Source organism: Apis mellifera, linkage group LG10, assembly GCF_003254395.2.
Source record: "Apis mellifera strain DH4 linkage group LG10, Amel_HAv3.1, whole genome shotgun sequence".
Taxonomy (NCBI): Eukaryota; Metazoa; Arthropoda; class Insecta; order Hymenoptera; family Apidae; genus Apis; species Apis mellifera.
Genome location: NC_037647.1, coordinates 1,655,166 through 1,727,254, shown reverse-complemented (window position 1 = coordinate 1,727,254; position 72,089 = coordinate 1,655,166). Strand labels below are relative to the sequence as shown.

The window sequence follows — 72,089 nt, the reverse complement described above, 5'->3', positions numbered from 1 at the left end:
AGAAGCGGGACAGAGGAGGAGGATACTCTTGGGATCTGAGTGATTCACCTACCAGGTCACTTCGATCTGGGAGGGGGGAATACTTTGGATGCGAAAATGTGCAAATTGCTAGGACTGATTATTCCAAGGGTGGTAAAGAGAGTTGGTAAAGAGTTGAAGCTCGATGAACGTCGGAGGAAATAGCGGGGTAATTCGGGTGAGGAGAAGGGCGGGCGAAAGGCAATTAGAGCGATGACAAATCACAAATTAATCGACGGCAATTAGCGGAGGGAGGGGGAGGGAAGGAGGAGGAAGGGAGAAGGACTACAATCGTCGTCGGTAAATTTAATTTCACAGTCCAGACTACTTGTTACGCTGCTTAACGATGTAACAAGTTCCACGGAATTAATCGGCTCGGCCGCGAGGCCTGGAAGCCAAGCGGTTCAGGAACACCAACTGTGTTCACCACTTTGACGATTTCTCACACTGGCTGAGAATGCAGCTACCTTCCGTAATTCTCGCGGAATCGATTCTCGCGAGGTCTCGTCCCTATAACGGATGACCGACCACCCTCTTCCTAACCGCGTTGCAAGATGAATGATAATCGTTTTTCACCTCTCTCCCCCTCTCAACTTTGCATCTCTCTCTCTCTCTTCCTTCTCTATCCGTCTCCTTCCGTACATCTCTGTCTTCTTCCTTTCGCTGATATTCCATGCACCCTTCGTGATATGCAACCTCCGCGACGTAATTTCTCGTCACGTCGATGCCAAGAAGCGGGGATGAATTATTCCGGCGGCTAATGGCGGACAATTGAAATACCCTTGGTTGGCCTTGGGGAAGGGAGGCGGATCCTAGAACCCTTGAAAAATTAACGTATATTCCATCCCCACGATAGAGAAAGTTTCTTTTGGGAGTGCTTAATGTTGTGATGATTTGAAATCGATAAGAGAGAGAGAGAGAGAGTTAGCCATCCGTGAGTACACGGTGAAATGAATCTCTCCCCTCTCTCACAGGCGATGGCAAAGAGCGAAAGTCGAATCGCATTATCGTCGAGCGGAAGCATCCTCGTGTGCCGGCTCTTCAAAGAGTCAACTTGCCCTCGACCGTGGCGCGCATCATGGTCGAAGGGAAGGAATAGATACGAGGAGGAGGGACTCTCACAAAGAGAAAATATATACGTGCACATATACGTACATACAGCGCGCATATACGATCGAGTATAGATCGAAGAAAGAAGAAGAAGAAGAAGAAGGGGAGGAGGAAGAGTAGAGAAGATGCGAACCGATACGCGGCGCGATGGCCGAGGCTCCGCGTTTTACTGGATCTTCCTGTCCTGCTAATCAAAGATTTATATCTTCCAGGACTAGGATGCTGCGAGGAGGCGCGCAGATGGACGATAGGGGAGGCTGATGTTCCGTTGCTACCGAGTTCCGTTCGAGCTACGGGTCGACGAGTCCCTGCCAACTCTCTGATCACGGCCGGATATCGTCTATGCAAACTATGAATAGTAGGATGAATTAATGCCACGATACAACACGCTGCTTTCATGTTAATAGCCGATGCGTCCACGCCAAGCGACCCAGGATCCGCGAGGAGGGGGAGGGAGGGGAACACTGATGGATGTTTCGCGGTTGCAACGCGAGATAAGTCGTCCCGCCATTGGCGTAACGATTTCGATGGTACCGCGATAACGAGATGGCCTCGCGAGAGCGTTCACCGGAAAGATACAGCAGGAGGAGGAGGAGGAGGAGAGGGAAGGCGATGGTGGAGAGAAACGTGGCACGAGGTCGTAAATAGAAATCCGCTCACGTTTATTTTGCACGACGGAAATATATATCGCTGTCCAACGATAGGCAGCAATTTCGAATAATTTGGACAGCTGTTATCTAGCCGATAACTTATGGATCGAAGGATATTTTACCAGGGAAACCTGTATTTCTTTACCCGCCTTTCTCCAGCTTCGACTTGGAGGAGGGGAAGGGAGAAGCCGCGTACCCAGTCGCCCGTTAGAAGATAGGCCCCGATTCGATCTTGAACTTGAATCCTCTCTTGCGTCCTCTTTCTGCGATCGTTGCTTTCAGAATTCACACTTCTATCGAGGCCGAACGGGTCCGTGCTGAGCCGCGTCCCAGACGCGGAGCATTAGCATACTTAATGGGCCTTTGTTTGGTCAAGTTGAACTACGAATGTCGCGAGCGACACGGTTCGTTAACTTGACCGAATCAAATTACGCGAATTTAACGTCCTAACGCCTCCGTGGTATTTCATCGTGGATCTATATAGGCGCGTGCACGCCGCTTGGTGGTCCTTTCTCGCTTGGAGGGGAAAGCTCCCTCTCTCTCTCTCTCTCTCTCTCTCTCTTTCTCTCTCCCTGGGTCCTGAACCTGAATCAATTCCGGCAGGACCTTTGCTCTCTTCCTCCACGCGTCCGTTCGTTAAAGCTCAACGATGCATTTAGCACGGGATGATAATTCGAGGCAAACTTGGAAACTTCCATTTACAATTTAGAAACGCTTTTGCCTTGGTAATATCACGCGACAATATTTAATTTGCATTACTTCGTGCTTCGTCACCTTTCACCGGTGGGGAGGGGGAATAGAGGGGGTGGGGAGAGGGGGAGGCCCACCGTTATTAAATCACGTTCCTGTGCTAATAGTCGAATCTCTCGAACGTGTAACCCCCTAACGAACTCGCTAACGACCAACGTTTTCCCAGCTATGGGAGAAACTTTCTGCATGTTTGAGAATCGCGTCTGTTACGGGAGGTCTAACGGAATCGCGTTTTCCCGCGAATCGATTAATTGCCGATCAATTAAATTAAGGCGAAAATGTAATTTTTCTTTTTTTCTTTTAACGAATTGAGAGAATGAACAGATAGAAATAGAGAAATGTTATTCTTAAAAGTGTAGTATTATATATTTATTATATATTGAAGCAATAGTAGACGAAGGATTTTATTTAATAATCGAGAGAAAGTTGAACATAAATCGAGTTAAGAAAAATTTAAAGATTGATTCTTTCTCTCCAAAATATTTTTTTTTTTTTGAATTTTTTCTCGATCTTTCTCTCAAATCTTCTACACTCGATCTCAACGAGTAGCTTACAGGAAAGAGGGAGGGAGAGGCGATTTAACAATCGGGATATCGACGAGGATGATCGCGCAAAGATTCTACGGATAAAAGCATCGCGATAAGGGGGGGTTCGATGGTACATAAAGCGGCAATTTGCTGCATAATTCCCGTGCTTCCGGCTAGGATTAAATCACCAATTAGTACTAATGTTACACAGAGGCCTGGTTATATAGAGGAGGAGGAGGAGGAGGAGGCAAAGCGGGATGAACGGAACCGACCGAGTGACCGATGACTCATTGTCATTAGCCGGACCGTGGCTGGAAACTGTTCGCTTTGGCAAGGGTTGACATTAACGGATCGTCGTGCGTGTAAACGAGAATCGCTCTTCGAGTCCGCGGTGTACGATTCGTCATTGTAATAATTCCTCCCGTTCCACGATCATCGTGAGATGCTTCTCCGTCGCAAGGAGAAGGATATATAGGATGGATCTCGGATGGCTTTAACGGTCCAGCCTTTGGAACCTTTCTTGTCCTCGGCTACCTTCGCTCTCCTCTCGTTTTATAGCTTCATTAGGAGCAAGGGTTCCCGTTTAATAATTCATCAAGGCCGCGACTCCTCGCGATGCTGTGGCTCCTCGATGCTCGTTCTTTGAAACGGCCCTATGTTTCTATATAATAGCGTTTTTTGGGATCTTTCGAAGGTAGAAATTTGTTTCATGAGACTATCCGCTTTTTTCTCGAGAATATTGGATCTCTGAATTAATTTCTTTTGTTTTATTAAGATCTTGTTAAAGTTGTTAGAAAATATAGAGTCAATGTTACAAGGATATATATCACTATTTTCGAATATATGATTTTAATGAAAATTTTTAATGCAGAGAGAATAATGGATTATATAGAACGATATTAAAAGTTAAAAGAAATAATTAATAATCGGTTTTAATAAGGGAAAAAGGTATTAGTTAAATTTTTTGTTATAATTAGGATGAAATAGATTTTAAAAAACAATAAACTTCGAACGAATTCTATTTCTCTTCTTCGTTGCATCTTGTAAAAGTAGATTTTGGAAATAGACGCCGGAGATTGCTCCATTCAAATTTTTGCCCCATTCTTTTGGGAGAACAATGGGCCTCGAATAAATTTGTTTCCTCTTCCCTTTTTCCAAGATCCTGAGCCGAGATAGATTTTGAAAGGACAATAAACTTCTAATGAGCGTACGAATAATCTTAGTTAAAGCAGATTTGAAAGAATCAGAAGCTGAAAGTTAATTTACTTCGCGAGATTTTTTTCGGATTACTCGTTTTTCTTTCTTCTTCTTTTTTTTTTTTTTTTTTTAAAGAAAGACAATGGCCTTTGAATAAATTGTTCCTTCATCTCAGTCAGGATCTTATTAAACTGGATTTTAGATAGAAAATACATTTAGGAGGGTATATTGCGCTGTCTTCGTTCATATTTCCGTAGAATTTTGCAGCGAGCCTGCACAATGGAAGAGTTTTCATCCCCCCAACGGTATTCTAACTACCGAGAGGTCGTACTTTTTAATCTTCCGTATGAATGGGATGGAATCGCACAGTGGCGGCAAAGGAGGGATTAAGAAAGCATGGCCCGCTTATATCGAACCGGTATTCAATGGGTACACTGATTTTAATTTAACACCCATGTCCTCGACACCGTTAAATCAAGGGAAAATAGTCCTCCCCATGCGCGGTAGTAGCCGCTTTGTTCTCCCTTATAAATAATTGTTACACACCATTGTCATCTGCATAGCCAAGACGAATTTCGCGATTGTTATGATCCGTGTTATTACGAAGCATCGTTGTCCATAAACAAGCATAATAAACCACGAGTGTTTTTGTGGAAACACTCTCCTCTCGAGATAATTACAAACTTTTCTCGGAATAGGATCGCCTCGTTTTTGGACTCGAGTTTGTTTCCTTTCCCGACCTTCTTCACGTCTTGTTGATACACGGACGGTGAAGAAGAAATATGTGTGGACTATTTATCGAATCATTACTGCGCATATTTCCAATCCAATGGAAAGGGAGGGGACCGAAGCGAGCTGAAAACGCACACGTGGCACGGACGAAGGAAGTCGTGTTTCTTCGTTCGTCGGATGCCAACGAAATAATTATTGGCTTGCGTGGCTCGATAAATATTCTCGAGAAGAAGTTTAAGAAATTGCGTTTTAATAATTGTAAAGTATTATTTGAGACGTTTACGAAGTGGATATTAATGAAAGCGTGGAACAGTTTTCGTGGTGTGTTACGAATCGTCGATTTTATTGTGCTAGTGTTGCCTTGTGATCATATATTGCGCAGTGTCTTCTACTCTCTCTTCGACGAAAGTTTTTCGCTCCTGTTTGAGATACATTCGACGTTTTAATACGAGAAACTTTTGGCTTTTTCGGCGTGGAGGTATCGAATGGATCCCGGAACTCGACGAAAGGAAGAGCAACGTATGTAAGTACGCACAAATCCAATTTCTACGAGTCGACGACGCGCTCGATGGCTCGTGAGATGAAGATACGAGGAGACGCGGAGGCTTCGATACCCACGCGTGCGTACAAGGTGTTCCGGAAGAACCGTTTAAAACGGGAATCGCGTTGTCTTCTGGAGGAGTGGAATTTTATTTCCTCATAAAATTCCTACATTACTCGGGGAAGAGAAATATCTTTGCAACCATCGTCGATATTTCCAGTCGGCGATTTTATTTAAATTTCCGAATTCGATTAAATTGAAATATGTATACGTGAAAATTTCCTCGAATATCAATCGAGCCAAGATATAGAATTTATCAGAAGAATGATCAACAATAGGAACGAAAAAAAGTTTACCTACGTTCTTGTAACAATATTTCTTGTAATCTGATATATTCTAAGAGGATTATATAAAACGATCTTTCAAAACGTTTATAAAAATTCAGAAACTCAACCACCCTGTTGAAGAAATGGACTCAACCCCTTGCGAAAAACTATCAAAGCCGTGGCGATTTCTCCACTCGGGGGAAGGGTGGAAGGGCGACAAAGAAAAGAGTTGGCCGTGGGCGATCTTTTTCATCGAGGCCCGTGGATCGTCATCCTGGATTTTGGTCTGAGGTGAGGGCGCGTTTATTGCTCGAGCATAAAGTATCAATTCTGATCCTCGTACGACGTGTTTACGGCATCCCCGGGTTAACTTTATGCCTTTCTTGCGAACTTTACGAGGCGTCTTAGCCTCGCACGAGTGCACCGAGACGGCCGCTCTATATCGCGGCACGAACGACGAAAATCGGGAAGGAAAGAGGGAGACCACCTCTCTCTCTCTCTCTCCCTCTCTCTCTATGAATATCTTCTATGAATTCTCCAATCTCTACTGGGTGTCTCACAAAGTATCGTTTCACAAAGATAGTGTAATATTTTCAAGTATTAAAAATTAAGCTTCTAATAAAACAGATCTCGAGAATTGGAATTCTCAAAATTTCTTCGCATTCGTCGACTTATTGAAATTGAAGCCTCGTAACGTAACGCCTCGTCATACCACGCGTCATACCATTCTGAGATACACTATGTATCCGCACCATACACGTCCGCGTGTGCGTGTGTCCGCGCGCGGGCGCGCGAAATCCTGACGTGATTCAGATTACGCGGTGCTGTTATGGGTCGTTCATCGCGAGACAATGGATTCGCTGGATCGAATGGAATCTGACTGGCGCGGAAGATAGATAGTATTGTCGCGCGCGATCCAAGAGAGACTTTCTACGGTTCCGCGTTTATCGCGGAATTTATTCCCGCCGGCTATTGAATTTCGCGGCCCCGAGTTTCAGGGTTGAAACCCGCGTGTGCGAACACGGAGAACACGTGGAAGGAGGGGGAGGTGGGGGGAGGCGCACAACGGCCGGGCAGCCCACGTGTCGCCACGTGGACTTTTTTCCTTTTTTTTCGTCACCCGCCCCAATCGATCGGATTTTTTAACCGGCCGTGCTCATCCTCACCTTTCCGCAAATCCAACGGGTTGGATACATCTTTCGAGAAGAAACGGCCATTTTATTACGTATTTTATTATGTACTTTTTCTCATTCACGAGTGAGATTGTAGAATAAGGGAAATTTTACAATTGTACCAATTATGTATAAGAAAAAAAATATATCCTTTTCATTCATCCCTTCTCAATTTCAAGCTTGAATTACGTTAACAGAATTAGGAATGATTTTATTCTATATACTCTTCGACAACTGTCAATATCTGTTTCTCACACCTGTGTTCATCCTTCTAGCTCGAGGGGAGGGCGGGGGTGATTAAGACCGTGATACATCGAAGAGGTCGGCTTGACGGCGGAACGCGTGTATTCCCCCCGTGGAGGAGGACAAGCGAAACGCAGGGAGGGGGCGAGAGGAGGAATCGAGAGAAGTGGCGTGTATGTACATTCAACCCTGTATCGAGTATAATTGAGTTAGTCGCGTGACACGTCGTTGGTGCTATCCCAGCCGCTTCCGCTGCCTGTTTCGAGGTGGTATCTATATACAGAGAGACGTGCTCCCTCTCCCTCTCCCCGCGTTGGGGAAGATAGAGGAGGGGGAGAGAAGGGGTGGTTGTTGCAAGCTCGGTCTGGTTCGAGTTCGGGCGCGCCCGATAAAACGCAAACATTTAATTAAAAGATAATCAACCGGATTGCCCGGTTCCCGCTAATGTTGCAGAACAGGAGATAGGACGAAACAATCGGTTCTTTATGCATATGAGTTGCATCGGCCGGCCTGGTTGGTCGGCCTCGCCCAGCCGCGCAGACCGCCTATGTGATTTAATTTTACACGAATATAAATTCGTATCGCGCCGTCCGATACCGCCACCCTCTCTCTCTCTCTCTCTCTCTTTTTCTGTCCAACCTGTACCATCCCCTTTCGAACGATCGGAGTTCGACAGGCGGCTTGTTCCATCGCGGAGAGGGAGGAGGAAGGGTGGAGAGGCGATCGTGACGCCACGTTGATGGTGGCACCAGCAGGGGTTGGGGATCGGTTGGCTGCACTGGTGGCGGATATCGTGGCTCGATTTCGTGGTCCTTCGGCCGTATTACGTGACGAGGATATTTCGAATCGTACAGGCCTTGTTGTTTTTGCCACCTGGGAAGGAATAAGTGGGTATTTTCACGATCGAAGAAGATTCTCGTTTCGAGAACAGTGTAATTTGTTTAGTAAGATTGATATAATTATAGATAATATTTATAGAATTAGTGTAACGCGTATTGATAATGAGTATTTTGTTGTCGAAGAAAATTTAAATTTATCGAAGAAGAATTATTCGTAATATATCTTGCGATCTTGATGATTTTTTTTTGTATTTTGTCATTATCTTTATTAAGATTGTATTTAGAAGTCGTTATTTGTTGAAAAGTTGTCAATAAAAATGAAATTCGAATTAATAACTTTTTTAATTAAGTATTGATAAGATTCGATATATAACTTTAACAACTGGTAAAAAATCATCGAGATCCATTATCCTTTCCCCAAATATAAAAGATTTTTAATATAAACTTTGGAATATTATACTTTACAATTATTCAAATATTCATGATATTCATCAAATAGTCCGTATAAGAGGAAAGGATAACGCGTGGCGTTATAATATAGCGAAAACAATAAAAGTAAGCAGTTTGTCATACATATATGTATCGTAAGGGGGATACTGCGATAGAGAGGGAACGATAAACGGAGAGCCAACTCTTTTCTCGGCACGACGATATGGAATAAATGGCGGGAAGAGGAACGAAAAATGCGAGGAAAGGAAAAGGAGGGAACGGGGAAAGAAGGCTCTGAAAAAGATGGAAAAGGTGAGAGACCGTTCCGGGATATTAAGCTCGCGGTCACGTACGCCATTACCGAAGCTAATGCAAAGCTGCCAGTCGTTTTATGCCATCTGTAACCGGATCTCCCTTCGACGACGGGGCGCTACTTTACCCTCTCCACCCCCTTCGACAACTGGCTTGCCGATCGATTCGACGTGGCTTCGATTAAAGACTTCCCTTTTTTTCTATTCTCCCTCTTTCTCCTCGTAGTTGATCCTCGCTCGATTCGGGAGAAAGAAAAGTGTCCTGAGATTTTTTTCCACCCTCCTTCCAAGCACCCCTTGACGCCTTTTCCTCCGATATTCGTCGAAGGTTCACGTGGAGTCAGTATTCGCCAGACGCGTTCTCACATTCAGCGTGATAAAGCCTGTGGTTTATGGATTAAATTCCTCCCCACGGGGATATACGTGTGTGTGTGTGTGTGTATCAATCGGCCAAACTTATTAATTTTCCATCCATTGTATATATATTATCCTTAAATTTTTAGCATTTTTGTAAAAAAGAAAAAAGAATATTTTAATACGATATTTTCTTACACATTTGAAGTTTCACTTTATCTTCCATTATCACAAAGTTATATTTAAAGAAAGGAAGAAAGAAGGTTGAAAAGAGTCGACGAAAACTTCAACGATTGATTTCATCCTTCAGAAGTGAAACTTCAATAAAGAAACAGTTAACTTCTTATCAACTTTATACAAAGTTACATTAAAAACTTTTCATTGATTTTCAGCGATGCTTCGATAAAAACTTTCGTGCCCGATCCATACGTCTTGTATCCAACGTCTTGCGACATCCTCGTTAATATTAATCTCGATATCGTTCGTTTTAACTCGAAGGAACGCATCTCTGATAACGAGTGGCCAAGCGAGTGTTCGAAAGAACCGTGGAAGTCAACAAAAACGATCATCGTTTCGTACCAGATTTCTGGAAGAAACGTTTCACGTGCACCCTCGGACGTGGATGAAGCAATTGACCACCTGGCACAAAGGCGACTTCGATTCCGGAGGCACGATTGTGCCCGGATCAAAGAGTGACGTTCGTCCACCCTCGTGAAAGAGGCTGGCCATTGAATACCGCGCGGTCCTCCTCGCGTACAAGCACACAGACACAGACACACACACACATACATGTATATACCCAATTGTACGCACAAAGTACGCACGAATCGAGAGAAGAATCCCGACGAATCGAGCCTAGTCGCTGAACTGTTGTTCCCAACGATCTCGGGTTACACACGCATGCGGGCCCCACGAATGGTGGGGAAACGGAAAAGGCGCACACGGGCCAGCCCGTCGATTGACGATAACGAATGCTAATGGACGGGACGAGTTAATTTACCTTTTTATTAATTGATTGGTGGCCGGCGCGAGTCGTCGGCTATGCAAGAATCTCGTCGAAAGAAAGAAGGACGGAGAACACGGTATATAGAGAGAGGAAGAGGAAGAAAAGGGGGGAGGGCTAGTTTTCGCGGAGTTTACCGCGGACAGGTCAATAAACCCCTCTTTCATCTATCGGCAGTCGAGGGGGAGAGATAGAGAGGCGCGCACAAAGAGAGGGGGAGGGGAGACGAGTTAGTTGGAGGACACGAGGAAAGGGAGGGGAGGGTCCTCTTAAAACGTCGAAATTAAATTCCACCGGCGAAGGGACCAGCGTTCGCAGGTTTTTTAACGTCCACCCCTATGTACATATATATATATATAGCGTTACTTATTTCCCACAATTCTCAGTCCGCCCTTATTTTCCTCCACCGATCCCCCATCCTCCCCCTTTTCACCCAGTTCTTTCTTCCTTTCTTCCTTCCTTTCTTTCTTTGCCTCTTAAACGAGGGGCGGTTCCGGCTACGACTTTGCTTTTTCCACTCCCTACCTCGACAAAGAAAAATATATGTGAGATCCTTTCCCTTTCGGGGAACCTCTTCCCTTCCACCTTCTCCAGCTTTCCATTAAGTGGCCGAAATATCGCGAAGCCCGCTCGAAACCTCCATATACTCCATGTGTATATATATATATATGTGTTTGTGTGTGTGTATGGCCGAAAAACCTTACATTTTCCACGAAACGTTTCCTCGAGGACGAGTTACAGTTGGCTCGGTCTTCGCTTACCGTACCGTTTGATTCGTTTTCTGTCTCGAAGGCGAAGAATCGCGGAGGAGGATAAGCCATCGAGGGAGGGATGATTCGATCGCACGAGAAAAAGGGAAGAGGATTCACGGTCCTTTGCAAAGGTAAATAGATATTGGAAATTCAATTATCGGGCCCGCCCGCTCGCCGCCTTCGTTATTTTTAATGAGCGAGTACTTAGGCGCGACGGGAAACGCGAGACGAATCCTTCCGGCTGGCTCCTGACGGACGGAATATGATCTTGGATTTCCTCAGAGCCTCTGCCTCTGCCTCGCCTTTGTACCTTGATATTTCTTATCTGGAGGATTATCGGAGGGTTCGCCGAGGAGAGAGAGTCCCTCAGACCCGAGAGAAGGTATATCCTACTTTCCTGTAAGGGAGTGCCTGTAATCCGTTTAAATTCTACGGCCCGGTTTAAGTGCTGCTTTCACGCGAGCAATTTGTCGCCACTGTTTTTTCGCCGAAGATGAAAAATCTTCTCTCTTTCTCGTAACGAACTGGGAAAGAGTGGAATTGCGAGAGGATGATTTCGTACGATTGGCAATTAGTCGTTCGAGAATTCGATTTTTTCACGGTCGAAAATAAATTTTGTCGTTTTTCTGAGAGCAAAAAAAAATATAATTCGAAATTGCAAAATAGAAAATAGGATAAGAATAATAAATATAATTAACAGTCACGTGGCGCGTCTGTATTTCGTTAAAAATAATGAATATTCTTTTGCCAATTGAATTTTATTATTCATTATCATCCTTTTTATCTGAAAAGAAATATTTTAAATTTTAAATTCATGAATCTAGACATTCAAGTTCAATTTTAATTCAAAATTAATTAACCCAAAAGACGATGACTTTTATTTTGCTTCGATAATACTCTTCTTCACTTACTTCATCGATAATCCTCCTCGTTGTTAGATCTAAGATAAAAAAGTACTCGCAATTTGTGTTGGTTTTAGAATATTTCGAAGAGTATCGTGTTGACGTAGCCGTACGAATTCGTTGGTCGCGGAATCGATCTTCGTTTCACTTCGTCGAGAAAAGGTAACGAGTGGAATAAATTTATTGTCTGTTCGACGTCGAAAGAAAAAAGAAAAAAAGGAAAGAAAGAAAGAAAGAAGGAAGGAAGGAAAGAGAGGGAAAAAGGACACGAAAGAAACGATCAGAGAGACAATAGAGGTGGAATGAATCGGCGAGTGCAATGAAGTGGCACTGACAATAAAGAGTGGTAGCCTCTAATAAACAGTCGGCGAAAGGGAATCATTATTTATTGCTTTCCATTGATAATGGGCCGCTTCGTTCCTTGATGCTATTAATTATCAACGATCGACGGTTTTACGATATTTCGCCGCCGTTTGTCAGAATATTCTTCTGCTCGGGCATGAGAACCGGATGCACCGGTTCGTTCGAGCATGAACGAAAGATCGATCATGGCTCATGCTACGTTGCTGCAGCATCTTTTTTAAGCAAAATAAGTCTTCGACTTAATTAACTTTCATTTGCTACCCGTTACGAAAAAGAAAGAAACGAAAAGAAGAAAAAGGGGAAAAAGTTGAGAAGATTTCGTTTCCCCTCCATTTTATTCATTTAACATTTTCTTCGGCCATAAACATATCCACGGTGATCAAAGGGAACCGTGTAAATCGAGGTATTTCGTCTTTTTACAACGCGTCAAAAGGCGAACATCGTCGGATTCTTGTGTCATCTATGCGCTACTTTATTGGACAAGTTACAGGACGTAGAAATTAGTTGCAAAACTTGAATCCTTCTTTCGAAACGAGTCCAAACTTAATTTAAAAAGTGCACGAAGAGATGTGAAACCTGTTTCATCGATCGTGACGAATTAACTTAGCACAAAGTCTATAAAAATGATTAAAAATTTTATTTCCAATAAAAAATCCCCCTTTCAAAATGACACACCGATCAAATAAAATTTCACTTTCGAAGTGTGTAATAGAAAATCGATAAAAGCATTAGAAACTTTATTTTCGAATTGCAACAAAGAAGAAACAAAATTCCATTACAAGAGTATCGAATAAATTTCCACTATCTGCAGGAAATGTGAAAAATTCCATTCTTTTTCAACCCTCAAAGAATCAACGTTCCAAACAAGTGTGGAAAATTCGAAAATTGCTTTCGATAGCGCGCCGATCACCCCAACGATCTCTTAGGAGCAACGTTGGAAAAGAGTTGGAAGGGTTGGTTGCCGAGAATATACGATTGCTCGAGGAAGCAAACAGGATGCGCGGATGCGTTCGAGCGTGGTAAGACCGATAGCGAGTGTACGGTCGCGTGGTGCGGCGGTTTTTCAAGAAGACTCTGCCCGTTTCACGGTCGCGCGACGCCAGACTTTGAGGCTGCCTTCGTCTGTTCTATCGGCCCATTACCAGCCTGGCACGTTGAACGTTCTCGTAAATCACCGAAGTGGCTGCTCGTATTTGCGCCCGCGATTTCTTCCCTCTTGCGGATCGGCAACGTGCCTCGTTCGATGGAACGTTTGAAAATTCGATCGAAACTTGGATAACTTGGCTGTGCACGTTTTCTTTATTCTATATTTACGGGAATTCGTGGTGAATTATCGGAAAATTGATTCGAGAAAATATCGACGACAGTTGACAGGTTGAATTAAATAAGGAATAAGTAAAAAGGTATTGATAGTTATATAATTCAAGAAGGGAAGAAAAAAAATGAAAATGTGAAGATGGAAATGCATATATCATTTTTCCTCTGTGTATATTTTAATCAGAAGCTTTTTCATTCAGAAATTGGAAATAAATCTTATAAATACATATGTATATATATAGAAACGAAGATATCTTATGAATATGGGAGTGCACACAGTCGACTTGTGTATATTTCAAATGAAATTGCAAATGAAATTGAACGGTGAATGTTTGATAGGCGGAATCGTGAAAGGTATCGTTTTTTCGTACCACTGGTTACAATGATTTGGTAGCTTCGAAGGGGAAGAAATTACACGGACACGCGAATCATACCGTTCCTCCTTCCATTTTTCTCGCTGTTCGGGGAAAACAATACGAATTTGCTCGATGATGGGTTTATGAAAGATGTATACTAATAGCATTCGAGGAATCCTCCACGTAATTCCATCATCTGATATAGATTCACCGTGTAATCAAACTGTACATACATCTCAATCATTCCTCGACTTCGTTTGTCAACACGTAATTGATATCGATTAATTTTTTGTTCCGTTTTCAAAATTCTTCTCTGATAAGCGCATAGCATAAAGAGAAGTAGCTCTCCGATAAAAATTCCATTGTAAACTGACGAGATGTGACGACGATGTGTCCTTTTTAACGCGAGGAACGTTCGTTCCGTTAGGTGGTGAATTCTCCCCCTCTGATTTCTGTTCCTCGAAACCATAGATCAGAACCTCGACTCCCCTTCCCTTCTTGTTCACAACGCAGGTATATTATCCGCTAAAAATACCGAAACCCCGAAAACGGACGTTAAGATAGCGCTGGGCGTGACCGAGTGCGAGGGCGAACCGCGCGTTTAAAGAAGGGTTACGGGCGGAGTAATGGCCCGTGCACACCGGGGTCGAGGGAGAAGACAGCGAGGAGTCTTTTTTCCCTTTCTTCTTCTTCGTTTCACCACGGTGACGATGGACTACCTACCACCGGTGGTCTAAGCCTAAGAAATGGAAAATCAATATCTTGTCGTCTCGGAATGACGCCTCTAAGAAGGGTATAACGATCTTTCCAATATTGTATAACATCTATAAGATTTGTATAACATCTTTTTTTGGAAATTGATAGAATGAAATAGAAGAAAACTTATCGTGTTACAATATATAATATGTAGAATAATTTCAAGTCGTTAAAATATATTATAAAAAAGATAAATTTGGCAAACAGTGAACGATTCTCAAAGATAGATGCGATTTTTAAAAAATATTATTACGAGTGATGAAATGTGAATATTAAATAACACGATGAGTGTTCATTTATATTTTTATTTTTATTTATTCAATTACGAAATATCTTTCTAATTCAATCTAACCAATCGTTTTCAACAGCTCTTCAAGCCTTGTTAAAAAATGTAAAACTGGACGCCATCGAGAGGAGGAGAGGGGGTCAAACGAAACATCCGGGAGAAAAGAGCATCCGGGCATCGAGCCAGAATCGTTTCCGTAATTCGATTGAGAAGGTTCCCGGTCGTGAAGCTAAGAGAGGCTCCAGCTCGATCTTAGCGTTGGAACGATATTGGTTGACTCGATAGAAAACTTCTGGTCGACTCGATTCCAATCGTTTCCGTGCGAATCAACTATTAATACCATCTTCGAGGGAGGTTACTCCTCCCCCTCTCGGAGGAGTAACTTTTCCGATAATGAGTTCTTTAGAAAATATTCTATCGGCGTCGAACGGGGCCCGCCCTCGCGCGGGAATAATTCAGAGATGTCTGGAAAAATATTTTCGCGATCCACCCCCCCCCCTCCTCCCACGAATCTCTCGCTTGCACCCTTATTATTCCTCGCGGCTTTTCTTTCGTCAAATTTTTCCCTTTACCATTTTTCCCTCCCATTTCTCCCGTTGTCACGCTACTTTGAATCTCGACGATAACAGCCAGACCTGTTTCTCGTTCCCCCTCCTCTCCCTCTCTCGGACGTAGCGGCGTCTGCGACGATTCTTTTTGTAATATTGGGGGGGGGGTGCTATCGACAGGATCTACGTCAGTGGATCCTGTAGCCTAGATGTAGGATTTTTCTTTTTCGTTTCGCAAGTAGAACAATTTTTCTTTTTTTTTTTTTTCATTATGGAAACTACGAGAATCCGGATATTTGTTGCTCCGTGGCAAGATTAAAGTCTGAGGGTGGGAGGGATTAATAATTTCTTTTCAAATTGGTGGAAATTAGATCTAGGCGCGCGGGTTTAATTCGGTTCCAAGGATGTGAAACTTGGTGGATAATGAAAAAGCGAAGTTTCTCGCTGAAATAGCTTTTCATCAAACGGACAGGAAGGGAAAGGGGAGGTAGAAAATACGCATGAAAGTTGAAAAATAATCAGGGAAATTGCCGGCTCGGTGGGAGAAATCGGGTAAATAATAGGAAGCCCGTTGAAGAAGGTAAACTCTCGCGTCTATTTGCTGAATGGAATTCGTTTAACGCGAAGGGGGTGGCGTGAAAATAAAGGCGGCGGCGAGTCTGAAGGAGGGTGAAACTTTTGTAAAAAAAAAAAAAGAAAGTCATAGTATCTTTTCTAATAACGAATGAAAATGTATTCGAAAGGAGAAGGAGGAGGGGAGGTAGGGAGGCAAACAATTCACCGAGTGGCGTTTCATCCCCTCCGCGTTTTACTTTCTGGAGGAATGTTTTCCTTTCTTTCTTTTTTTTTTTCGCGAGAATCCTGCGTCCTGTCACAAGATTAAGTAACTCGCGAAGTTAATAAGAACGATGAGTTCCACTAATAAAAATCTCTCTTCCACCCCTCCATGACTCTCCCTCTATTTATATTGCTTCAATTCTCGTTTATATCAGTTAACAATCATCATCGACGGCCATTACGATCCCGAAGAGTCTTATTGAAACTTTTTCACTGCCGAATTTTCATAGCTCGCGAAAATTCGTACCAGAATAAGAGAGAGGATAACATGTACGATGATATAAAAGAAGAAAAAGACTCGAATAAAAAGTTTCGGACAGTTTCTGTATTTCTGGGTCAGGATGGTTTCGAAACTCTTGTCTGGAATATATGCTGAAATATATATATACGTATGTACATACGTTGGATCCGAGGTAGAGGGTTAACACGGAGAAAAGAGGGTGCAGTGGAACGAGCCGAAGGGAGACGAAGAAAGGAGGATGGGACGTTTCGTGTGTGCCTTCACGGATGAGGGGAGGAGGGATAAATAGCGTTGTACGCATATCCCTGCGCGATATGCTTTCGCCTTTCTTCTCCTTCGCGGAGGCCATCATTTCCAGAGGTCTGCCCTCCCCTGTAGAACGGCGAGCGGCGCGTTGCATGCGGGCTATTCGCGGCGAAAAAAAAAAAAAAAGGAAAAGGGAGCCGCGCATTTGTGTGTCCTACATTTTTGACGGGTCGTTGGCCACTGCTTGTTGTTGTGCGCGTATACGTATTTACGCGTCCCTGTTCCTCCTTTTTTTTTTTTTTTTCATCGGCTCAGTACACGTGGGATTGACGTTGACTCGCCCCGTTCAATAGGCCGGATTTTTTCCGATTGTTCGAAATTTTTCACTCGGAAATGGATCGTTGGAAACGAATCGTCGTTACGGTTGGAATAAGATTTTTATTAATTCTAGGGAGAGAGTTAGCAGGATGCAGATTATTAATTCCCTTTACAAATGAAATGGAGAATAAACTTGTTGGATCTGTAATAATTTCGATCGTTAAAATTGATTATAAAAATGAATTATAAAAATTGTTGAGCGCGTATCGGATACGAGAATCGCAAGTTGATCCTCCGACGTGATGCGGCAAAGATCGTTAAAGGGTTGGATTATCTTGCATTATAGCGGGCCAAAGTGGTCGGCCATCCCTTTGACAGCGTTTCAGATTCGACGCAGGGAGGCAGGTGGGGCAAAACGGTCCGCGTTATAATCACGTTAAATTTAAATATTCATCGGCGCGGTGTAGCACGCGCGTTAACCATGAAGAGAACTCTCGCCCGGACGCCAATCAGCCGTTCAATGTCCCCGCGCGTGGAGTTACAGCGACACGACAATGTCGCGCAATTATGAACTAATGCCGTGGCAGGGCAGGTAGCTAATGTAAACCGCAGGTATTCCAGCCTGCCTTGTAACTTCGATAACTTCATCACCGGTTACGTGAATCCGCGCCCTCGTTGAAGCGACAAATCGGCACAATTGTCGCTTAGAATTAGCTTTTCTCGTTCAACGAATCTCCCAATGTGTTCGCAAAATTATGCATTCTCGCAAAATTTCTTCTCGCGAAATGATCGTTCGTTAAAAATTTTTCCTTCAAACCTAAGTGTCATCCTCGTTATTTTATCAAGAAAAAAATTATGAATAGTTAATTCTCTTGTACTAATAATATTTTTCTTCGCGTACAATTAAATTAAATTAAATTGTCCCTCCATCAAATTATAAAAGATGAACGATTGTTAACGGGAAGAAATCGATTCCGAACGAACCAAGACGCGATCCAACGATCCTCCAGCGTTAAATATTCACACGAATAACACGGGTCGGGTTATTACCTGTCACTCGTTATAAAATCATTTTAGATATTTCAATAACCACCTCGTGTCGAGACGCGCGAGCTCGACACCGGCGTTTCTCGCCAAGGGTGAGGCCCTCCCTCGTCGGTCTGGGCTAATGGCAATCCGCCGGACTTCAAACGCAATGTTACAGCGGCGCGTATGCAAGCGCGATAGACGCGTAATTATATTGGCGGCCGATGGACACCGCCTTTGACCGTACCGATTGCACGAGGTAAGCAGACCGCGAGAAGGAAATTAGCGGACACGATCGAGATGGCCGCTACAACCCTTGGAGCACCGAGGCTCCTTCCTGGCCAAAGTAGGCACGTCCTTGGCAAAGAGACCCCCAGCAGGATTTTCCGCTTCGTTGCTCGAATATTAACGCAACTCGTTCCCTCTATTCCGCGATGTTGCCCCAACGAAGTTGTTATTTAGGAGCCGAGTTTCGAAGTTTCCCCCTTTGAGCCTCCCTCGTTTCGAAATTGCTTCGTTCGATTCAGTTTTGTTATTATTGGAGATTTTTTAATATATTATATCTTTAACGTAGATAGTTCATTAAAAAATACATCGAGCGACTTTATTTCGGTTCTTTTAATTTATTTTTTGAAGCTAATTTTGAGGCAAATGTAAATTCGATTTGGAAATTCGTCGATCAATCGATTCGAAAAGTCGATCTAAATAATTAATGATTTCCTTCTTTCTGAAATTAGATTCAGATTTATTTAATTTCAGTCTGGAAGAGAGGTAATTGTAAATGTTTTCTTTCGTGAGATTTCTTGGAAAAGAAGAGAGAGAGAGAGAAAGGTTAAATACGAGAGAGCGTGATCAAGAGATCCCATCCAATTTTCGAGTCACGCGACCGGTTAAAGGAAGCTCGGGGAAGCTCGATCGCGAGGACACTTCCGTATTAACCTCCAAGTCCCTTTTATCCTGACGTTGCAACGTGGCAGAAACAATTTTCTAAAATTTATGCACCCCGTTGTTCCCTCGTTCTGTTTCTTCACGATGCAGTCTCGCCCCCGTAATATTTTCACGGAGGCAGAAATAAAACGACCAACCGTCGAGAAAGATAGAGAGAGAGAGAGAGAAAGGAAAAAAGAAGGAAGAAATAAACAGAGAAGCAGGAAGTGAAAGATATAAAAAAGAAAAAAAAATAAGGGAGAGAGAGAGAGAGAGAGAAGAGAGACGAAGTAAGAGGTAGGAAAAATACCGAGAGAGCGGATGGGGAGCGCGGTTGTCACAGAGACGTCCTCCGTTTTCCCTGACGTTGTCGTTGGCTTTAACGTGTCCGTGCAGGGAAACGTGTCTCTCTGATATTGCAGCCAGAAATTGACAGAGGGGGGGACAAACCATGTTAATGTCGATAAACACGGGACGGCCGTCGATTTTCCCCACTGCCTCCCTCCACCTCCCTCTTTTCATGCGTCACTCCTTTCACCTTTGCCCTTTAATGACACGCCAACCGAAAGATACGGGCATGGAAAAGTGACACGTTGCAATTAGAATTTTCGATTCGATCCCGAAAGTCGCGAATTTGCATGGCACAAGCAATCCCCAATCCCTGCGGCACGACTTTTTACCGGTCCTTGTTTTATAAACCGCCCTCTTTTTTTAAACGTTGTCGCCCTATCGAGTCCACCCCCTCCTCGAGGATAAATCGATATATTTAACGCCGACATTTGTTGCAGGTCCCCGTTGAAACCCTGCGTGGAATTTCTCTCGTGTTGCGCCGGGTTCATCAAAACTTGAACATTGGTAACCACCCACGATGCAATATTGTGGCTGCTAGCCCAGCTCGAGTGCTACCATGTTCCGCATAATTCACAGTTGCAGAACGAGTTTCAAAGCCTACTTTTTCTTTCTTTTCTTTTTATTCCTCCGTGCGGAGAGTGGAGGGGGTATCTCGAACAGCTTCGAACAAGTTTTGAAAAATTAACATTAACCCTTCAAAATAATAAGTGAAAGTAGTTATTTCATCCCAAAATTGTCAAAGGATCATCAATTCTAAATAGAATACGATAATTCTCACTAACAATTCAATGTATTTTTCTGTTCGCAGGATCGAAGGAAAAGACTGAAGCTTTTGAAACTTCGTCCAGCATCGCGAAAAAATAAGCGGTGCGAACACGTGCAACGATTAATCAGGGCCAGGGCCCGAAGAGGTTGTTGCCGTCACAGCCAGATGACGGCCTGTGGCGACATTATACCGTGTTTTATACGGTCTCGCGTTACGGGTTTGCGGTGGGCTCGATGCACACCTCGATTCGGCCGCGATTCCGTTTTCGAGGTTTCACCCCGCGGCCAGACGTTTCGCAGATCCTCGAACTATTAACGCGTTACCAGCTGTTCGCCATATGTCCATATGAATGTGAAATTCGGGTTATCGGGGTGTGTACATCGAAACTCTTGTATGGGACACCTCGCATGGATTGATAAAAGAGAAGAGATGGGATCTCTCGTGATCATGGACGCACGGTTGCGTAATTTGTAATCGAATTCAAGGGGGAAGATGAGGATTAGAGTTTATTACGTGATCATTACACGAGGAGGTATTTATTTACCGAGTTTGCTTATCGATTGACGAACGAATCCGTATCCTATTTCATTCTGCATAGTCTCTTGTTAACAAAATTCTTTCGAGGATTCGAACAAGAGGACGAAAGGAATCTTCCCTTTATCCCGAAATCGTCCAGTTTTCCAATGGCGCGAGAAACAAGAGAGCACGTCTCAGGTGTGCCTGGGCTCACCTGTCGTCCGGAAAGAAGCTCGGTTTCCACGGGAGAAAGGGACGAGAAGAGAAGGAGAAGAATGGTCGATATCGCGTTACGGGAGATATATAACAACGGTACAATGGAGCTTTCCGTCCGAGATCTGGCCGGCCTTTTATTAGAGAGCCCTATCGGCCCTACCGTGTGACCCTTCGCCAAGTCCATCCCCGGTGCAGAACGGAGCCGACCTATTTTTCCTCTCCTCCTTTCCCTCTCCCCATTCATTACCTCCCTTCTTGAAACACGAGCTTTCTCGAGGAAACCTCCCTCTCCTTCTCCTTTTCTTCTCTTCTCGAGATGCGCACGCGATGTCGCTCGAATCGGCCGCCGATATAATCCTATCACAGCCTGTGAAATCCGCGATCCTTGGGAAGATCGAGTTGGGAGGTTACGATTTATCGATTCGCTGACAGAATAGATATATTTCATCGTCTCGTGGCGCTCCACCAAGTTTCCTCCTCGTCTAACTTGTACCCCTCTTCTCCTCCATCCATCCCCGTGGGTGCATTAGCGCGTACGTAGACGCGGTAAATAATGCACGGGTAAACGGTAAATCGTCTGTTAACGTATTATCGGTGGAAACGATCCCGGGTAATGTTCCAGCCGGGGGAATAGTGTGAATAGCTGCAAGGATGGCATCGATTCGACTCGTTACACGATCCGCTTCAACTCCTCTCTCTCTCTCTCTTTCTCTTGCGGTGGAGAGCTTTGCGCGATGATTTGTTGGCCGAACACCCGTAACTCTATGTATATGTATATATGTACGTATTCTAAGTTCCATCGTGGCTCGAAACTTTCGGAGAGACCGGGCTCCGTTGAAGAGGAACTCGATCTTGGAGTTAGGTTGAATAGGAGAAGGAATCACGTCGGCTGCGCGTGAAACGCGTCTCAAAGAAGAAGAAGAAGAAGAAGAAGGGAATTCTCGTTGGAGAGGCATCGAGAGAAGAAAGGGATACTTTTTTTTCTTTTAAATTTCACAAAAGGCGCGCCTATGACGCTTACAATAGCAATACCGGTGTGTGTCCCCTGTGAAATGGGAAACGGACGACAAACGTCGACGATGTCATTCCAATACTTCTCTTCCTCCTCTCTCCCCCCCCTTTCCTTTTCTCTCTTTTCGAATTTCATTACGCGGTTCTCTATAGTATAGGCGCGAGACGCATCCAGAATCTCGTAGCTTCGTAGATTTATTTTTTTTCCCGAAGAATCGAGAGAATCGTGTTATATATCCCTCGCACACACGCGAGGAGGAAATTCTGCAAAGGAGGCAGTCGCCATTTGCAAATACAATGGATAGAAGGGGGATAAATGGAGGGGAGGGGGGTGATGTGGATGAACGGTGAGGCTCGAACGGTGTCTTTTCAACAACGAGGCAGACATGAATTTTGAGTGGTCTCATTATCGGATCGTCTGGCATCCAGCTACCGTCAAGAATTCATAGGACTCGTCGTAATCGCGCTGCCTCCGAACAAAAGGGGCGATCGAGGGGCGAGAGAGGGATGGAAGGCGATGGCTCGTTGCAACTGGTATCGATGGAACGGGAGGAGAGGTGGGGAGGAGGAAATCTGGTTCAACGTCCCGATGATGCTTTTATCAGGAGCTGACAATCGCCATGGATGGCACAAAGGCACAGTCGTAAAATTCCAATTAACGAAAAGTGATCCTGAAAATCGAACTGGATCCAGTAGTTGTAATCGGGGCTCGAGTTTTTCATTCCTTTCTTTTTTTTCTTCTCTATATTTATTTATTTATTTATTCCGCGAAGGAGATGAAAGTATTCCACTTTAGTTATTCAAAAAAAAAAAAGAAAGACGTGAAAAATTCAGGAAAATAGAATACGTAAAATATTCATAAACTCTTTACCTGTATGATAGAAAGAAAGAATAGGCTGATGCATATGAAATTTCAAAAATGTGCATACATTATACATTTACAAAATGTATATTCCATTCCTCCTTATGATAGATAATTTTTCCAAAGAGAAAGAAATAAAGAAATATTCGAAGATTTCTTTTTTTACGATACGCAGAAAGTATGGAATAACGAATCTCTAATTAATCTCTAATTAATTACAAAATTTAAATATTGGTGTAATATATTCAAAAGTCTGATGAAATTTCGATTGATCCTCGGGGAAAGGTATAGATTAAAAAAAAAGAGGAAACCCTTTTTTTCTGTCGGAATCCACGATACGCGAAAAACAAAATTAACAAGATTCCCTGAAGTGAAATATTACGCTGGATGGAAGAGCGAATGTATAAGTCACGGATTGATTTTGCACCAGCTATAATCGCGTTATTAAGGATCGAGCGCATCGTTCGTGCATCATAAAATCCGAATATATGTTTCGAATGGGCGTACCATACTCGGACGGATTCGCCCGGGAAATACGTATATTCCAGGAGATCTCGCGGGCAGATATTTTGTATAGAATTTCAGAACGATGCGTCGCGCGAGAAAAATAGATTTTCACCGTGATATACGAGGCGATCGGGTTGGGAGGGGGCGGGTTTCGATTTTCTTTCGCTTCGAGCATTTGTTCGTTTTCCCGGAATCACTATTCTGAATTTCTGATTCGTACGATAGACGTTTCCGTATATGGAAGCTCGATATCCTGTGTTTCTTTACGAGTTGCTCCTTGTTTTTAAACCTCGAAGAAAATCCGAAACCATGGATGGACAAATTTTTTATTTCTATTCCTTCCTCGATATTCGGAGGAAAGATTTTTAAATCGATTCCATTCCAAATTCTTTTTCGCGATTTTTCAAATCCTGTCTAATCTTTGTCCATTTTTGTTCCTTTTTGTTATTATTTCTTATATATATATATATGAATTTATAAACAAATAGATAGTTCTTTATTGGTTTTTGATGTGGGCTACGTTTGTAAATCTGCAATAACGTTCTTTCGATTTCTTTTGAAATCTACAATAGAAAAAAGAGAGAGAACTGTGCCCTTTCACAACGTAACTTCGTTCCATCCTTAACACGAATACTCGAGGAAAAAAACCTCGAGACGACAGAAGAGTTCCGCTCGTCATTTCCCAGAGAATCCGCATAGCGAAGAGTTGTGAAGGGATCTCTCTTTGTAAATCGGCAACCCGCAATTTGACGGGAACAATTTATGGAGATTGAAGTCGCGTTTCATTTATACATCCGCGTTTCGAATAATCATCTCGTCGATCGACTCGCTTTACTCGAAAGGAGAGGGAGAGGGGGGGAGGCAGGAAGGATAGACGTTGAAAGCTAACGAGCAACCAATCGAGTCGATGCTCGACGAGTGAATTTATTAACATCCACGAAATCGTTGCTTGAGGATCGAAAGAGGCAGGAACGATTACACGATCCTGTTGTTTTCTCATCTCTGAAGTGAAAGCGAACCCCAAGTATTAAGCCAGCCAGTATTCTCTGTAATTATCGGCCCGAAGGTTTTGTTTGCGAGTCGTTAAACCGACATGTTTGGGAACCAGATCGTGGAAAATAGAAGATCGAAAGGGAAGTAATGAGAAATAAGGAAAACGAGTGGGTTGGGAGGGATTGAAAGGAAGTCTGGAATCTGCAAGGAAAAAAACTTGGAATCGATTTCGACTCGAGAGGCAGGCTTTGTGAAGCTCGCGTTGTTTCCACATCCTTCCCTTTGAGGAAACGATCGACTAACGCGAAAATTCTGTTTCGATGAATGCAGGGAAACTCGAAGAATGAAAACATTTCGTTGGGATATTCTCAGAGATATTAATTGTAGAAATGTGCGAGCAATTTGTAAAGCGATATTGAAAGGAAACAATTTTTGAAATTTTTAGATTCTGCGTTGAAGAAATTTTTACGTAAAGGAATACTTTTCAAAATATAATGTTCCATTAATTGGAACTCAAGTTTCATACATGTGTGCAAAGAATCATTTCTCAATTTCAAAGAAAATCATAACAATTTGAAAGACTCTCATTCGAAGAGAGTTCGATCTAATCACAGGGATGCAAAAATATTTTTAAAATCGGCAAAAATCTATGATAAATTAGTAAAGGAATACTTTTCAAAAGAAAATAATGTTCCATTAATTGGCACTCAAGTTTCATACATGTGTGCAAAGAATCATTTCTCAATTTCAAAGAAAATCATAACAATTTGAAAGACTCTCATTCGAAGAGAGTTCGATCTAATCACAGGGATGCAAAAATATTTTTAAAATCGGCAAAAATCTATGATAAATAAGTAACGATAGATGGTTCCCTCGTCGAGCTTTTCGGTCATCGTTCGATTTCCCGAAGGAAGTCGGGGGCAGGATCTCTGATGGAAGTCGATGGCTCGTGAAATTCGAACACGGACGGAGGCAACGGGTCAGTAGAAATTAATGTCTCGAGTCGGGCGTATTCGCACGTGTTTGCTTTAGTTACTGGACCCGTAGAACGAGCCGAGTTCAACATTCGACTGACTCGTGGTGGCGGCTTCCTGCAACCCAACTTCTTCCAGTGGGCCGCAAAACGACCCCTTTAAAAACACCCCGGCAGATAATCGTGCGTGAAATTGACTCGCCAACAGTCTGCCGCCGTTCGAGGATCCGTTGTGTTCTTAATCGGGCGCGATCTCCAGAAGAGGAAGGAAAACGAAGATTTCTCAGCATTGGATCGTCTTGCGCACAAAAGATGAACGGGTCATGACCTGGCTCGCTAGCTCGCTTAATCGAAATCGATGGCCGATTTGTTGAAAGTTTGGGCAAAGCCTGAGCGTTTTATCCGAGTGTTTTCAATGGAATTGTTCCATTTTCTTATATATCTTCCAATATGAAACTTTGAAGAAGTTTCATTCGCTCGATTACAAAGTGATTTGATCAAATAATACGAAATGATAATAATCTAAACTGATGAATTATGAATCAGAAATTAAAATTTTGGATTAATTAATTGTTCCATTTTTTTATATATCTTTCAATATGAAACTTTGAAGAAGTTTCATTCGCTCGATTACAAAGCGACTTAATCAAATAATACGAAATGATAATAATAATAATCTAAACTGATGAATGATGAATCAGAAATTAAAATTTTGTGTCAATTAATTTGTATTAAACTAAGAGTAATAGCCTTGACTATTAAAAATCATCAAAGTGAAGAAGGAAAAATAAAGACAGTACTAAAAGAATTAAAAAGAATTACCAGCAAAAGAGAAGAACATGGAAAGATTTGATTAAGAAGATTCTCAAAAGAGGGTTATAAATTTCAATAACATCTTTGCACGGGGTTTAACTCGAACTATAAACTTGTCAATTCGCAGTAGCGCACGTACACCATCGACTCCTCGACCCGGGACACAAAAGAGCGGCGGTGGTCCTTCCTGGCCAGACTCGTTGGACGGTTTAATCGAGATCGATGGCTCGTGCGATTTAGTACTCGTGGGGAGTCTCGCGCGCAAATAAACCATCGAACGTTTACAATGTACGTGGAGGAGGGTTGGAAAGACGAGAGAAAGGACGGTGGCAGGCTGGCAATCAGGAGGGCAGGCAGGCCGCCGACGGCGGCGGCGTCGGCGTCGGCAGCCGCTTGTCACTCGCTTTAACCGTGTGTCAGTCGATATCATCGCGCGGAGTGGAAATCTCTGCTATTGACAACCGTATGAATATAAATTTAATAAATAATGCCCGGCCGCCTATCGGCTGGGTCGGTTTCGATTTTGCAATGTTGACCATTGGAGATGTTATTAAAAAAGCTCTCTCAAAGATGGAAAGTGTTCCCTTTTTCGAAGAAGCTTCGAGGGATGGGTTAGGCACATTAGGTGAATTAAAAAAGAACGTCTACTCGCATCATTGGAGAGTATGGTGATATAATTGTACATTAAAATGAATTTTAAAGATTAATTAGAAATGACAACAATAAAAAAAACATTTGTATCTAATATTAACGCGACTTGTATTTTACCAAAACTGTTTCAAAAAAACAACTCTCCGTCTCTTCTGACATTCAACTTGTATCCCTGGTTCATCAAGAATCAGCCAATTTCGTAATGGCTTCCTTGATAACATTAGAAGTAATGTGTTCGCGTGTTAATAAAAATATTTGAAATTGGTCCGTTCAAGATTACACAGCAATTTGAAATTTTACGTTGGCGTTGAATGGTTGATAGAGATTTTAAGGAAAGGAAATACGCTCACTCGTTCACCCTGAGAACACGGAGAACATTCTGTTCTCGATCCTGGCGACGACAAGACGCGCAACAGCGCAACAGAGATACGAGAACGTTTATCGTTCCGATCGAACGATATAATTGCACGTTAGCCGATACGAGAATTAAAGTTTACGACGTTGATCGGGAATCAAGGGGCAATTAATATTGCTTTCATGAGAGCAATTTTCCCTTGGTCTCCCCGTCGATTGAACGTTAAGTTTTCATTTTTCCACGGAAGGAAAACGTACGAAAGGGGGCCGTGTTTCGTGAAGCAGGTTAGGCCGCTCGACGAAATCGATGAATATGTAGATGGATCTTTTCTTCCCTTCCCAAGAGTTGGAACCGGATAATCGTACAAAGAACGACTCTCGCGTACACACGTGCAACCTGGAGAAAAAAATCCTTTGCATTTTTAACGTTTTCCACGACTCTTCTCCGTGGTTACAGTTTCTGCTTCCGGGGAGTTTCCTACGTTGGATGAAAGAAGTTTCTTCTTCCTCCTCTTCTTCTTCTTCTTCTTCCAGGTTCTACAGTTTTTGCTCGTCTTCCGATCTTCGCAAGGCCGTTCCATCGTGAATTATATGAGAGAGCGAGCGCCTTTTGGAGGCGCGTTCTGTTTACATCGGATGCGGAAAACGTTTACCCGGGCTGTATGCGTTTGAAGGGCTGTATGCGTTAAAGTCCGATGAATATGTAAATTCTATTGTCTTCCTCCTAGCCTCCGGCCTTCTTCTTCGCCTATCCGATGCGTTCGAATTGGAACATTGACGGTAAACTTTGAAAATGTTGTTGCACGACATCGACGAAGAAGAATCTGAAATTGTCAAGAAACATTCTCTCGTTAATATTTATTATCCGAATATAATTTATATTTACGTATTATAACTCTCACAATAAAACACGTATATAATATCAATCGAAACGAAATCAAATATCAAGTATATGAAGAGGAAAGATACAGATTTCAATCCCAAAATCTATCATCCGGGAGCACTCGAAGCTTAATTCAATCCAATCTTCTCCATAATGATCATCATCAAGGATCTGCTTTAAGATCAACTCAATTTCCGAAACAATAGTCTCGATCCTGCGACTCATCACCATTCCAAACAACGATAATCAGAAGGCCCGCCTGTGATCTCTTCCCGCTCGAAGGGAAAACAGGTGGCTTGTACAAAGCCGCGCGAGCAGACGGTTGTGGGAGGGGGACAGGCGAGACAACGCGTGCCACGTTCCTGGCAAACTTTCATCCCCTGTAGGGACGCGCGTGAACGGTCGTGCGTGAAAGGGTTACGTCTCGCATCGTACCGATGCTTGTACCGTCACCGACTCTTCGATACTCTCCCTCTCTCCTCCTCCCCCGAAGAGAAAATGAGATCTCGCCTCTCGAATACAACGGAGATATACAAAGAGCCAAGCCAAGCCAAGCTTCCTCCCGTTTGGGAGGCAGAGGTAAATAAACGCGAGAGGGCGACGGCATTGTCGCCATTTAATAGGAAAGGATTTGCTCGGCCGAGCGTGCGGTCTGAAATTGAAATTCGATTCGTCGGGTGTTTGCCGCGATTGTCATCCCTTTTCCGCGGAAAGGGAAGAGCCAAACTACTTGGCTCTGTTTGGCCTGACTGGCCAACCCGCGAAATTCCTAACGAGCGTGCGCGCGTGCTGCGCCGGTTGAAGACTTCGCGCCACCACATCCTCCCCCTCCCCCTCCCTCGATCGTTTGCAAAAGTTTGCGGGGGAGGGTAAGAGAATCGTGGAAGTTACGGGACAGCCGGAACGAGACAGGCCGAATTTCAGGAGCCACGACAGAATAACGAGCTGCGGAGGAATTCCTAATGAGCGCGCGGCCAGACGAGGCGGTAATTCGGTTGCGCGAGTCGAATCGCCGAATCTGTTGTTTCCGGGGAGGGGAGGAGAGAGGACGAAAGTTCGTGCGGCTTCCGGTAATTATGTCGCCGTTGACGAGCCGCTTTTTCACGCGGGCGTACAAGTTTCTCTGTTCCCGGGGTTTGCGTCCTGTTTAATTAATGTCTGTTGGATTTTCGTTGGATTCTCTTTCTCTCCTTTTTTTTTCTTTCTTTCTTTCTTTTTTTTCTTTTTTTCTGTTTTGTTTTTGATCCGTGTTGAAGAGAGTTTCTCAGTTTTGGTGGAGGGTCTCTCGGTTTTCATAGGATAGTTGGCAACTGTTGGGTGTTTGCGAATAAGGGGATTTAAATTATTGTAGAGACACGCGTGTTTGCTGAAGGAGGAGATTTTTTTACGATAATTGTTAATTATTTGGATATTTCGAGATATCTCGAGAGAATTTAAATAATTTCAGAGGGGGAGGAGGATTTCTTTTAATGGATTTTTGGAAGATCGTTAATTATTGGATTTTTCGAATTGGATTTCCGTTTACTTGAGTTTGTAGATTTGTAACTTTTATCCCAAGCAGTTTCTTTCAAGCTTGCAAATTGCCTCTTTGATCGTGAACCTCGTTGACTAACACTTGGCTCAATTTTTTCGTTAAAGGGAACGCTTTTGCTCGCGTTAGTAGATTTAAACTGTTTTTCGACACGCCGTTTACTCTTGCCATAGATTAGATCTACGAGATTTTTTTACGTAAACCTATTAACTTCTCTCCTTTAAATTCCCTCTCGCAAGAAAATACAAAACAAGTATCTCATAAATATAAAACATTCTCGAAACTACGTACGGTCACAGATAATCTCGTGTAAAAAATTCTACCATCGTTGGACTAAGGAGAAAATAGAAAGAGCCCAATGTTAAATATTTAAGGAAAGAATGGCTCTCTCCTCGCTTTTTATATCAACGACCGTTTCGATATCGATTTTAATTTGTAATACGAGTGCCACGGAAATATCCGCCAACTTATTCCAAAGATAAAGTACACGACCTGGAAAAAAAAAGGGGGGGAGGGAAAAATACACAGGCGGCACACACGGGTTGATTAATCCAGAGGAGCCCCGTACGTACAGGTGATTATGAGAAAGGGGGTGGTGGTAACTCGTTACACGAGTTTTCCGTTGGCCAGACCGTGCCGTTTCCGTTTCAAAGGGGTTTATGCGTCTCCCGCGCGACTCGCAATTAGTCCGACATTCAGGCGAGGATAGCATGCACGTGTTCGATAATGGCTGGTTGGATCTAGGCGCGCCGCCGCGGCCCGCGTATAGACTTTCCCATGCATAAAGACAAACCGTGCGCGCAGGGCGGCCTTGTCACGTTCAGATGTAAATCAGACTCCGCGACTACTACCCGTGAGCGGAACACGCGTCACGGGGAGCCGTGGTGCACGTCAGGAACACACGAGCGTTCCCCGGCCGCACCTGGCCCGCCGTAATGCGGCCATAGGTGTGTGTACACGCGCCATTGAATAAATACACTTATATACGCGCCTGAGTTATCGCCTCCTCCACCCCCTCCTCCTTCCATCTGTCGAAATATCGACATCCGTCGCGAATCTATCGCGAATTTCGAAATTTAATTTTCGCATACACGTGAAATATATGCACTCTCGAGTATCGATTCTCGGAAATATTGATCTTTCGTGTACGAAAATAAGAGGGAAGAGATTTACGTATTTTTAAGGTTTGGAACAATCATCTTTTTCTATCGCATCGTGGTAATTTAAAAAAAGGTGACTCGTTGTGGTGGCTCGTTTAAAATTAAATTCCATCGATTCTATTGTTGAGATATAAATTTCATCAAGCGTTTTCTCGATCTGTAGGTAACTCTTCAAACCGTCTCGAGGTCCCTTTTGTTGCCTCGATCCCCCTAATACGTAACAATGTTTGCTCGGGAGAAGTCGGATAAAATCCCAACGCATACACACGGCCAAGTGCACGGTACAAAGGATTCGCTTGTGGATAGAAAAAAGGAACGACCTCCTCCTTTGGGGAGGGAGGGGCGCAGCTGAACATTTTTATTTCGACGGGTGAGGAATTAACGTGGTATAAATATCTTTTCTCGCCTTGGGTATCATAGCAAGAATCTTGTTTGCCCATCCTATAAAATCGACCGTCTCTTCGATGGTTCTCGAAGGAGAGAGAAGAGAGGGGGCCAATAATGGACAACGGAGGCGCGAAAGAGTTTGTTTGTCGAAATAAAAAGTTCCTTCGGCACGGAACAGGAGAAGATCTGTGGCGGAGGGAATCGTCCCGCGACAGTTGTACAACAACGGGCGTAAATCTTTCTCGAGCATTTTTTTTACGCTCGCCAAGTCTGGAAGGGGATTATTCGGTGCACGCGTGAGGAGGCAGCGCAACCCTCTTGAAACACCATGCTCTACATCCCCCGCTCTTTCATTATCTCCGGGAAAGAAACGAGGACCCCTCGGATCTAGACCACCGCCGCAGATGTGCCTCGAAATTAGACGACCTCGTCAAATCGGAAACACCAGACGCGTTCTTCGCTCGAGATAACAAACTGAATTAATATTTGACCAGGGATGGACCAATTTTGTCCCGTTTTTCTCTAAATTTCTTATTTACGTTATTATCTTGGCTGAAGTTTAATAAATTTATATAGAATTTAATATTTAAATGAAATATCAAGATGTTTCGTCGATAATCGTGGTGTATCATTAAAAAGAAAGAAAAAATTGAAAGAAAACTCGTGCGTGTACCAATTTTCGAGTGAAATACAGCTGTATTTGATGGATGGCCCAAAGAATGGAAGGATATTCAAATGCACGAGGAAGAGGAAGCGAGGAGATTGAAGAGCATTAAAGGAATAAGATTTCGAAAGTTTTCGTTAAAATTTCTTCGATGAAGTGGCGAGGGAAAAAATTCTTCAGGCGCAGGCGGGCCGCTTATTTTTCCGTGCTCGCATGCCGGCAGTCGTTGAAGAGACACAGAGCGTAATTCCAAGTTTCTCTCACGGGCTAACGACACTTAGGTAATTGCACTTAAATTACATCGGTTTTAGCAGCGGCAGTCACGAACGAGGGTGGAAACGAACGTAACTCGCGGAGCTCTTGCTCCACCACCGATGGAATAGTCCAACTTTTCCGCCGGTTTCGCCTTCGTTTTTCCCAGCTACGCGTTCGACCGACGATTTTTTCTCCTTTTTCTTTTTTTTTTTTCCCCTCTCCGTTTTCCTTCTTTTTCACGCACGTCCAACTTTTACAACCGACCATCCACCTTGGCCATCGCGGTTCCACCAGCGAGAAGCCTCGCTTTTACAAACTGCTGCCGCTTTTCGATGCGGGGGGGAAAGTTTCGCGAGAGCTAGTCCCTAGTTTTCGTTCGTACATTATTGAACATTAAATATTTCGACGGTAACTGGTGAACGTTTTACGATACGGCTCGGTTGCTACCGGTTTTTTGTTATTAAATTCCTCGTCAGGGAAAATTTTTGCTCGAATTTTTGTTCCTGCTTACCCAGCTCGTGTAACGAGCTCGTAATTTTCCACGATGGTTTTACACCACGTTTCCCCTTTTATTTTATGTACAACAGCTTCAGTTTTTTTGGAGTATTCCCCAATTATTTACAGCGATTCGTTCGTAATCAAAGATCAATTATGCAAACTATTTTTTTACTCCTCGTCGTCCTTTTTCCTCTTCGTATAAATTAGAATCCAATCAATCTAGAATCCAATTAATCCAATTTAATAGATCTCTTTCGAATTGATCTCTCTTCATTCGAGTTTGAATGTTTTAAGATATCAAACGGGTCCTTCGAATTCTCCCTGTGCGAAGAAAAGCGTCGTCGCAACAAAATCACAAAATGGAAGGATATTGCACGCGTGCTAAGAATCTTCCCTCCCCTCCCCCGGAAAATACTGTCGCGTGCCGTCGTAAAGAAACTTGAAAATCCACGTCGTTGGTCCGACGACGCGAGGAAAGGGGAGGAGAGGGGTACAGGTTATCCCTGAAAATCCGCGGAATAGAGTTGGGCTGTAAGCCGATCGGCCACCCCGTAGCCCGTAACCTTAACGGAAAATCGAAGCTGCTTACCATAAAGTCACCCTAAAATCCCTCGAATCCCGCGCGCCTTTTCCTCGCCTTCACGACGGAGGATTGAAAAAGGACGCTGGGGATCGCCACGTTTTTTTTTTTTTTTTTCCTTTTTCGGCCACTTTTCGGCCGGCAAGATAACTTGAGGGGGGGAAAAATATCGTGACCAGACTACAGACTACGGGTGGACGGGTCACTTTCTCAGGTGAACCGTCGTTTTTCGATAATCGTTCGGGAGATACGAGAATGATTTACTCAAAGAATTTTGCAAGGAGGAGAGATTTGGATTAATTAATCGTGATTAAACGTTAAATGATTGCAATTATTATTTATTCGATCAAAGAGAACACGTGCACGATTTTTGAATATATTTGTTGTTAAAAGGAAATCTTTTTTGTATAGTAAATGAGTCGATTGTACACGTCGAAGACGTTTGTTATTACCATTGATATTTATTTCCTTTGTTATCGTTGAGGGCTTAGGCATTCTTACGAATTCCTGATCCTTCTACGAATTTATAAGAAATACGAGATTAGATAGTAAATAGAGAGATTTTCGCGTAGAGATACGATGTAAACAGCCGTTCAATGCCAGTCTTATTCGACGCGTACGCTGTTACGGACTACGTAGATTACAACAGGCAGGCTAAACTCGTGAGTAATAATAATTTAATAATAATAATTTATATAGTAATAATAATTTTATTTAGTAATAATAATTTTTTGGAAATATCGAGAATTAAACACGCGAATCGATAGATTGATTCTTTACATTTTTTTATTATCGAGAAAATAACGTAGGATTTGTTACACCTTCTTCGGAGAAAAATATAATTCGATGCGACATTTCTTTCTCTCCGAAAATATAAACGTGAGGAACGCATTTCATACGCGATATTAAAATCAAAAAATAAATCTTAAAAGTTTGTAGCGTACGAGATTTTTAAATTTCCCCTCAGAGATATGATTTTCGCCAGAATTTTTCAAACGATCGAATCGAATCTTTCCAAATTTTTCTAAATTACTTTGAAACTGTTCCTAATCTCTCGTTAATTTCTCAAATCCCAAGATTCTTATCCGATATCCATACATTTGTTACACTTTCTTCTGAGAAAAATATAATTCGACGCGACATTTCTTTCTTTCCGAAAATATAAACGTAAGGAACGCATTTCATACGCGATATTAAAATCAAAAAATAAATCTTAAAAGTTTGTAGCGTACGAGATTTTTAAATTTCCCCTCAGAGATGTGATTTTCGCCAGAATTTTTCAAACGATCGAATCGAATCTTTCCAAATCTTTCTAAATTACTTTGAAACTGTTCCTAATCCCTCGTTAACTTCTCAAATCCCAAGATTCTTATCCTATATCCATACATGTTGTGTCGTAACGTTCCTAATTAGAACGGATTCGAACGATTCCACGAACGCGTTAGCTTTAGCTCACACGCGTCACCGAGCCGAGAGTCGGTTTTTTAACGCGAGTTTTCGGTCGGATGCTCGAAATATCTCGCATTGTTTGGACAACACTCGGTCGAGGAACGGTTTACGTAAATATCTTTCCCCTCTCTGGAGGGGGGGGAGATGAGACGATCCATCGCCCGCGCCGTCGTCAATCCGTCGTCGTCGCTAGGCTAAGATGCAATTATTCCGTTAAATACGCATCCCGAGATCAATTTGAACCGGCCGAAACGATGCCGTTCCTTCCTCCGACGAGGGGATCCTCCCTGGTGAAGGAGGGAAGGGGAGGGGGAGAGGAATAGGAAATTCAAGGCGACGAGGACAAACACGGGCGCTGACATTGTGTAAACATGCTGTGACTACCCTCGTCCACGAGACGTCGGGGCTGTGACATCGGCGGAACACGGCTTACCGAGAAACTGGATATTCCGTCTTAAGGTTGGAATTAAATACATCGGGATTGTCAAGACATCAGGGAGGTGGATGGAGGTGATTTTCTTGAGGAAAGCCCTCTCGCAGTCTCCAGACACGATGCTCCAAAGGTCATTGGCAGGCCCAAGTCTCTTTCTTGGATGGCAGTGTCGGACAGTGTTGGCATTTATTCGTGAGAAAGGAATTTCTCGGGTTATCATATTTCAACCCGATGATATATTTGGATAGTTCTGTGAGACGATACAAATATTGTGACTACAAGCTACTTTTTTCTTTTTTCTTTTCAGAACGCCTCACAAAAATGAATCGATTCGAATATTCGTAGAATTGTGCGCAACAAAAATTCAATGTTAAAAAAGAGACACTATATATTTTTTGACTCGTAAATTGTTTTAAGAGAAGAGAAGAAATTGTGAGAAATATTCGAATTTATATAAATTCTTATACAAAGTCCATCCACGACGATCCATTTGATGATAACGTTAAAGTGTTGGACAGGAGGGAGGGGTGAAGGGTAGGGCATTGTTACGAATAATCCGGTTTAGAAGCTTCTCCTTCTCGGCGATTGTGAGACGCAAGGTAGATGACACGTGGAACGACAGTGACGTTCAATTTCGTGGAGCGATCTACCTCGAAATGACCCCGTGCCACTCGGAGCGTGAAACAGGCTAAAGCGGGGTAGAGATATTGGCCGTGCTTCGGTACTAAAAGGGGTTGCTTCCTGTATCACGATTTGTTACTCGGCCATGGACCTCGCAGGAAATGAGGATTGCCTTCCCCCTCCTCCGATATTGAGACGGTTCCCGACACCCTCCTCCTCTCCTTCTTGAAACGAAAACGCGCCCCCGGGCTCGCCAATTTTCCAAATGGCGCCGCAACGCCACGTTCCTCAGAACACGTTTCTCGCGCTAATAGAAGAAACATCGATGGAAGAATATTCGCCCGCGAAGAGAAAAGAGATTTATTCAAAAGGAGGGAATAGATAGAACGAGGGAGGGATTTTTATCATCGTTCATCCTCGCGGAGGAGAAAATGAATTTCTTGTTTCGCTGTGGAATTTACCGCGTCGATCGGTTGAAGAAGAAAAATTCCCGCGGCACGGGACGAAGAGAGAAGAAGATTTTCTCTTCATTTCTGCTCACGTCAATTTCAATCTTTCTCTCTGAGGTGTTATGAGCCGCATCAATCTTTATTTCTTCGGCTGCTTCGAGCACACTGAGACTCCTTCTCGGAAGCAACTTGGTGGTTGAAAATAAATTTTCCTCGTATCAAGAGAATAATACAGATATATATATATATATACTATCATTTATTCGCGTATTTAATTTATTTATCTATCCCAATGAGTGATATTTATTCGCGTGAAATTATTCTAAAAACTGAATTAGATTACTTACATTAGATACAATTTTTTATTATTGAAACAGAGAAAGTAACAATCCAAATCTTTCTCTATATTTTTATCTCTCGATGGAATAAAGTGTAGATATTAAAAAAAAGGATAGAAAAGAGTATCTTTTACTAAAAAATTTAATTTGAAAGAATTATTCATCTACCACGTCGATCCAATTCCAATTGAAGAAGACAGGAAAAGAAGAATGTTTTATTTTCATGAGAGGGATCGAATGGAACGAAATCAAAAAGAAATAAAATCCAAAAATTAAAGAACAACACACCTTCTCCAATTCTTCTTCGATCTCTCTGCGATCGATAGCGATTATCAAGCCTCCTTTAAACAAGACTCCAAGATGATAGACTGATCGTTCTTCCAACGAATAACCACCCTCCCTCCCCTCCTCCCGGAGATCTTAAATCAGTCGTTCATCTCTGACGCGTCCGCGAAATTGAACGTCGGGGCGCGCTCGTTGCTCGTCGCCAGGACACACGGTGGAGGAAGGAATAACCGTACGGTGTAAGTAACGTGCCTCGCCTCCGGAGTACGTAAATCTCGGCGTTGGTACCGGAACTCGCTTAGAGGCAGATTTAGTACGAGGCGTCGACTCCGCCTAGAAACCGCGGAGGTTCGGAGGAGTTAAATGGTTTATGCAAGACCGAACGAAGCGGTAATGAAGTTCTCTCTCCCGGTACAGAGAGACCCGTGTACAAGGATAATCTACGGTGGTCCCGATTTATCGTCCGTTTATAATGCGTTTAACCCATCCCCTTTTAAGGAGTGGATCCGAGGCTTCCGCGGTTCTACGCATTTTTTAATTCGTGGATTTTTTAATTCGTAGAGAAGAGGGGGGAGAAAAGACGTCGAAGGGAACTTTACATCGTATAAGTACGAAGGAATATTAATCTTTACGTTCGCAAAAGAGAGGAAATATTTCTTTATCTCTCTGTTAAAATCAGGATAATCGAAGCGAACGTGGTCCAGAGATTTATACATTTTTAAAAAGGATTCGTGATTCCCTGAGTAACTTTCCACCTTTGGAAATCCCAATAAATCTCTCTTAGCCTCTGCCGGCACGTATTTCGGCCCCGAGGACGGGGGCCGCCTGATCGAAAATCGATCCTCCCCGACCCATTAATCAGAACGTATAACGCGAAAGCGAGAGTGCCAATATATATCGGTTCGTGGAAAACGTTCGTGGGGGACGTAACCGAAATGGTGTGGCCACGTGCGCCACACGATAACAGAGAATAAAATTGTCGTCAAGATCGTTTCTTCGAGGAAGTGTCCTTGGAGTGGAAGAAGAAAGCGTGCCACACAAGACGTGCTCCTCGCACGTGTTTTCAACCAGAAGGAAGGAAATAAAGGGAGCGGAGAGGAGAGGAATGATGAGGGGAAAAAAGAAGGGGAAAAAGAGGAAAAGAGGGCAAAAGGGAAGAAAAATACGTAACGGGATGTCCGTTTGTTAGTCGATGTTGTTTGCTCTTTGCTCCGACAGCCGTTGAAAGCTTTTTACACCGTTTTACTCGCGAGGTATTCGGTGGAATCTCGTGGCCGTGGTTCCAGCTCGCATCTCCCTTAATTACTCCCTGCTTCTTCTTATTCAACGCGGATGCAATCCCCATTTTTTCGGTCGAAAAGCTTTGTAGAATATTTTCCTCTTCCTTTCCTTTCCTTTTTCCTTTTTCTTTAAGAAAGAAAGAACGTTCGAAATAATAATAATAATAATACCATCAATTAGAAAAGTTTCCATCGTCCAATAATCGTCTCCTGGCTCTGCGCGTTGGTTTTAATTAGCCAGAAAAGTTTGAGGGAGATACGATCGAAATACCAGTTAACCGCCTCGGTCAGATCCGTTCGACTAAAGAAGAAGGGAAAAAAGAGAAGAAGAAGAGAAGGAACGAGACCAATAATAAACAAGTGTTTCCACGCGACATTTTTCGGTTTCAATTAAAGTGTTTCAAACGCGTTTTTTCTTTTTCTTTTTTTTGCTTTCGTTAGCATTGAAGGCTAGCACCACCATCGTTCGTAGAAAAGGGAGAGCACGAGGTGATATTCGAAGAGAGATGGAGGAGTTACCATTAATTGGCCGAAATCGACGACACACAGTTTTCCACGGTTGGCCGGTTATCGGCAAAGAGGAGTAGAAACGCGAATTCGCGAGCGCGTGTAATTGGCGGCGAGATTTTAGCGAGATGGATGGAAGGGAAATAGCAAGCGGAATATATAGCAAGATGAAACGTCTCGCCCAGAGCGAGCTGGATCTATCGTATAATTGGAACTCAAAGGGTATCGCCGGTTAAATAAGCAAGCATAAAGCGAGCATAGAGATGGCAATGGTACCGGTACATGTGCCTCGTCGTGATCGCGTAACCCGTTCGAATCGAGTCGAATCGATCGCTTCATCGATCAACCAATGTCTCGTTTGCTCGTCGATTCGTCGATAGAAACGTTGAACGGTCAATAGTTCCTCGGCCCCCGTGTAACATTCGACGTGCGAACGTCCGAATGGCAAATCGACGTTGGCCTCGACGTCGCTCTTGTTGACGTCGAGGATCTCCTCTGTCTTGGAGCGTGTCACTGGATTCCGGTTTAGAGGAATCGATGGATCTTCGGTTGGATCTGATCTACGCTCGATCGAGGGACTTTGCTTCTTAGCTTTGCTTGAACCGCGTACACGAATTCGTGAGAAACATGGAATAATCTCGACAATTTCCACGTCTTCGAATAGGTATTCGAATAGGTTGGCGACCGCCTTTGAACGGTTGTGAAGTTTCTCTCCTCGATTCGAGCATCTCTTTGGAGACGGTTTGGCCTCGTTTGACAATGGTCATCGTCAATGGTGGAGGAAGCGAATTCGTGGAATGTTATCTCGGATCACGAAATGCGCGAAATTGTACCATCGTCATCGTGGAAGACAAGATTGGCGCATTCGAATCGGTAACGGATGGAAACGGTGGCCCGTGACCGGTAATAGAAATGGGGATTCGTGGTAAAGGGGGAGCGGAGGCCGACTCAAAGCGTACAGAATGCAAAATAAACAGAGCGGTCTCCCGTCTTCACAGGAGGCACGCGCAAACATATCGATGATTGATTAACACACAGTCCCCCGATTCCACCGCCCCTCCCTTCGGTTATTGGCACTGGCCGACTCCTTGCATATGCAATTGCTCCCGGTGTAAGCGTATCATGTTAATTGTGTTTGCCTCGACCTCTTCCAAGTCACGATGCCACTGTTGATTGAGGCTGAAAATCGTATTACGTGAAACACACTTTTGTATTTTCTACTTTTTCTTGATATTGATAAGAAGATTGAATTTTTCCATGAAAATATACTCGTGACTGTCTCATATTAATTAATATTCTCTTATTTTCAGAAATTCGATCTTTTTTCTTCGATTCGAGTTGAGCGCGTAACCATTTCATTTCAACGATCGATCTTGAGAAGAACATGATCCGAATATTGCTTTTTCATTCGGTTTCCTTGTTCGTTTCACACAAATACGGGTCGATCTTTTATTCGTTTTCCAACGGGAACGTTGAATAGAAACGAATCGAAACTAATCTTGGCGGGAATAAAGAAACAGGGAGGAAAGGAATCTGGTGGTTGAAACAATAAGTCGACATCGTTTTCCTCTGCATCGGTCACGAGGAATCTCGCGCAACGATCCGATTAAAACTCGGCCGTATAAACTTGAGAACTTTCGATTCGCGATTGTTCCAAGAGGGAGAGACACAAAAGGGCTTTTTGTTGATTGAAGAGTCTGGCCCTTCTCGTGGCTTCCGTCAGTTCTGCTCGAAAGTCGACTTCTCAAAGGACTCTAATGAATAGAAGCATTTACTATTCTTCCCCGCACAGATGTAATTATAAAACCATTCTTTTGTTTCAGCCTCCATTGACGAAGGAGGAACGTCCGTTCGTTGGAACCTGGGCCCTCTCTATTGTAACCCCCCCCTTTCTCACCCCTCTCGACGTTTTCCTAGACACACTCCGATTTAAATCATGCCTCATGCATGATCCTTCAATCCGCGCAAGATCCACTGTTGTATGCATACTGCGTTTTTTTCTGAAATTTTTTTTCTGTCCGTTCGAAAATAATCAAACGAAGAGACGAGATAAATCGAAATGAATTTTTTATAAATTTTATTCCTATTCTATTTATATAAAATTATCGGTGCGCAAAGAAAAATTAAACGAATCAATTTTCTATTTATTTCGTATCGTCTCGTATGCAGAAACAGAAACGGATCGAACAATTACATCACTTCGAGAGAAATTTATCCACTTTTTCACGTGTTTTCCATATTTATAATAAAAAAAAGAAAAAGTAGCAAATTCGAGCAAAGTTAACGTAAGCAGAGAGCTCGCCTCGTTCAACGAGATTCCCGGAATCAAAAAGTTCAATCTATTTCCCTCGGCAAAGTTCTCGGGCAAAGTCAAAGGGCGGCCACGATCCCTTCAGTCAAAGAATTACACATAGTGGTTTCGGTGCGCGAAACAGTTACCGTAATAAGTTCCCTCTAACGCTCTCGCCACAATTAGAAATTCCTTTCTTTTCCAAGAGTTTCGTTCTCGCGCGCTCCCTCAAAGCGGGCCACCACCAGCCGAACGGTTGTCGGTTCCAAAGGAAAAGCCTTCATCATTTACGATCGGGCCTTTACGCGTTTCCAGCGACACGTGTTTCCGGTTCGCGAATGTTAAAACTCTTCTCTTTTTCCCTTTTTTCCCTTTTTTTTTTTTTCGCCTCGAAACCGCGATTCGTACCTTGATCACGGATATGTGGAACTTGGCATTTTGCCGATGGCCGGGATCAAAGAACGCGTATGAATATGTCCCAGGAGCGGAGCGGTCGATTTTTATGGGCCTGTTGTTTATTTGGCCACGACATCGACTGCATAAAACCACGCTAATGGAGCGTGGTTTTATCATGGGGGACGGGGGCGAGCGAATTAAACATTGACTGTCGATGAGAGGGGGTAATTAAAAATTATTGTTACACCGTGCATCGTAAATCAGACAATTTTCCAACGTGCCTCGAATTTTTGTAACCAAGGGAAGATATATGTTGCAACTTGATTTAAAGAACGAATAATAATAATTCATCGAATAAATCTATAGTCTTCTTCCAACTTGATATCAAACATCGTGATTATCGTGTTTTAGTAAACGACGAGTGTCACGAGCCTCCATTTCGCAAAGAGGAATTTGTTTGTATCGATGGCCGAACTTTGGTAAAACTCGCCAAGAATGTATACCAGGAATCTTGTCGTTGCCTGAACGCGTTGATCCGGCCATTGTTTCCAAGAAACGAGCGTTTGGTGGCTTGATTGCGCGCTCGAAAACGTGGTCGTTTCCCACGTCGTAGTGGTGGAGAGGAGAGGGGAGGAAAATGAAGGTAAGGCCGTCGTTCCAACGGTGGCCCATCGTTTGGACGTCGGGAATAACGTCGTCCCCAACGTTTGTCCCTTTATTAAAGCGACGAGGCTTTGAAACGTGATCAAACGTGACCGTGAGCCTGCCGGAGGAGGGCGAAAACCGAAAAGGAGAAGGGACGTGACGTGTGACGAAGATCAACGAGGATACCGTGTCGTCGACGATCAACGAGGCGCGATTCGTGGTCGCGATTTATCGAGAACTCCTTGTGCGTGTGTGTGCGTGTATCCGCGGCAATTAATTCGCGCGTAATTGACGGGGCAATTAGCGGCGCCACGCATGGGCGTATTCTTGGTGTTTGTCGCTCGGTTGAGTTAGAGATTTGGATAGTTAACGGGCTGAATTTAGAACTGGTACTGGCGGTTTAATCCACTCCTTTTTTCCTATTTCTCTCCTCTTTTTTTTCGATGGAAATTGTTCTTGACTTAATCGCGCTATTGCTATTGCCGGCCACCTAGGAATATAAATTAATTAATTTAGTGTAGCAGAATGTAGAATCTGGTTCTTGTCGTCTATAATTTTTGTTTTCCACATAAGTATTTTCTGATCATTCGAATCAAAAAGGATAGATTCTAAATTCAATCGAAATATCTCTTTATTCCTATTTTATATAATTTATTAACTAATCTTTATAAAAACAAAATCTTGGTATGCTTCGTTGGAAAACAAGAATGTTAAGAAATAAGCTTCGCTTAAAACTTGAAAAATAGTTGGAAAATTAATTATTTCGAGCAAAATCATTCATTTTAATTCGTTCTTTCACCAGGTCGATCGAGAAGATCGAAAATCGTGGTGGATGAAAGTATCGAGACGAAGTATTTCGTTCCAGATCGGGGCACGTTGCCCCGATAAAACGGGAGAGGAGAAGGAGGGGGAGGAGGAGGAAAAAGCGTGGTTACGAGATTCCCGACCGATTGAAACCGCGCTCGTAGTAGGTCGCCGCGACCGGTTCACCGAGCCGTGACGGAAAATTAGTTAAGTGGGCATTATTAATGAGTTTTGTCGGCCCACTGAAAGCTACAGATTGTACGACACGCGTATTAACGAGTCGGCGCCAAACGCTTTTTACGTAACACGAGACACCACATCGTGCACGTAGCGCGGCTATCGAGCGCTATTACCGATCTCCACGCCGCTTTCCCGCGCAGAAACCTATAGAAACGTGTAGAACTCGTGCTCCTTTCCTGCTTTTATTATACCCCCTCCCTCCCCTCTCCTCTCTCCCTCAAAAACCTGGTATCTGTCAATACAAAATGTCGCAATGTCTTTACCGGTAAATTAGCGTCCAGAGAGAAGTGGACGTGCTTGGGACATGCTTGGATTGCGGCGATCGATCGATCGATCGATCGATCGATGGAGGAATTTTCAGATGAAATTTTCCGCCAAGTGAAAATTAAACGGAGAAGGGAAGGAAAGAATTTTTTCTTTAATCGTTCGTTTTGTCTTTAAATTCGTGGATTTTTATTTTCGACGGAGAGAGAGAGCAAGCATTATCCGGAGGAGAAAAATAAAGTCCGTAAAGATGGCGCGCGATAACGCGGGAAGAAAGTTTAAGACAGTTACGAGTTGCGTGTAAGTGAAGGAAACGCTAATGTCGTTACTCGCTTTTAACGGGCTTCTTAACCGGCCTCCTCTTCGAACACCGCGAAATTCAATATTCGCCGAGATTAACAGCAGAATCCCCCCCCCCCCCTCCTCCTTTTCACGAATGTTTGAGAGAAACGCGCGTACGGATCGAATCGAATTTCTTTCCATCCAGGAAGTAATCGAGACGAACGAAACGGCGCGATTTCTGTCGTCGATCAACCAGAGGATCTTGTTTTACGCGGAGAGCGTTCCATTCCGCTCGTCGATCGGGAGAGCGAGGAGGTCATGAAAATTAATCTGCTACGAGGAGAAATCGCGAAGCCGCGTTAAAAAGCTTGGTTTACGGGCGAGAAGGAGGATTCACGAGGCGCTCGATTCCGCCTTGGGCGGCCATGCTTAATTAACCCTTTTTATAAATATCTTTGCAGGCCATCCCTAATTTCTCCTCGCGGAGGAAGAAAACGGGTAAACCACCGAGCTTTTCCTCTCGAGCTTCGTTACTTCTTTTTCCCTCCCCGTCTTCTTCTCGTCCACTCGTCTCCTTTTCTTCGGTCAAACTCGTTTACACACCTTTCTGGAAATAAGGGAAAAATGGAAAGAGGAAACGCGATGCGTTCGAGATGAAAGGAAAAGCGCGAGAGAAGTAATTTGGCTCGAGGAAGGGAAAGGTGTCGAGTGGAAGAATAACAATCTCCGTTTCTTTTTATCTCTTTCCTTTCGTGTTAATCGCATCTCGTTATCAAGATTACGGAAACGGAGAAGGGGTGGCCAATATACGTCAGCCTCGAGCTGGTAATGTGGATTATCCGTGGCGATCGATCAGCCCCCTTTAATAGGTTGCTCAGAGAGGCAAGGGGTGGTGAGATAATGCAAAATTGATGAGTCCCCGATGAGCGAGTGTTTGTAATCCGGAGAAATATATTGAAATTGCCGACGACGAGCCGGCAGGACCGACCGTTTGAAAATGATTCGTCCGGGCTCCGCAATAATTCCGGATGATTTGCTCGCTTGGAGGAGGATACGCTTCTCCACCCCCGCGAATTCCACCAGTGTCTCCTCTCTGTGCAACGTGTAAACGCTCAGTGGCCACGGCTCCCGCGACTACTCGTATTCGATCGTTCCTCCTCGTTTGTCCATATCTCGTTAATCCGCGTCGTTCGTTAGCGTGGGCCGAATAATAAAGGATCCGTGGAGGACAGAGGAGGCACGCATATTTGCGCCCCTCGCGCCTCGAATCTGCATAATTAACGAATTTTTTTCTTCTCCTTCCTCCTTCTCCTCTTCTTTTTTCTCTCCACCCTACGCAATTGCAATTCCTCCAACAGGAGAACCTGTTTATCTCGGTGAAATGTTGCCGAGACGTGCTCGTGATTCCTTCGCCGCGTTTTCCTTTCTTCTTTCTTCGAGGCTCTCTCTTTTTATTTTTCCTTCGTATTTCTTCGCGCGTGTAAACTATGAAGCAAACGGATGAAACTGGCAGGAAGAACTGTAGGATATCCAGGAATTGGAATCGATTGGTCAATGATCGCGATTCGTTATGAAGAGCTCGTAGTCGTTTCAGAAAAATATGGTGTTAGGATCGGTTAGGATAGGTAGAACGGTCTTCTTTATATACATTTGGGAAATTTCTAAATATTTGGCGAAATTTTCGTGTTCGTTAATTTTGATTATCGGGAAAATATTCTTTGTCATCGTATCGAATCTCGCTTTCATGCATAACGCTTTAATCGATACTTTCACGATGAAGCGATAAGCGGTAGCCACTTTTCTCAGCCTACAAATTACACTTTTCAATGTTATCATGTTCCAGAGACGTATAAGGCCAGATTATAGAGTTTCTTTCGCGGTATCCTCGATACATTATCACCGAGCACGTGCCATAATTACGAATGTTGAGTACACTCACTGTTGTGTTACAATACCCTATTTGATGCGTATTCAAATGGGAAGCCCGTTTCATTTGCAAGAGAATTACTCGTTACGAAAATTGTGGACCTTTAGTTTAGGCGAAAAAGCGGGGAAACCATGGTGCAAAAACCCGGCAATTACACTTGAATTAAGAAGATGGCAGCTTCTTTTCGATTCTCATATCTCTTCTCGTCGAGAATTTCGATAATCGAAATTCACGTATCCGTCTGGGAATTCGGATGTTAACCAGTCGGTGAATATTAATTCCAAGGGATGAAATATCTCTAAAGATCTTTGAAGAGGAGAGGAGCGAAATAAAGAAGAAGACTTGAAAATGGATGTATGTTCCCCCTCCCCTCCAAGCTTCTTCCTCGATGCACTTCTTCGTGGAAATTCTTAAGATCATCCAGCCGAAGGGGAGGAGGGGTATTTCCGGGATCGAAGGGAAGGGAGAAGCCTGGAACCCGGAGCAGGGTCGAGTTATTAACGATTATCGAGGTCTTCCGTTCCCTCCCTCCTTCTCATTCAATCCCCTTATCACCTTGCGATATATTAGCCAGAAACTCTCGTGCTCTCGATATTGAAATGCGGCTCTCGCGTTTCGGTGGAAAGGGGGGAGGGGGAGGAAAATGCATCGCGTCTCTAACGCACACGCGTAACAAGGATCGCGAATTCGATTTCGTTAATGGTCCCCACGGCCGTACATACACGCGATCCGCTGTTACAACACGCCGGCCTGGCGTGTCGTAATTTTTAATGAGCTGATCGACCGGCTTAGAGAGGACCACCGGCATGCAAATGTCCTCCCTGTCCATTCGAGGTTTCACGATGATCGTAACGCGGATTCACCATGATCGAGTCGATTAAAATCCCGAGTCGATAAACTCGCGTGATAAACTACGCCACCATTTTTCCCAAGCGGTCGTCCCGATAAAAAAAGAAAAAAAAAAAAATGGATCATTGTCCTCCCCGCTAGAATGATGCGACTCTCTCTTCCTATTTTTCCATCCCTTGTTTTTTCTCCTCTCCTCTCCTTCTCTGGGGTACCAGAGAGGAAAGGGGGGATGGAGATTTTCAGAATCAATTTCCTGGGGAACAAAGCGGACGGGGATGCGGGTTATATTGGGTGAATATTGCGATTTCGATTTATCGGCCTCGTCCTTTTTCCGGTCTTTTAAAAACTCTTTCTTTTCACTCGCTATCGGACGCTTTTTTTTTTTTTTTATCAGATATTTCTGCGTGTAACTGAAAATCCCCTGTTCCCTCCCCCGCCATCTCTGATCGATCACATACGATGATAACGCGCCAGTCGAAATATCATCGTGCGCGGGGGAGGATCGTTCGATTCGAAGGGCTGTTATGTATCCGTTTACGAGGCAATAAAGGCTGCGTGTCTCTCTCGTGTTTAGAGAGGAACAGCTCGCGCGCGAAAAGTCAGGACAAGTCTTCTCGCTTGTCGCCTCTTATTTATTGCGAGTCTTACTTAGAGGGACGAGGAGAGGGTTTGGCCCATCTCCACCTTGAACTTTCATAAGCTCAGGCCGCGCATACGTAATCAGCCGGCAGAAAGAAGCTTGTGTAGCTGCGGATAAAGAGGCCTTGGGTGGGTGGATTGGTTGAGAGGATGGAAGGGGAGAGGAGGAAAAAGAATGCAGTCGGTTCGGAGGCCCTGCATAACTCGTCGACCGCGGTCCTCCACTCTTTTGTTTCGCCTTGTTGATCCCCTCTCCTCTTTTCTCCTCGGATGCTCTCTTCCTCCTCTTCCTCTTTCTCGGCTAATACGATTGGAGAGGGCGTCTCTCGAGAGTATCGGCGCGCGTTGAAAGGAACCGTTTCGAGACGCGTGGATCTTGAATGCAAGGCTTTGACGAATTTCGCATCTCACAATCAAAGGGATTCGTGGTTCGAACGATTTCCACGACTTATCGATTCGCTTGGATCGTTAGGATGAAGCAATACTTGAATCGGATTTTAAATACGTAGATGAGAGTGGCCATCATGCATGGACCATCAGTGGAGAGAAAGCAAGAATATCGAATCAATTTTAATCGCGTGCAAAGACGAGAATGACGGAGGGAGGTATGGAAGAGAGATAATAGGAAGGTGAAAGGCACGGAGTGGTAGGCTCGAAATTGCATTATGTATGCGGCGCCAAGTACATTCGGCAATTACTCGTATTAATAGAATCAATCTCGTCGCGCATGCCGGGATGACGTTTATTAGTGACACGTGTTTGCAACAGAAGCAGCTTTACGCGACCCGTTATCCGCCGCGAGACTCGGTTGAATAGAATCGCGCGCCACGGGAGACCGACTACCTGTTGTTGTCGTCGTTGTTCCCAGTAATGATTTTTGCGTTTGCAGCTTGCCGATTTTCACGCCCAATGGAATACACGGGAATATCGAGGGATGCGTGGTTTTGATGCAGGGGGGGGAGGGGAAACGATAAATGGGAATCGGACGTTTCGCATTGCAGGTTTAGCGTGATTCGTCTTGAAAAGGGGAGAGGAATCGTAATTGCAAATTTTGCGACGATGATTCATTCCATGTTCGTACGAATTTTCAAACGAAATATAAATATAAATGTTAAAGGAACTTTAAGACTAATTTTGGTAGCAGAGAAATCTCGAGATTGTGTCAGCAAAATTTAAAAATGTTTCTGGTTGCCAAGATATTCGATTTTAGCCACTGGTGCTAAGTGAGACCAGTTCTTACGTTCTTAGATTGATCAAGCTATCGTTCAAGCTATTAACAATAATTAAGTAAAAGTGCGTGATATAATAATCAAAAAGAATCTTGAAAGAAAAACCCAAAAGAAATTATCGTTCGACTGCACAAGGATAGAAAATGATACAGCGAGACAACAAAAATTGTAGACAGAAGTAAATCTAAACTACATTACGTGATAAAAAAAAATGAGAAACTACAGCGAAAAATCTGCACCTACATTTTCAAATATAACACGATATAACGTTTGACGAAGACGTTCATTACGAGTCTTACGAAGTAAGAAGAGAGAAAGAAGTATATATCGCGCGTGATCCAATTTCCTCATTTGCATATCTCAGCGAGTCGTATTATTACGTTTATCTACAGTCACCCTCGATCTAAGAACGGGAATACGCTTAATAAAACTTAAACTCGCTTCAATTATCCCCGTATATGTACACACAACGTCGCAAAGTTTCGAAAGTCAGTTTCGAGTCGAGTTCCCTCAACGTTCGATCAATTTTAGAAGCCACCATCTTCCCTCCTTTCTGCGTCCATTGTTCCTCCACCCTACACCCCTTTCCCTCCTCTCCCCGTTTCATCACGCGGAGGCAAACAACGCGTTGATTGCGCAAAAGCTTCGAAATAATGCGAATCGGGGGTGAAGGGGTGGAGATTCGTCGATAACGAATCGGCGGATCCGCGACGCTTTCCACGATTCGTTCCCGCGTCACGGGGTAAACATTTAAATTCATTACGTTTCGAAATCAGGCGGAATGATTCATCGCGGACGTGGGCAACGTTGGCCGCCGACGGTCACGTAGCGTAAGCTGCGCGAGAAGGACGAAGAAGCGTTTATTGGAGCGGGACGTTAAAAGCTAACCGGGTTCTCGCGCGCTTTTCAATGGTGGCAATCAAACAAAAACCGTCGGCTCCAACTTATAATTAATTAAATACAAACACGCGGACGATGGCGTACTTACTTATTTGCATGCGGGATTACCGACCTCCTATCCTCCCTTCGCCGAGGATAATTGTCTTCGGCGTCACCGTCCAACTGGATGGATTTATTTTTATCCCAATTAAAGTAATTAATGCGGTCGATCCTTCTCGAAACGAGTTAACGAAACTTGTGTTATACAGGTATAAATATACTCTTTCTTTCGTTTCGTTTCGTTTTGGGTAGATTCGTAGATTCGTAGATCGAGCGTTGACGATTTTGTCAAGAATTTAACGAGATAGTTAATAACGAATCGTTATTTTGGTTTCGGTTTCGATTTCTTTTGCTTTCTTTTTAACGAAGTAGGACGGGATAGGAATTGTGGAGGGATTGTTTGGAAACGGAGACGGATTAGAAACAATGAGTTATAAGTAGGATAACGTGCGGAACACGCCTATTTGTTACGAGCTATATACTTAAAGCTATGTTGAAATATACTCACGTGACAGACTTACATTCTGTGAAAATGCAACTTGGACGTTATAATGGAGGAGAATGAGAGGTCTTGTTCAACAATATTCGTTTTTTTTTACTCGATTTATCTTTTCCGTAATTGCAGACTCCTTATGTATCTTCCAATTTTTCTTCCTCTTCTTTCTCTCTTGGCTTTCCCTTTTCCAATAATGAAAGGTTATCGTAATTCTTTTCTCGAGTAATACTAAATTCTAATACTATGTTTCTCGAAGAATGTTGTATGATGTACCAGGTATGCAATAAATATCACGGACGCGACGTGTGAAATAATTTAAAACGACCAGTTTAGTTTCTCAACTTGTGTTCGAAACTCATTCCGCGAGACTGTTAACAATTTTATCGGTAAACTCACATCTTCGAATCCCGGTGTTTAGAACGAACGCTCTTCCCCTTCCACCGGTGAAATCGTTCACTGGATCGTCTGGAAAAGAGGGAATAAAAGAGCGTAATTAAAGGCTTTCACGGGTCAGTCGTGATTGATGAAAGAAGTCGCGAAAGATGTCGCCGATTTTTCCAAGCCAAGCGCTCGTCGACCGGACTCGTCCGTAATCTCGTCTCGCTAGCGAGATTGTTTGAACGAAAAACACCGTTTTTCGCCGTTGTCGCCTCCAATCCATCATCATTATCATCCCCCCAACAGCCACCGTGCGAGATATTATCGCGATCTACTCTCGGCTTCCTCCGGCAACGCTTGTTCCGATTTCCCGCCGATAAAGTGAATGACAGTAAAACTGGTAAGGCTTGGAGGAAAGAGAGAGAGGAACGATTTAACGCCGTTCTTGTCTCACAAGTTTATTCGAAATTTCATCCAATCGATAAATTCTGACAAGCGATAATACCCTTCCTTTCCCTAAAACGTATATTTAAATGCACTCTCTTTTTTCGATCGAGCGTGAGATTTGTGATCGTTTTCGAAATCAATTAGATTTTTTGCTTATCAGATTAAAGATTTAGATTAAGTTCGATCGAATTTGTAATCGAATGGTACCATCCAACGAGAACGTCTCGCGTTCCTTCGATTTTCCACCGTTTAAGTTCCGTAAATGTAATCGGTCGGTTTTCGAGGATTAGTATTCAGACGAGGCGACCCTCCCCGTATATCACGGCGTGCGTTTCGCCTGTGTTTTCAGCGGGCAGGAACGTGGGAAAAGAGAAGGCACGGAGATTACAACGGGCGTAAAAGCATGATGTAAAGCTCGTACAGGTGTCTCCTCGCTCCCCATTGGCCGGCAGCCTCTTGTTTCCCGATCTTTCCCGAGTGTTCGCGCGGAATATGAATCGCGCTCTATCTTGAACAACAAGGAGCAATGCTTTTGTGTAATGAAACTTTGACGAAGAGAAATGCGGTTTAAATTATTGCCACGGTAAGATAGGGAATCGGATCTTATTTAACACGTGAAACCGTCATTAATCAAACGGAAACGGAAATTATTTCCTCCATTGTTGGAGAACTATGTTACTATATACTATACTTCTTCGATCTTTTAACGATTTTTTAATTCCATTATCACAGTTCGAATTATTTAAATAATTCAATTCGAGAAAATTTGAAGAAACGAAGATATCGAATGAGCATCACTTGGAATCAGATGGACAATCTTTTTCTTTTTCAACGAACGATAAATTACTCGGCGCGATTTATTATTCCATTTGTGTTATCCGTTCGATTCGAACGCGTGTGACCTCGCCATTTTGATCGGCAGGAAATAGGAAATCGGCGGCGAATGCGATACACGGCTGGAATCGGCGATCGCCGGTTACGATAACGATGTCGTTAGAGGGAGCGGCAGCCACCGATACGGCTGGCCGGCCGATAAAAGCGCGGCTAGACGTGGCGCCAACGAAACGTTTCGTCCCCGTAATTGTTAATTAGCGCTAGGTGTCGCGGTGGATCGTCTCTTTGCTCTATCGCGTCACGTGAAACGCGCGCGAGGACGAGTTTTAAATAGCTGCGATGACCGCACGCGACTGCAGTGCTATGCAGTTTGGTGGCTGGTTGCCTCGACCTCACAGTGTCGTTTCACGGCCATCAACCAGGATTTTAACCTTAGAGATGGCGATATTAATGGGAATTACAGCCGGTCGTAAAACTATCCTCGAACGTTATATCGAGGAGATTCGTGTGATTCGATAATTTAATTAAAGCTTTGATGATATGAATCATACATGAGATGATGGAAATCAATCTTTAAAATTTTTTGAAATATTCGAATATAATCTTACGTATCCGGGAATATTTTTTATAATAGAAATGAAAATTAAAGTTTCAACGAGGGTAAAGCAGGATTGAAGATTCGAATTGTTGTTCGATTATTTTTAGTTCAGCTTCACTTTTGATGCTTTGCAGATTTCTGCAAATTGGACCGTTGGCGGCCAATCTAATTAATTAAACAGATCTCGTTCTCGTAAAAAAAAAAAAAAAAAAAAAAAAAAGAAACAGACGTTCTAAAAAATGATTACAGTGCCCGCCAACAATGGAACGAATGGAAACACATTTTTAAATCTTTAATTAAAATCCGCTAATTAAAACCTGCCTCTGATTCACGATACAACAAAGGCGACAAGGCAGAAATTGCGGTGTACACGCACGCACGCACACCGTAACAGGTGATTACGCGACTGTCCGAAAAGCAAGGAACACCGGCCATAAACGGAGAAAAATAATTAGCAATAAAGTTCCGCTAGACACTCGTTATCCCACTCCGGGATAACGCCTATACCTAAATACACACTGTGCATAAACGATACTCGCGCCATTCATAGCAAATTTTAAGAATCGCTAGATTCACGAGATCTCCCTCGAACAACTCGATTTTTCGACTTTTCTGATCGCTGATCGTTCTCGAGTGGTTAATTCGTTGTTAATTCGCGCGCAAACGATACGTATCGTAAACGTTAAATAATAAATCGGGCTTAGCAATGCCCGAAAATTCGATTCCCTCGATAATGCAGCGTCGAAACGCAGCTCCCTTTCCGCGAAATTCGGCTGGGCGAACGATTATTTTTTGGGCCGATAAATCAAATCGCGTTTGGCGATTTAATGTAAATATTCTGTGGTCTTGTTACCGGTCTTGTTGGCGATATACTTTGTTGGAAGATAAATAAAGCGAGATGGAAGGAAAGGGGAGGGGAAAAAAAAAGAAAGAAAGGGGGGGAAAAAAAGGGAGAAGGAAACGAGAGAACGTCGGCTTCGGTTGATGAAATATATCGTTTCGCTTATTACCGTTTAATTATTGGATGTACTAATAATAATGGTGATTTACAATCTGCTTGAAGCGTTACAGCGTTTACGAGCCATTAGTTGGAAAGATTTACGGATGGAACGGTTGCTTCCTCATCCTACCATCGATTGCTTGTTTTAAATGAGTTTGCTTCGATTTATCTTGATTAATTACGGGAATATACGAGTATACGGGAGGCGAGTATCCTCTCGAAACGTTCATAAAGCTTTCAATTATTTGCTTAACGATATACGTGGCGAACGATTTCTATTTTGCTCGTGTTTCGAGGTTGACAGTTCTCGCGATGATCGTGCAACTGTGTTTTTCAATTCTGAGATGATTAAACTTCGATCCTTGTCAGTTTCTTGTTTCATCATCGATTGCTCGATTCTTCGTAAAATTATTGTTAAAAGAATCTGTACAGTTACAAGTTATATCACGTTACAATTTGTCAATTTATTAATTTATTAACGATTGACAAATTATCAAGGAATTAAATTAAATTGAAAGAAAAGAAGAACAAATTGTTGGAATATATAGGTACGAATTTTGTTAATTTATTACGAAAGAATAAATGGAAGGACAAACTGTGTGTATCGATCAATTAAAACGTCATTAATCGATGGATGAAAAGGAAACCAGAAGTTAAATCATCGTATTTACGTGTAAGAAAAATAACAAATTTATAGCCGTAAGCTGATCCGTGCCAAATATTACCAATATTCCGGTTGCTCAAACACACGTTTCAAACTTTCATCCCGTAAAATTATTCAATTATTATCAATCCGTTCCCTCCGGAGAACCTTGGATACGCGTAAACTCGCATTCCGTACACGTAAGCTTGACCAATTTTACGATCCTCGATATATACCCGGCCGAGACTACTCGTTAACCACGTACGAAACGCGATTTTTCAGGCTGAATCACCATTCCGTGCACCGGAGCCATCAACGTATTCTCATTTGCTCCGTGGCAACTTTCTCGAAACCGTTAAAACCCGGGGCCCCCTGTTATTGCACAAACTTTTATTCATATCGCGCGTATATAACACCGAGGCTCGTTATTATTGAGATAACTTTCCACTCCTCCGTCCGACGATTACATCCGTAAACAGTACGCCAGTTAAAACTGAACTGGCCGTGGCAATATCGACGTCCAGAGAGGCGGCGACGGTTGACCGGCAAAAACGTTATTGAAATTCGCGTTTAATACCCCCCCTTCCCCCACCTTGGCCGCTAAATTACCGTTTCTCCCCCCTCCTCGGCCGCGTAAAACGTTGAGAGAGAGAAAGAAAAAGAGAGAGAAGGAATAAAAATCTCATTTCCGTCCATGTTTTCTGCGTTTTCGCACTTGTCGAGGCCCCCCTCTTTCGATTGTAAACCGACGAGACGAAATTAAAGCTCGACGACTCGGCATTCGTGCAACGTCTCGTCCCGAACAGGGGATCGTGTGGAAGATTTTTACGAGATTAAGGATCTGTCGAAAGGGTTGAAAGGAGACTGAGAGACTTGATAAGGTTTTTTCTTTCTTTCGTGTCGTGTGACGATGGAATTCTTCTTCTCAACTTGAAAATGTGAAACGATTTTAAGGATAACGAGGAACATTGGGTATTGGGATTAATAAGATACTCATACTCTAGTGAAAGAGAATAAATTAAAAAGAAAAATTGATCTAAGTTTTCACATCGAGAGATATTGAAAGAAATTAAGAAAAACTCGAAGACAAATTAAGTAATGGTGATGAAAAAATATGTTTGCGCTTAGAAAAATCATATGATTTTCGATATATAAAAAGAAATTAGGAAATTTATTTATATTCATCTATTTTCATTAAACATTGAAATGAGAGAAATTAAGAAAAACTCGAAGACAAATTAAGTAATGGTGATGAAAAAATATGTTTGCACTTGGAAAAATCATATGATTTTCTATATATAAAAAGAAATTAGGAAATTTATTAATAATAATCTATTTTCATTAAACATTAGAATGAGAGAAATTAAAAAAAACTCGAAGACAAATTAAGTAATGGTGATAGAAAATGTTTGCACTTAGAAAAATCATATGATTTTCGATATATAAAAAGAAATTAGGAAATTTATTTATATCCGTTTATTTTCATTAAACATTAAAATCCGTATTTATTTTACAAAATTGAGGGAAAAGGAGGGAAAACACGCTAAAAAACACGGGATGATTATCGACGAATGGATGCTCGTGGACACGTTGGAGTGTGACACCCGGCGTGAGTTGAAAAGCGTCGGCTCCCGGCAAAATTCGAAATTAATCGGATCGAAAGAACGGGCCACTCGATTTTCTATTCTATCATTTACATATGAGGCGAGGTTGCTTGAAGCCGACTGCAAACACGAGCCTCATTTAGAGTGGTCACTTTCGAAAGCACTCAGCCGACGACCCTCGAAACCGCATCGGGAGCCGGGAACTCCCGTTGAATTGAGTCCTGATATAAACGTTATCGATTGAAAACTGGACGGCTGGTTAGCAGGCAGTACATTTTGTTCGGTGTAATTGTTAATTCGTTGCATCACCCCTCCCTCTCTCTCCCCCGTCCCTCGATCGCTGATCGAGCATTTTTGAAAATCATCATCAGCCCACCGTGCCCCATACCCATACACCAACCGATTGATCGATGAACTGCTAACGCCACGTTTCAATTTCATTTCAGGCGACAGTCAGCCTGTAATGACGTCCCCATTTTCTTTTTCCCGTTTCGCCCACCGATGAAAATTTAATATTTGACTCGATTAATCGATTATCCGGTTATTAAACTATCCATTAATTATCAATAACCGAGGCCTTGGCCATGATGTACTCGATTCAAAATCATTTAATCATTCCATCTTTAAACGCGTAACATTTATGATGCGATGATTTATTGCGCGTATTATGAATTTTAAATGTTTTAAATTCGGGGAATAGGATTTTTATTAATCGACTCGATAAACTGTTCGAGTAAATCGAGAGGATTGTTGGATGATATAAAAATAACTGAAAATGCAATTTTTTCTATAAATTGCTCTCTTTTATATTTTGGCGAATATTCGAAGAAGATTCCAAGGAAATACACGTGAAAGGAAAATTTTTAAAAATTGTCATCGAAAATTATTTTTACTAACGCATATTATATTGAGAGTGAAGATATATATATTCATAGCAAATAAAAAATAATCTAGAATAGATAGAGGCTCTAAATCTAATCTGAAACCGAGGTGAATCGAGATCCTTTTGTGTTTTGTAAATTCACAAACGAGGAGGATCGCAATCGCAAAAAAAAATACAAAATTACGTATCCTTTATTATTTGCACAGGTCTTTTCTAATGCCAATAAATATTTTTCATTTCGTTTCTTTCATATTTCCTCGTCGTGTTTCAACACGGCATTCATTCACGCAAGGAGGAAACGTTCTTTTTGCATTACACCTTATCATCGTAAATTAAAATTCTTACCAAGTCGCCGTTTATTCTCGGGACGAGTCGTTGAAAGCGGCTCGATGCAAACGAGCGATCGTGTTCCAGCAACACGGCCGATTCGTTCGCTCGTGTTCGAGGCATAGGATTCAACGGGGCTCGAGTAATCAGCGAAACACTTCGTATTCTTCCTGCTTCTAATATTCTCGGGACGTGCACCGACTCCTCTCTTAGGGGACCACCGGCCTCGTCGCTGGTACCGGTTCTCCATCGGGTTATTACGAGCCAGCCTCCCGCTAACCAACGTACGTTTTGTCGGCACGAAAATTCTTCGATCCGTCGTGTGAACACGTCCACCTATCGAACGGTGCGATACGCAGTCACGCGACTGGAATCGAGTCGTTTCGTGTTGAAAATGAAAGTGGAGGAAAGAATCTTAGAATTCAATGAGTCGCGTCAAATCGATTCAATCTATACGGTCTTTTACATTCTGTTGTATTAATCTGTTCGCGAAGAATGGTTGAGATCAGAGAAGAATTGGTTGTTATGCTCGAATTAATGAAATGATTTTAAATTAAAGAGATTTAATCGTCACGACAGAAAAGAAAGTTCTGGATTTTTGAGATTGATATAGAAATGATAGTAGATAGAATAAATAGTAGATCTTCATGATTACTTTTAATTAGAAAAATGAATCTTCAATTTTTCTTATTAAAGTAATCTTCTACAGGTGCGGAATCTTCACGGAATTTTATCTTTCATGGGTATTATTCTTGCAAGCAATGCAACTTGTCAGGTTGTACTTCAACGTCTACGAAGAACATTCTTCGTATCCTTGAAAGCGATACAAGTTAAACATAACTTGTTGTCCAACAAGCGAAGAGACATTTTTTTAAAAAATATCGCTTGAAACAACTGTTAATCAAACTACAATTTTATCCGATTCAAAAATCTTGATCAAAAAAATTTTTTTTCGGTTCTATCCTCGAATAAAAAAAAGCGATAAAAATTCCAGAGCGTTTCATATCTTCGAAAGATTGCATGCAGCGCGCTTTCGTTTGTGCTTCTCGTTTTGCCTGTCGTTTTTCATTCACCTTCGATATTCCAGATCCATCAAATCTAAAGCAAACAAAGGCTTTAAAATCTCGATCGAGGACGAAATGGCCAATCGAAATAGCCACGGATGGCGCGTTTACAAGTTCGTAGTAGTAGCGGAGACAGAGGCTCTCGAGAGGCGCAAAACGAAAGCCGGAAGTGTAACAGCAAACACTATGGAACACGGGACAATGGGCGCATAGCCGTATAGCCACGGCTCGTTCAATTGACGTGGATCCTTAACATCGTTTTGCAGATCGACGACGATGAAGCGCTCGCGGAAAACGTCCACTCGATACCTGGCCAACGTTGAGCGGCCTCTAAACGCCTCTGCTGAATTGTGAACATTCAATTTCCGACGGATTTCTATTTACTCTCTCGTTCCCCGTGTGTGTTGTTTGACACGTTGAGCAGTCAGCCACGAGATCGTGCGCCTGCCGAGCATTGTAGTATTTCGCCTGGACTCGAGGAATTAAGTCGTTCCTCGTTGCCCATTTATGACCGTTCGAACGTTTTCTATTCAAACAACCGGGCGAGAGAGAGAACCGCCGTCCTTTTTTTATCTTTTTTATCTTTTTTATCCAAACATTTTTTTTTTTTCGATCTTTCTTCTTTTTTCTTTCTTCATCCTCTCGTGACGCTTCTCGCCTCTTCGGCCTCTTACCATTGGTCGGTAATCTATAAGCTTATATATAGCCGGCAGCAAAATTTTCTCCGTTCCGTGGGCGGTCTCTTGGACATTTTTCGATTTTTGACACTCAGTACATAAATCAATCTGCGAAAGATTTCCTGTTCCAATTTCGAAAGAATAATGATCTTTGTTAATAGAAAGCTGTGGACAGGTTGGATGGGATGAATGTCCCTCAAGCTGGATCTTTTTTTCTTTCTTTTTATTTCAAGAACTCTATTTTGAAGAAGTCTCTGAATGCTAGTATATTAAAAAGTTTATTAGAATTTTAAAGGATTCGAAAGTTTCGAAAAATTCGTCCGCGTTAAATGATATCCAGTCACTTTTTGCTCGCTTCGTGAGGAAGGATTTGTTTGTAAAACTGTCCGTGAAACGGTTTAACAGCTTATTCATGAAACACATTCATAAAGGACTTTTCAACATATTCCCGAACGATTGGCCTCGAATAACATAATAGGCCTTTCAACGCTTTAATCCGTTATCTACGTTTTCGAGCCACCATTCGAACTCTGGAACTAGATCGAGATCCAAGCATTCGACGAATGCGATCGTGTGGGTAGTTTTCAAGTGGCGCACTTCCACTTTTCAACTGTCTGTAATTGCCGATATCGGGCCGATATCGTACGTCATTCCTAATGGATCGTACTTTCACCGTTCCCTGCCACGCTTACCTTAATTACCCTCGTATTTTATTTGCACAATTATCGCGACAAGATTTCATATTAGCCCCTATCACGATGTTATTTGGATCGGATTGAATTCCGATCAATGATCGAACGCCTTACATATATACAGCAACAACTCTTCCCTCTTCTCTGTATAAAGGAAAGAGAGAGAACAGAAATCTTATTCTCGGAAAATATCATCCCTTATTGAAATAACAACGAAACATTTCTGTCTCCGAATTTTCCCGCCCAAAGGGAGAATTGTTCGACGTTTGTTGCAACGAATCAAAGGGCAAAGATTATTTACCTCGACGATTTTATCGTCGAGCTCGTCGAGTCCAATTTTCAAAGCGGATTTCTATTTACCTCGGTTCCTGCCACTCTTCTTGGCCGGCCATTCAGATCCATTGTGTCCAACCGGCCTTTTCATCGCTGGTGGACATCGTTCGGCCTCTCTAGCTGGGTCGCCTAGCGTCTGGCCGCCATAAATCGCGCGCGACGAGCGGCCAGGAATGTCGCGACGTCGTCGGCTCGCCGCGGGAGAGAAAATCGCCTTTTGTCCCGGGCCACGTTAATAATTACTCATGCAAACGAGCCGTACGAGAGGGACGAGGGCCATTCACTCGACCTTCGCGCCGGAAGTTCCGCCGCTCCTCCCGCCCCCATCCCCTCCCCCTCCTCCGCCGTTTGTCGCGACCCTTTCGCGGATTTCCAGCTTGGGAATATCTTTGGGGGAGGGGGGAGGGGGGCATCGATATTTTGAACACGGCACGCGTCCCGAGATGGCGGAGTTGGATACGGTTGGACGCGTTTGACTGGCGGATCGGTTGATTTCACACGTTTTTGTGGCGGATAAGAATGGCCGCCATTATTCCTATTGAAATTTCAAAGGGAGTTGAAAAGCTTTAGAAGAGTTTCCACGGGTGTTAACGATATTTTTTTGAAATTGGATAAGGATAGGATCGTTAAGCGCGAGGGAATTGGAGAAGGAAACGTGATTTAATGTGTTTTGATTGCCTCTATAATTGGGCAAAGGCAAATTGACCTTTTGTTTTTTTTTTTTCTTTTTGTATAGTGAATTGATTTTTGGAAATTCGTGATCCTATTTTTATTGATACATTTATTCTATTTTTTAAATGGGAAAATTTTTTCTGATTATTCACTTTGTAAAAATATGAAAGATTAATAAAAAAGAATAGAAATGAATAAAAGTGAAGTTAAAAAATAAAAGAGATAAGTAGTAAAACAAAGAATAGATCTGAAGATATCTAGATTTAGATTCTTGGCACTTTGGTCTTTTTTTATAGAATATTTTTTTTTTTGGCAGAGTAACTTGAAAAATGTTTCTTCTGCACAATGGGAATTTTATCTTTGATTTTTATCGCGATCATCCGTGGGTTATATGCAGCCAACGTGTTGTTTCAGTTTCATCTTATTTTGTTGTTTTTTGGACGTCTGATAGTTTGGGATGTTGGGATGATAGGGATGGAGGGTGGAGATAGTGTAGCAGATAGCCTGACATCTTGGAAAACGAATGAGGGTTATACTATGTATACTGAGTGAAGAAATTTGAATATACAAAAAACTATAAAATATATAAAATAAAATTTAAAAATGAAACATAAAATATCAGAATGTCAAAAAAACTTTATATTATTTGGAATAATAAAATAAGAAAACAAAATATTAGTTTGATATTAAACTTTGTAAAAATTATTATATAAATAGTATAAGTAGAAAAGTATAATTTCTTCGAGATATTAATCAAAATGGACAAAAAGATATTAAAAATAAAGCGGTAAATAATTAAGTAATAAGTAAGATGGGGAAAATTAAAAATTTAAACAAAAAACACGCTTTTATAAATAAAAAGATTAAATGTATATGTGAATGAATTGTTCAGAAATGATAAAAATAATAATAAGATATAAAAAAAATAAGGCATGAAATTGAAAACAAAGCAATGCGTAAATGTGTAAGAATACAAGTAATTGAAGATGATAAAAAGATTCAAATTACAAAAGATAATGAATACTTTGAAAACCAATGAAAATTATAGGCTCGAGGATTGAATCTCGAGCTATTAAAAATAGTAACAAGCAAAGGAAAAATAATAATATATCGATTCAAATAAATTTTTTATCGATTATTTTAAGAACGGAGCAAAAGAAATAAGATTAAAAAGTATTCATCAACAATTTAAATTCCATATCTTCCATATCCTTTGTCAAGATACTTAAGAATCTAATCTAATATTTTTATTAAAAATACACTTTTATTAAGAATAAAAATGAAAAGATAACATTAATTCTTTTCACAATAGCAGGTGTTTTACGACACCTAATATTCCTTCCTGACCTATTTCCAACACTTTTCACCCTCTCTCGAGTCCCCTTGTTACTCTCATTACCATCTTTATAGAACGATCTCATCAATTCCTACGAACCACTCCAAACATCAATTACTACATAATTTCCTTAAAGAGCATCATTTTCTTTTTTTTTTTTCCCCCATTTATCCTATTTTATCCCTTTTTAAAGAGATATTTTTCCAATAATTATTGGAACAATGAATAGGAAAATAATTCTTATTACAAGATTATCGTAACATTTTTGATATTATCGACAGAAAAATCTTTTTTTGAACGCGGAATTTTATTTTATTAGAGATAACACTTCAAAAATTTCAAAAATTTCAAAATTCATGTCTATATTTATCCACGATATATTAAATACTATCGATATTCGTTCAAAAGGATCTGTCTCTGTTAAAATACGAGCAAATTCGAAAACAAAATTGCTCAAAGCAAATCGCGCGGGGAAGAGTGGCTTGTTAACATCGCTATTCCTTAAAATTCCACACCGGTGTACAGATAATGCTTACTGTGTATACCGGATGATCGGCCTGTAGCTGACACAATACGCGAGCTCGTTTGCCCAACTGTGCACTCCTCCTTACCTCTTTGCCCGTTGTGACGCACGCTAATTAGAATAAACAGGTTGCCGACAGCGGCCCCTCACGTACCATATCGAGCGCTCGATTGAGCATTGCGATGCTATCGTCTCGACAACGAGGGCCCTGTTGCATCCGCGATCTCGTAAACTCGTTCCTCCTCGCCATGGGACGGGAGGAGGGGGAGGGGAGGCGCTTGGAGGACACGTGCTTGGGAGGAAGTTGGATCGTACACGAGAACGATTCGAGATTCAAAGATGAACACGCGATTCCACGGTTACGGCGTGATAAGTTTTACGGTATGTTATTCGAGATAAGTCGTTCGTGTAATGATCGCGTTGTTAGGGGCGTGGGGAATAAATCGTCGGCTTTTTCAGTTTCGAGTAGGGATGGCTCGTTCCAAAAATCTTCGAAATCGGAAAAAACAAGATGAAGAGCGACGAAAACAGTAAGAAAATTTGTACATCATTGATCAATTAATTTGAGTTTGAATAATTCAACTTGTTAAAATTTTAATCCATAAATAAATAGAATATTCGGGAAAGAATAATCGAGATGTCATAAAATTTGTTTTTTTTTTTAGTTTTCAAAGAAAAAGATTAATAATATTGGCAACGAAATTGAGAATCGGGAAATATTCAAGGAATTTATATTTTTTTTCGCGATAGGACAATTATATTTATCCTCCAGCAGGTGAAGAAAATATCGTACAGAAGAATGGAATCTGGACTTATCTTAAATTAATTTTGTTAATTAAGGATCGCGTGTATCTTTTGTTGAATGAAATAAAATTTACTCCGTTTCCCTCCGAATATAGACTTATTCTTCCATGTGAAACATTCCGTGCGATGACACAGCTGGAATAAAAAGATCACCATTATCATCATCATCATCATCATCATCATCATCATCATTGCGCGGACCAATCTCGAAAGGAATTTCACGTCCCTTAATCCACGCCGCGGCGGGAACGAGGTTGCCCCGTTTTACGGCAACTTTCCTCGTTTTTTTCTCCTCTCCCTTGCTCTGTCACCGATCGCTCGTGAATTATGTATCACCGGCGGGGAGCAGATTATCGAGGCGACGACAAATGATTATATACGGGTCGATAAATTTGTTGGATCGATCGCTCGAAATTTCGAGCCGAGATCCTTGGAATCGCCGCCCGTGGAAGTAAAAATACTAGCCTTTTTTTCATTTCTCCATTTTTTTTTCTTCTTTTTTTTTTTTTTTCCTTCTTCCAGACGTCCCGCCACGGATTTTTATCCGCCGGCCCGATTCTCGCCGCTAAGTTACGCGCGTATTATGCGCTTGATAAGGGTTGCAAAGGAACGGGTGGAATAATAACGATGCGGGTTTTATTGTTCTCGCCGGTCAGAGGCGAAACATGGCGCGTAAAATTTCGACGAGACGCGAAAACCACACCGACAATTCGCATAACGCGGCTGTTCCGCGTGTAAATGCTGTCCTGTCGAGGGAAAATGGCGGACATTGGATGCCTCGTGAAAGGGAACTTTTCGTCGTGTTGAGAATTCGAGCAAGGGGGAAAAAGTGTAAAGTGATTTTGTTCTTTCGTTTTTTTTTTTTTTTGACGAAAATACAAGCCGTAACCTTGCGGTTACTTGTTTTACATTTGGCGTTTCAAGTTCGGAATCGACTCGAATTGTTTCTTTACGGTAAATTATTGCAACTGGTCTTTCTCCGTATCGACTTTATCGCATCGGAAATAACGATTTGACGTGTATAGAAAAATTTATGGAGAATATATTTTCAACAATTATTGAACTCGAGGGAGATATGTATGTTAGAATCTTTAAAGGTACGTGTATGCCTTGATTTATTTCTGTATAAAAGAAAAGAAATAATAATAATATTGCAAGAAAATGAAATATTAAGATGAATATATTCACCGAAAAAAAAGAAACATTCTCTTTAGAGAATAGGTTATGATTAAAAATAACGTAGATTAATGATGTATAGATTTGTTTCCCAACTTTTGTTGCTAAAATGCTTGATTCGAATTAAAAATAAAGAGAAGAAATAAACGAATGAAATACATCGAAAAATTATTTCGCAACGATTATTATATTCTTCTCACAGCGAGAGAGTATACGTAGAAAAATACACGGATCTTGTGGTATGCAAAAGGTTAAAATAGAAATAAATTCCGCAGTTCGATTGCACGGAATTGCACAAGTTTTCAAATCATCGTTGCTTGTCTTCCTCGGGCTAAGAAATCGAACAAGAAACAGTTTCAAGAAATCCGAAGGAGTGTACATCGATACATCGTAAACATTTGATAATTTCTACTCGTTTTCATTACGGCCGGTACGTTCGTGTACGCACGTGGTTCTTAATGTTTCCCAACCATAGGGAAGATATTTCATCGAGAGAAGGTCGTAAAAATTAGAATTTCAATGAGGAGCTGGGGAAAACGCGTGGCAATAAACGAACGAGGTTAACGATGTTAATACGACGGTAGAGGAGGAATCATTGGAATCATTGGAAGGAACGGTGAAGGAGAAGAGACGTTCCTGGACGTGGCAGGAAACTTGACGGACAAAGGGGGTAAAAGTGGCGAGATTATCGCTGCGATCAATGGCGACTCGCGTTGCAAAGGCGAAGAATCGACGCCTCGCGTCCCGATTAAGCGCCTACACGTCCGTCAATGGAGGACCAATTAATTTTCCTTCCGCTCTCTTTTTTCTTCTCCTTTGCTCCTCCCCCCTCGCTCCTCTCCTTCTTCCCTTTAATTACGTTGTATCCAGGAGAAGGAGTGACCGAGCAACTGTCTACGGTGAAAAGGGTAGGCGTCCTGGTTGGATATTAAGGATTAACTGTCGAACCATCGGCCAAACCTCCCTCGATTTTTCCTCTTTTATCACCTCTGGACGGTTCTATCCGTGCCCTCCCGTGGAGAATACGTTCTATAGTCTAACTCATGGCGATGGCAGGGTGTGAAGAGTTATTAAGCTTTTTCTTTTTTTTATTTTCCTCGCGAGAGAAAATAATCGCGAGCGTGATGGTTCAATTATCGAAGTTTTTGTTAATCGAGTTTAACGAGCAAAGGATTCTGTAAGAAGAATCTCCGAGGAGAATTGAATTTTTACAATTTTAATAGAGATGAAATTTGAAACGGTAAAAACTCGACACTCGTTCAATTTCTTTTCTCCCTTTTTCACAAGTATACTAAGATCGAAATTAAAATCGAAGACGTGGCGATCTAATCGCCATTGGAGGACAATCCAGACATCAGATTAACGAAAAGACGAAGGAAACGAGAGATTTCTTCTTGGTGGACGCGTTTGCACAATGAATGGCAATCCTCTTTTCCATAGATCGGAATCGGAAATACGGAGAATATTCAGTTGCGCGCATCTTGGATGACTGGAGAAAAGTCAGCTCGCTCCTCTCGAATCGCTTCAACGATAAAATTTCACGCCTACACGCGTTCGCCCCGTTACGATTTTTCGATCGTAGAAGCAAACGCCGACGATTGGAAACGGAGAGAGCAACGGAGGGATTAATTTATGCCTTGCATACCTTGCTTGCTGGCTTTCATAGAAAGCAAGGTGGATTAATATTTACAGCTACTCGGAGGTTATCATTTTCCCACAACGATTCGACGTCCACCGTCTCTCATCATCCGCTAATGAATAAAATATCCCTCTTGCCCAACCTTCCCTGTTATCTTCCCTCATTTGACCGAAAACACCCATTTCTATGTACGTTCTCACCTCTCGATCATCTCGATCCCGTTCCAACCTCTAAACTCGTCCTCGAAATTAACCGGCCGCGAGATCCGAGAGACGATTCGACGATGCATAATTCATAGGATGATGCGAGAAGAAAGTCTAAGTACGCACCTATATATATATATATATATATCCCTACCCTCGTTATCCGTGAGAGCTCGACTGTTAACGATGCAATAGACACATCGTGTCGGATCAGGTTGGATTGGTCACGAAACAACACACCGGTTCCAACGAACCGGCTCGCCGAAATCGGTTTCGCCGCACTTTTAGACGTCAAGCCTGAAGAATTCTATCTAAGATCTGTTGTGACAGTTGAGCGATACCGTAATAAGTTTTATCGGATCTGAATCGGGTTGCGGAGCGAGCGGGTTTCATCCCGGAGGAAACGGTAGCCATTGCGACCCGAAGGCGAGGAGGTGGGCCCCCCCTCTGATCAAATTATAAGCGTACACCTGGCCTTCCAGCGCGCGCTCATTTGCATACGATTTGAACGGAGACCCTCCTCCCCTCCCTCCTTTGTACGTTCGTCTCTCTCTCTCTTGAACACTCGCCTATACAGTAAGCCGCAAAAGCGTGTCGTGCAGCGTTTTGTTTTTTTCGATCTGGGCGCACTAATTGGGATTTAAGTGGCGTAACGAGTTCTGGAAGATTGTAGCGGAGGATACGAGGAATGATTATCGCGCCCGTGGATCCTTGGATCACGTTAATTTTGATCGAATTATTTTTCACAATTTTTATTCTCGAGATATTCGTATTCGTACAATTCGATTTTCTTCAAATCTTTATTTTTTTTTTTTTAATTTCGCATAAATTTAAACTAGTTTCGAGATTTTATAAAATCCTTTTACGAGGAAATTTCGATTCGTATTATGTACAACGAAAGATAAAGGAATCTTAGAATTTTGAACGTTATTGTACCAAGTCCTCCCCCTCGAGCCCATACCAAAAAGGAACCAGCAAACTACTACAATTACTTATTTCAAACAATCACACATTGTCCCTTGTATTCGAACCACGCTACTAACAACCTATTATGCTCACTCTTTCTTTCTCTCTCTCTCTCTCTCCACCCCCATCGACTGCGCCACTCGTCTGCTCCGTTCTCGTTTCTCCTCCAAGAGTACAACCGTGCACAGGTATTATAAATATTCCAAAGCACCATCGAATCACCACGCGTCCACCACTCCGTGAACCACGGTGAAATTGAAAAGTATTTCATCGAGCGATCCTCGTCCATCCAGCAGATGACCGACGCTCGAGGCGCCCCCTCACCCTCCGTGAAATGTGTTTTAGCCGGCAGCTGTGTGCGTTGCTCGGTCTGCCGATAGAAATGTATGGCATTTTTATGCAAATCTTCCGCCGTCTTCCGGCTGAGGCTGCCTCTTTCCACCCAGCTCGATCGGTCGAAGTTCGGCTCCAACATCGACCTGCCTTTGTTTTATCTGCCTTGCTAATATTTGTTCTATCTTATATAAATATATATATACATACGGGTAATTTGAATATCGAGCAAGTTTTACTATTCGAATTGGATTCTTGTTAAGAGACGCGTTAATTTGTTCTCGTTGGGGAAAGAGAGAATGAGAGAGGGAGGATAATTATTCGGTTCGAATTATCGGAGGAGGCTACATTACGAGGGTAAATAGCGGACTGATAATAAATTGCTGGCTGAAGTAACTACGATTGACTGGAAGATCGTAAATCGCCGTGAAATTCCTCGAATGGAATTCCAAGTTGGTTGGATCGTAACAGCGCCGTTACGAAATTAATCGACCCGAAGAAGTAATCTTTAATAAGCGATATTAAAGCGAATCGGATTAATGCGTCTCCCGATGCGATTTATATTTTATCGCTCGAGATAATAATATTTATATAACGCTTAATATAGCGGCTCTAATTTAACGATAACTCGTATCACTTTTCCATCAAGCAGCACTTTGTTGTATAATATCTCCTTGTGTACTCTTCAGAATTACTTCCCATTCTGTGTTATATTTATTCACGAAAAATATTCGCAATATTCGTTTCTTTCTTTCCTTTTTCTCGAAACAAACGTTTCGAGTCACTTGAAGATTCGTCGCCTTCCTCGATCGAATCAACAATGTTCAACGCGGTCCTCTTTGAAATTCTCCCTACGAGGGCTAAGTAGTTTTGTCTACGCCTCAGACTTTAGCCTCTAGTCTGGAGGATGAACAGAGAGAGAGACGCCGAAACCTTGTGGAGCGGAATAAATTCGCGGGAAGACGGATGCGGCTGGCAGGTCGAACGGGAACGAAACGAAGGTGTCACTCTCGCGATCCGCGTTTTCCCTACGTGCCGCAATAAATCCACCGTGTACACACGCGTGCTCCTGATCCCATTCCATTCTAGGACGGCGTGGCGTTCTGGTGGTGGTGTTGGTGAGGCAGGGCGAGAAAATAAATTAAAGTCCGCCGGCCTTTTAAAATAGCTTCGTGCGCTTTGGTCCTCCCCTCCCTCGTCGTTGAATATGCAAATATATGTTGATTCGAGAGATTTTTAGGCGCATGACATAATGATGATGACGAGGATAGAATATTAAGGGATCTACCCGTTCGAGAGTCTCCCTCCACCCTATAATTTCTGAGCCGAGCCTTCCCTCTTAAAGATCCACATTCTCACGAGAGGAGAGGATCTTTAAAAGGCGGACCACTGGTCATTACGTACAATTTCGTTTCGTGGACTAATCGCTTGGTAGAATTCGAGTCTTGGGATATTTTCCCAAGAACGATATTTAGCGAGGATTTTTGTGCACCGCGGTCTAATTATCTTTGAAATTTTCAATCGTATTTTTTATATTTTACATTCTTTTCTTTACAGGCAGGGCAAGAGGAGGAGGATAATTTGGTATTAATTTATTATCAAGTTGATATCATTTCGTTGCGGCTATTTTTATTTTTTCGGTCGAATGGATCAGAAAAATGTATTCGAAATTTCGTGTATTATCGAATTATCGAATTATCTATTCGAGCGCGCAATTAGTTTCAATGGAGTCGATTAATTCGTACATATAAAATAAAAGGTTATAAACATTCTTTATTCTTTTTCGATGAAAACGTTGAAAAATTCGAAAATCAGATCTAACTTAATTTTTCCTTTCGAAAGGGAGTAATAAACAACTTCGATTTCATAAACTTCTTTCGAGAAGTGGTAGGAGAAGTACAACAGTATCACGTTCTTTAAAAGTCTGCATAGCCGCTTAAATCAATCACGATAAATATACCACGCCTTTGCCGCTTGGAAAGAAAATTCAGTCTGACTTTATAAACTGCATTGTTCCGCGAATTATTTCCCTCTCTCTGACAAGCTTCAAGCTAACGCAACGTATTTACACGCCATTTGAGCATTGCGAAACTTGTTGTCCATAGTTCGACGTGTAGGGCGATCGGCAGAAAGATTCTTGCCGCAGATACATCGTTATGTCCAACGGTATGACGTATCGCTGCTCGCGAAATAAATTTTCGTCCAACGGTGTTAGACAATTCGGGGAGATAAATCGCGGCCTGCGCCGCGGAATAGTTAAACACCGAGGCCGAGGCACATTCGAGCACGATCGCCATAAATCGCGATCGTCGCTCGCAAGGGCGTTACACCGAACGTTAATTATCAGCACGGACGATTGAATTGACACGATAAAAACTAGCTGCCCGTTTTGGGCCCCGGGGGCTGACAGGGGAAGGATCTTGAAGTGTGGTCCCTCTTAACTAATTGTACACACTTGTTATTAAGTCTGTGAGAAATATTTTTTTTAACCTCTTCCTTTTTTCATTTAATCGAACGACGTCTACTTTTTGGCTGATTTATTTCCATTTATTTTAAAGAAAATTAAATATATACAATTTGAAGTTAGTTGTCGATTTCTTTGCGATTTTTACGACGCGTAGAATTATTTTGAATTAATAATATCGGAAGGAATGGTTGAATGATATAGAAATGTGAAGAAGATATAAAATAAAAAGATTGATAAATGAAATTCCTGTTTTAATCTGTTTCGATGGTGTAACAGATTTAATATATTACGTTTCTTTCAATCTTTTTAATCATAATTACGTTATTTACAATTATCTTCAGAATTGTTATAAATTTTTCAGTTACGAAGGGAATAAATTTGAGGGAATATCAGAGGGAAAATATTATTCTCTTCTCGTTATTTCTATAAGAGAGTCTGTATAAGATATATTCTTTTTATTTTGCAGAAGAAAGTATGCATGGGCAAGAAGGAGCGGAGTACACGTGTTTCAAAGGACATGAGGGATGCGCCTAGATACCTGGGTTGATATTTAATAAAACCAAAGCGGTGGCCAAGACAAAGGGATACTTGGTCTGAAAATACGAGGAGCCAACGTAGGCAATAAGGTATCTTAATATCAACATACGTACTGACTCAAACATATATATTTCAGGAAAAGACGTTCCTCTTCGGTCCTAACTCGAGCAGCTCGATTAGATCCCTTTGTTTCATATGCGAATTTTACGTGTATTAAAATACATTTAGAGAAGAGACGAACATGAAAGGTATATAATCGAAAGATGGTCTCGATTCATCATTCTAGAAAATTTTACTTCTAATAGAAGTAAGTGAAGAGATTTTAATCTATCTTTTTCTATCTCTCTTTAAATATTCCATTCCCAAATTTAGATAATATCTACGTCATATATATTATTTATTATTATTTTTATTATTCAGGAAGATGACGATATACGAAAGCACACGTAACTTATGAAATATATATCGCATCTATTTTTATTTTTAGTTTCAATTAATAAAACATTTTGAACGAAAAATTTAAAAAAGAGAATTAAAGGAGATATCTCACCTTGGTTGAATTGATCCATGACGATTAATTAACTCAATCCAAATCAGCTCATCTCCCGTAATAACATTACGTTTCTAGAAATGGTAGGCAAGCAGTCTCGTGCGCTTTATATCATCCCGATAAATTCAAGCTCTACGTTCATATTGAATTTCGATTTTTATACGCATCCTTAAACACTTCCATTACTTTGGCCAATAGCGCATCGGGCCGGTAGTCGCCGGTATGCGAGGTTTATGCATATTCGAACGGTGCACTCTGCATATAAATGCGATCTCTCCGCGTCCGAAAGACGCGTTCAAGAGAACGAGACGGGGGAATCGTTGGACCTGTACGAGGGACGAGGATGGAAAATGGAGGAGGAGGGGGGGAAAAAGAGTGGCGTCACGTCCATCGAGACATTTTTCGCGCTGCCACCACCGAACCTTAACATCCTCCTCTTTCTCTATCTCTTCCCATTTTGCGCTCTCCCCGTATATTTATACACGTATTTATATACGAGGTGAGTCATTTAACAGCGCGCTACCTGAATTTATTCGTTAAACTGTTACTCGTTGTATATAAAATTATATAAAATCAAAGATTTTTGTATAAATTTCGTCATCAAGACGAAGATTACTGATATTATTTCCACCAAATTACTGTAACGCAACGTGCTGAAGATTTCGAAATCATCACTCGCGTATCCCCGAACGAAAAAGGACCATCGATAATTACATCGTGCACTACCTGAACTTTCGTCCATCCCAATCATTACCAATCACTCACGCAATTAATTTTCACAACAATCTTTATCCATAATTTAGAGCGAGTTCGAATGGGTTCGCGCTTAAACGGCTCACCCCGTATATAGAGACGTGGCTCTGGTACGTGCATACACGCGCGTCTCTCGCCCCCGACGAAACGGTTCCAAGGATTATAAAGCTCGCGAAATATTTTCGGGCCACGGCCGTCATAACTCAGCCACGCGGCCGGTCGTTTTATTCCCCGCTGGGATCCTCCTCCGCTGCTGGCGAAGCAGAACCACCGGCTTCCGTTCGCACAATGGACCGTTCGCGAGATATGGATGCACATTTGTCGCGCGTTTATGCTTAGCTCGACGTGTCTATTAGCGGCGGCCCTTTCCATCGCGAAATCGACGATGGAAAATTCACGTCGTGCCTCGTTCCGAAGCGGGTTAATCGGATTTCGCGGCGTGCGTTGTGGGTGGCCGTCGAAGGATGCTTGGCACGGTTACGGGATTGCTTTCGAAAATTGTAACTGGGGAGAGTTTCAAAAATCAGAATTTTTAGGGATCGATCTCTTTTTGGATATTTAATCTAATCTAAATTATGAAACGAATTTCATAAATTGGATAAGGAAATGGATATGAGGGTGGATTGATTTTTTCTACGTCTCGATGTAGGAGATGAGTGAGACGCAGTAATTCGAGACAGTTTGGAATGAATGTGCACAGAGAGTAATGTTCGACCTTTGGAGAATATACTACTGCAAGACGATAGCGGCGTTTAAGCCGTAATGGTTAAGGCGGGATATACGGCCGATCTTGCTCTAACTGGAACAAATCCGTGGTATTAGTTCGAGATTGAGAATCAACTGGAACGATGTTGTTTGCAATAGATAGATTCTTTAGAGTAATAAATTTCTTATTTGTTACGACATTTGCATTTTACTGCCAGTAATAATTCAATAAAAGGAATATATTAATTTTGAAAACTGAATGTAAATCTGATTTATAATGATTATTTTTTATTATATTTCTCTTTTAGATCAATTTATCTATTTCTAGTTTTTCATTTTCCAATATATATTAAACAACGTACGATATTTATAAAATATTTCGTTGGTATTATATTTTTCTAAAAATAATTATTCGTATCAATAACAAATCTATCCTCTTTCACATCCAATCCTTTTAAATCAAATTTATCTGGCCAGATAATCTTCTCCATTATTGATTTTTAAAAATCATCTTTCTAATCGACGTTTTCGTTGC

General features: G+C 42.3%; 1 long non-coding RNA gene and 1 other non-coding gene across 2 annotated transcripts; both read left to right on the top strand.

The window, feature by feature from the left end:
• Window positions 1-15,180: 15,180 nt before the first annotated feature.
• Window positions 15,181-15,263, top strand: Mir3799 (microRNA 3799). The gene is given in 1 exon segment (NR_039505.1): window positions 15,181-15,263. It is a non-coding gene; the product is annotated as a microRNA 3799 (primary transcript).
• Window positions 15,264-33,631: 18,368 nt separating this feature from the next.
• Window positions 33,632-69,881, top strand: LOC100578623. Its single transcript, XR_003305491.1, has 3 exons — window positions 33,632-33,710; window positions 69,476-69,623; window positions 69,683-69,881. It is a non-coding gene; the product is annotated as an uncharacterized LOC100578623 (long non-coding RNA).
• Window positions 69,882-72,089: the final 2,208 nt, after the last annotated feature.